We start from the raw sequence: 72,089 nt of genomic DNA on the forward strand, positions 1-72,089 counted from the left end.
CTGAGCCTATTTTTTCTGGAACTCTACCTGCTGCGTAGCAACGCGCGGGTCCAATACTAGTATTTTTCATAAAGAGTTATTATTATACTTGTCATAAACATATATAAATTTATACATGATATTTATTGGGATCATCAAAGGTACTTTTCTAGCGAAATCCTTCAAATCCAAGTTGGTGGTATCTCAATGGTATATAATTCAAGATTTTCCTTGTAGAAACCAATATAAAAGGATACACAGTGGACATGATCATCAGATGAAATTGAAGATTATGTCCTACCAACCATTGAGCATTCCCTTGTTATGACTGAAGATCAAGATGAGGAAGAATCATCATGTAAATACAAATCTAATGAAAGTAGTAGCAGCCTCTAAATTGACTCTACCATGGATTCAACATTGATACCTTATAAATAATATGTTGAAGTAGAAGATGTAGACATACGAGTATAAATGGATTTCTTTGGAGTCATGGAACCTGTAGAGGATGACCATTGGACAGGGATGGTTGGTGGGTAGGCATAGTGACTAAGGTCAAAATGAGCCAAGAGTCAAAGTTGAATGTGTGGTTATATCTATCATGACGGATTAAATAAGGCTACCATTTGGGCTACCTATCCACTCTAAGAGCATTTTTTGACATGATCCTAGGTAGTTTAAGGCCACATACGAATAATTGATCGAAGGCAGGTGCCACTTGAGCTACCTAGCCATTCTAAGAGCATTCTTTAACATGATCCTAGGTAGTTGAAGGCCACATCACTATTAACTTTGATGGGGTTACCTCCATCAAAGTTGTCATTTGAACTGCCTAGCCATTAATTTCTTCAACATGATCCTAGGTAATTGAAGGCCACATCACTATTAACTTTGATGGGGTCACCTCCAAATAATTTGTTGGAAGTAGGAGACCTATCAAAGTTGTCACTTGAGCTACCTAGCCATTCTTCAACATGATCCTAGGTAATTAAAGGCCACCTCACTATTAACTTTGATGGGGTCACCTCCAAATAATTTGTTGGAAGTAGGAGACCTATGAAATCCTTTTTCTATGTAATTTATTGTTTTCATGTTAGAAACTATTAATTCGAAGCACTCCATGTTTTTATATACCAATGCACATATCAAGGCAAATTTCGACGAATATTCCGACGGACATACATACACATATATCCTAGCCATTCTAAGAGCATTCTTTAACACGATCCTAGATAGTTGAAGGCCACATCACTATTAACTTTGATGGGGTCACCTCCACCAAAGTTGTCACTTGAGCTACCTAGCCATTCTTCAACATGATCCTAGGCAATTAAAGGCCACGTCACTATTAACTTTGATGGGGTCATCTCCAAATAATTTGTTGGAAGTAGCAGACCTATGAAATCCTTTTTCTATTTAATTTATTGTTTTCATGTTAGAAGCTATTAATTCAAAGCACTCCATGTTTTTATATACCAATGCACATATTAAGGAAAAATTCAATGAATATTGTGACAGACATACATACACATATATCAAGCTACCTAACTCCCCCCACCACAAGAATAAAAATCTTACCACACCATCGAAAAAAAAGGGTGATCAATTTGAGCCCATTCCCTTGTAGTGTGGGTCTATTGACCATGCGACAATGCTTGTATAATGGCTAAACTGGAAATTATTATAAAAAGCAAAATCAACAATGAAATAGTTACTACTCAAACTTTCCTAGATTTTGATGCTACTACCTCAATCTCAAGTCGTGAAAGGAGGATTTTTAAAACATAAATGCTGCTTAACAACATGGAAATCATAGTTCAAGCTCAGAATCCTCTTGCAAGTCGTTAAAAATGCTCATATGGTGACATACAAAAGGATTGAGGAATAAGATATCCCTAAGGTCTAAAGCGTTCAACCATATGAATAAGATATCCCTACTCAGACAGGATTTGTCAAGGAGCGCAGTATCCTTGACAACATCTTTACTTTCTGGAAGGCGACGGCCCGAGCTAGATTTCTTGGCGAGGACTTGGTCGTGATGCTTCTCGATTTTGAGAAGGCATACGATAGAGTTGATTGGGGTTTCTTAGAGGGCACTATGCTTCGCCTGGGCTTTGAGCCAGGATGGATCAAAGGGGTGGCAGCTCTGTATTCCACAGCTCGCAGCCAGGTGCTGATTTTGCAGGAGGACGGGGGCCGAGTTTTGAGCTGACCAGATCAGTCCGTCAGGGGTGTCCTCTCGCCCCTTTCCTTTTTCTCTTCTTTGCGGAGGCTATGAGTATATACGTATTTGACGGCAGAAGAGGTTGGTTTGAGAGGACTGCAGCTCCCAGTCCGGGGGGAGGACCTGCTTGATGCTGAGTTTGCAGACGACACGGGCTTATTTTTGCATGGCCATGAGGCCAATCTTATTCGGGCTGAGCAGTCGCTCCAGGTTTTTAGTGCAGCTTCGGGAGCATTGATCAATTGGCGCAAGACAGTGGCCTTTTGGATCAGTAGTGCTCCCACTCCGGCATGGAACCCGGACCCCGGTTTTAGATGGATTCCTCCAGGCACAGCAGTGCGGTATTTGGGATGCCAGATTGGCCTAGATTTGTCACATGAGCAGCAGATTACCCCGCTTCTTCTGAGCATTCGGAAGAAGCTATTGTATTGGAGTACAGCTCGACTATCCTTGGCTGGGAGGGTGGTGGTGGCAAATCCAGGTGCTGTTAGCGACCATGTGGTACATTACGTCTTGCTGGATTTTCTCGAGCTCTTGCATCAGCCAGGTACAGAGGCTGATCAGGAACTTTCTGTGGTCTGGGCGGGACGGTCCATTTATCATAGTCATAACTGTATAAAAAGTAAACCCCGTGCACAAATGCTAATCAAAATACGTTTTAAGCAAATCACAAATTTTCACTAACAACACTTGCAAAAGGAAATCCATCTTGAATCCCTTCAATCTATCCTTTGATTCTTCCTTTCCCCTAGAGCAAGGCTCATGGTGTCTTGCAAACGACATGACCCTGAAATTGATTAAACATGTCCTTCAATGAGAGATTTAGGAAGCTTGGGCCTAGCGATTGCAATTAATGGATTGGCTCGTGCTAAAGTCATGCTAGACACTTCTGTCATGTCTGGCTTGCTTGTAGTTGTCCACTCAAAACCATGAAGTAGACTTGCCAAAATAATATGCACATTGAGAAGGCCCAACCTCCACCCAGGGCAACCTCTTCTTTCCGACCCAAAGGGTAATAGCTCGAAGTGTTGGCCACGTACATCCGCATTGCTGTCCCAAAATCTCTCTGGTCGAAACTCTAGAGGATTTTTCCATGTGTTTGGGTCTCTACGGATTGCCCATACATTCACAAAAGCCATTGTGTTTTTCGGGATCTCATAACCACTTATTTGGCATGGTTGGCTTGACATATGTGGCATTAGGAGAGGCTCGGGTGGATGCAATCTTATAGACTCCTTTACCACTGCTCGTAAGTAGGGCAAGTGAGGAATGTCGGCCTCTTGAACGAGGCGGGATGTTCCGACTATGTGATCAAGTTCTTCTTGCACTGTCTTCATCTTTTCGATGTTCGCAAGTAGCTCAGCAAGTGACCACTCAATTGTGATTGAAGATGTGTCCATCCTTGTTGCGAACATCTCCTAGTTTCACGAAAAGAACTATTGGTTAGATCGAGAAAACACAATAGATTCATGCATTAATAAGGACAAGATGCGTGTGTGGTGTAGTACTTGGGTGAAATCCCTTGTGAACCTAGGGTAGATGGCCACCAGTAGGGCCAAGATGGGGTTCCTCCTTACTTTAGGGATGACACACTCTCACACTCTCTCTCTCTCTCTCTCTCGGGTTCTTCCATACTTTAGGGATGGCGCGCTCTCTCTCTCTCTATATATATATAAGATGCCTTACTTTAGGGATGGCGATCTCTCTCTCTCTCTATATATATATATAAAAGATATATATATATTTATATCAAAACCAAAACTCAGAATTTGCTAATCAAAGAAAAACTAATCATCTCTCTCTCTTTCTCTCTATATATATAAAAGATATATATATATATATATCAAAACCAAAACTCAGAATTTGCTAATCAAAGAAAAACTAATCATCTCGAATCTTTACATCAAAACTGCCGTGATAGTTTCGTCGGTAATGTGAAGATCCGTATCTTTGGCCTTGAGGGCGGCGGTCAATAGCAAGTCCAGAAAGTCGTGTCTCCCTTGCAGTCTGATTTTACGCCGTCCGTCAATCACCTCTTGAAGTACGGTGCTTGCTTTACGCGCAACGGCTTTGCTTCGTCTCACATAGCCTTGCAGATCCATCCACGCCAAGGAAGGGATGTAGTCGCCCACGTTGAAGACGCCCAGCAGATGAATCACCTCCGGCATGAGCTTCCAGTAGGGGCCGGGTGAAGCAAAGAGGATGTCCGAGTAGCCGAAGAGGTGAGCAGGGACTGCCAAATGCTGCGGACGCGAAGAGAAGGTTTGGTCGTGCGTCTGCAGGATCTGCTTGGCCATGTCTGGTGTGGAAGCCACGATGAGAGGGACGGCGCCCAGCCTCAAGAACATGAGGGGGCCATGGGTCCTGCTGAGATTGAAGAGCGCGAGGTGAGGCTGCTTTCCTAACAAGTGCAGGTGACCAATGATGGGCAATCCTCGAGGTCCTGGTGGCAGCGATATAACCCACCAGCCATCAAGCCTTGCCGGTCCTGGGACATGAAACATCAAGGAAAGAGTGCAGACACTGCAGAGTGCAACTCGAACGGCTTCCTATTGAAATCCTAATGGATGCCTCGAGCAGGATGCTTTTAGAGTCGTGGCACTGGGCAGGGATGTCTTATCAATGGGCCCAGTAGTAAGTACTCCTGGCCAGATCTTCCAGCTGTCTGGACTCTGAATCCTAGTGCAACTTGCAAGTTGCGAAACTCTCTCTCGTCACATCACTTTAAAGTTTACAGCGACCTGCCCGTGGCCTTTACAGCGACCTGCCCGTGACCAGGTTTTCCTTCCTCAGGGTTAGGATTTCTTTGTAGACTCTGCAGTCATCAGGGTTAGCGTTTTTGTATAGAATCTGCAGTCGGTAGGGACAGGCTTACCCATGGCTTTTAAGGGTTGGGATTTCTCTCGTGATGTGATGGAGGGTAACCGGCTGGCGGTGAAGATCAACCTGGAGGATTAACTTGCTGGCGATAGCGTAGAATGGGGTTAAAATGGGAGGTTAACGGGTTAGCTGTGGGGTTCTAATCAGCGTGAGATGCCGAATAAAGGGGGAAGGATTCTCCTTAAAAGAAACGAGGGAACCCAGAATATACAGAGAATTGTGCGCACTCTCGTCATGATGCCACAGCTAGAAGCCGGCAATGTGATCAGACGATACCCCCATCGCTTTACTCCCATTTAAATTTCTGTTTGCATTCACTACTCCGAAGAATAAATAATGGCGGTTCCTCTCTTTTTGTTATGGCTATGCATTCTCTCTTATATCACAGTCTCCCCCTCCCTGCCCTCACCTTCCCCCTCCGCCCCATTTCTCTCTCTCTCTCTCTCTCTCTCTCTCTCTCTCTCTCTGCTGGAAGAAGCTCCTCGTGGCCATCATGCTGCATGCAAATTAGGGTTTTTGCTCAGCTGCAGATCCAAATTATTCCATCAATGCTCAAATTACGGTTTGCAGAGTTTTTCTTGTTCTTACAGTCTCTACAGGTTTGCAAGGTGCATCCATCTAGACGTTGGTGTATATGCTGCAAGCCCCTTGAGTGCTTCACCGTCAGCAAGCTATAGCCATATCGTCCTCCTTTTGAAAGTTGACATTCGTAACTCAAAATGGTAAGTGTATCGCTTAGCCCCCTTTAAGTCTTTGGATTTGCTTCAACACAAGCTTTTGCAATGTAGCTGTTGCTATTTGCGCTGGAAACGCACCCTGCTGTGAGATGCAACTTTGTTCGGAATACATCTCTCTTGTTGATGCTTGTTTTTCATCTCTGTGTCTACATGCAGGCCAATGATTTGAGTCCTGCATGCTGTTTCTATACAGATACAAGGAGCACACCCGCCTCCCCCACCAACTCTGTGCTGCAAGAAGGACGCACATTCCTGGGGGACTATGGCAGCGGCCACTACCGAGTCCTTATCGCAGGGGATGCCACCAAGGACCCTTCTCACACCTGCCTCGTCTGGGCTCTCAAAAATGTTGTCAGGCCTGGGGATTCTGTCACCGTGCTTGGCATCCTTAACCACATCAACACTCCAAGTAAGCTTTTCTTAGACATTTCATCCTATGTCTCCATCAGTTCCATCCCTTTTGATCTCAGTACATTGGGCATCCTCATCTCCACATTATAAAGCTTCCCGAGACTACTGTTTTGAGAAATCTTTTGATGATGGCTTTACCATCTTTGCAAACTTTTGCAAGGTGAACTCAATACATGAGAAAATACTCAAATAAATGAACTATCACGTGCTTTAAAAATGAGAACATAGATGTGACTAAATGCCCATCCCACCCAATTATTGTGTCGTGTGCATCGGTTAATCCTGATGCTCATCGACATGTTTATCCTTGCTAGCAGATATATGGGCAGATTTAGGGTCAGATTTGAACCTGATTTTACATCCCTACAGGCGTCGAGAAGTTCCCCGCACATGTGCCTATGGATTGGGCACCTTTGTGGCTTGCTTTGGACACCGAATACGACTTTTTGGACATTGTTTTGTGGGCTGAAAGGGGAAACCACCTTCAACATGACTTTCCCACTTCGAGCCTATAAAAGGAGACATTAGGCTTCAATAGTAGCTGCTGGTCATTCTAAAGAGTCAAAGAGCTAACACTTAGTGCGAATGTGCCCGAAATACTCTCTCCAAATGGGCTGGAGAGACACGCCCCCTTGCTCGTTGGGTCGGCAATCGTGGTTGTGCAAAAGTGGGAAACTATAAAAGTGACCCAAGATATACGTACTTTCGCACAATCACCAACTAGGGCCACTGTATAAGAAAGATAATCATGAGGTGACCACAAAGATAATCGTGAGGTGACCATAACCTTGGTTTTGCCCAAATTGTCAGAAAGGTTTCTCTCCTTGTAAAATATATCCAATGCATCCAAGTGTTTCTGTAAACCCTGAGCTGAATTTGAGATCAAGACAATTTGCCAGCCCATATAGCAGTATTATGGTCACTACTGTCTGGGCCAATGGTGAGCCTCTACGTCTCCAAGAGTTTCTGCAAACCCTTGGCTGAATTTGAGATCAAGACAATGCGCCAGCCCATATAGCAATATTATGGGCACTACTTTCTGGGCCAATGGTGAGCTGCTACCTCCGAAACTGTTCACAAGTATTGCTATCTCATCAATGTATGCACGAAAGAGTGTAGGTGTGAGAGTGGGCAGCCCGGCTTAGCCCCAATTGTGCTACATATATCTTCTCATAGTCCATCGGTGGGTGCATGTGCTTGGCCAAGTGCTGCCTCATATTGTGCCATCACACCCCATATCACATTATGTGAAAACTGGAGCTCTTGCAAGCATCTTATCAAACAGGATCGAGAGATGGTGTCGAAGGCTTTGCAGAAATCCACAAAGCAGCAATACACACGTCTTCCATGACCTTGCCCCCTATATGATAGCCGGTAAAGTAAAGTTATGGTCGAGCATGGAAAAGTTTCTCGTGAAGCCACGATGCTTTGCTTCCCATCCTCTCTACCATAGAGCTCATAATGTCCTTCAGTAGTGCTCCATAGATCTTGGCCATTGTATGGCCAATCATGATAGTCATGTAGTTACCTGGCTCTATGGGGTCTCCTACTTTGTGGATGGGCACATTGGTGTTGGTGGTCCAAGAGAGGGGAAGCTTTCACACAGTGCTCTGAAAAAAAAGATTTACAAGAATGCAGGCTAACACGTGGTGTTGTCCATGGGTTCCATGGGCAAATTGTTCCACACGTAGATCCTCATGATCTTTTGCTCTCCCATTATGCAGCTTTTGAAGAGCCCTAGTGATATTGAGAGAATGAAAGAGGTAAGATGTTGCAGGCCGAGGGATGCGTGACATTTGTGGTATAGACTGGTTTGGCACATCATACAACTGACGTGCATAGGCTTCCTAGGTCTGTGATAGGTGTAGGGGTTCCTTTTTCTGTACAAGAATGCACCAAGCTTCTGAGTTGTCCTTGCTCAAAAAGAGCTGGTGTAATTCTTGTTTTGGTCTAGTGAGAAATGTGTTATATAACTCCTATTCTCGTTTGGTGAGAAATGTGTGCTGCTCTTGATGAGTGAGTCTATGAAAAATGCATTGCATCTCATGTGCTGAAATCATCTCATATTCCCTCTCATGTAGGAGACAAAGCGTGGTGGTTTTGCACTTATCATCATACCACCCATTTTGGGGTTGGGAGCCCACTGGCAAACTTGTTGAGGAGCATATGGTATAGAGGAAGTTGGCATGGGCAGAGTCATGGATGATGAAGGAGAGTTGGGATGTAATGGTGGAGATAGGGAGGGATGAGTTGTGATGGGAGAGGTGGTCCTGATAGATGCGGTCAAGATCGTGATGGAAGTGGATGGGGGTGAAGGTGGTGGTAGGGATGTGGGTGTGGGCGGTAAGGTGGGGCATGAGATCATGAAAGAAAGGAATGCATGGTTAGCTAGTATGAGGGGAGGAGGGATGGTGAAGTCTAGAATGTGGTATGAGAGCAAGAGATTCCATGAGGTAATCCACTGTACATGTAATAATGTTTGAATGTGGTCATCTGGATACCTTGTTATGCCTTCTTGCCCTGTCCCTAAACACAAACATGAATCCTTCTTCTTGAAATTGATCATGGCACCCTTGGCTTCATCCCTTGGATGAACTTTATCCCTCAGAGTGCTCCGTAAAAGCTTTTGGGGCAGCCCCCACTAGCTATCAACTCTCTTGAAACCCTACCCTTGGGCTTACCTGACATCAACCAGCTTCTGAGGGTCTTGACACATACTGAGTTTCTCTCCTTGGACCTATGCACTTCGTCTAAGACACCAACAACACTTGGCACAACCAAGCGTGATGCTCTAATACTAATGTAACATACAGAAGCTCTGAGTAGTCTTCTTTCAGCCCTAAGCATTGCATAGGAACTCTTGATGCAAGAATAATCAGGAGAGAGAGAGAGAGAGAGAGAGAGAGCGAGATAGAGATGGCTGTGTATTCTTAGTGTATTCAGAGTACAGAAAGGTACATCATTATGTGGCCTTTGGCCTTCCCAAAAAGGAAATATAATGCCCAATCTATGACCTAACTCCTTGAGGAGTGAGATGCCTAACAATAAGCAACAAGGTGCCTTTATAGGCCTTTGGAAGAATAATCAATTGGCCGACCTACTGTGAGCCAGTTCCATGGACACTGATAAATCTTCATTCTACTGACTGGAAGTACAAGCCCTCCTTAGACTGGCTGATAGGGTTTTGGTCCACCCTTAGCCCTCCTCAAGCCTATGACAGAATATATTGCCCATATCTTGATGTTTATCTGCCGTAAATCAGGGATTAGCCTGGGATTAAGCATGTCCATGTGCATGCACATGACACTGGAACTTTTCCCATGTTGTCCATGCATTAAAGTCTCCTAACAAGTGGACTTCTTCTTGTTGGGAGGACTCTACAATATTTGCAACTAATGGTGCAACAAGCATGGCCTGGCTGATTGCATCCACATAAACCAGACCTCCTTATCCCATCTGACCACTATGAGAATCCACATAAAGTGGGCCTCCTCATCCCATCTGACCACTCTGAGCATTTGTCTCATATGAGGCTGAAAAAAGCATGCAACGATGCACCCCTTTAGAGGTGTGTCTGTCCTCTGAAGGCTGATTTCCATGTATAACCTGCCACCTTAGGTAGCCTTCTCTCAGGGCTTTGATGAGTTTCCATGTAAAAGATAATGTCTCTATCTATATGTCTCTGTGAATCCTCCTGTATCCAACCATAGAGTTCCGGTGTAATTCCATATATTGCCATCCTCAATGTATCTATGGTAGATCCTGTGCCGTCATGTGGGATGCTTATATCCGCAATGATGGCACTCTACCATCCCAGTAGACTGCCCACTTGCTTTCCTGGCCTCTATCACCTGGGCCATCTCCATTTTTTGATGCTGCACCTTAAAGGGTCTGAGATCGTTTCCTAGATAGATATTAGTGCCTCAGTTTTTAAGGAACTCACTTTGTGATGTATGGTTTGGGAATTTTAGTAGGAAGGGTTGTTCCTTTCTTATATCTTTCCCCACATGCCATGCATCTTGAATGGAGTACGTGTGACTCCCATTTTCTTGCATAGTGTTGTCAGGCATGGGGCCTTTTGTGAGGTCAACCACCCGCCCATTGAGTCTTTGCTCTTTCGGCATTTTTTCTCTTCCAATGTAGCTGTCATGATTATATCGTGAGAAGGCGTGAGCTTTTTCTGTTTCTTGGTTACCTCGACCCATTTGTCGTTCAGGTCCTTGGCAACCTCCACCCTAATGGATGCTGTTGCCTCAACCTCTACGCGGAGGTTTTGGTTCCCATTGTGATGACCTTCTTGGCCACTTCCAAATCAGCTTGGAACTTTGCATTTTCCTCCTTTCATTTCCAATGCTAAGGCTTGTCGTGCAGACAAACACCCTTCCTCTAGGCAATGGAAGGGTAGGTCGAGCCGAGGAAAGGTGGGTCGTGCAGGGGCGATCATTGTGTGGCAAAAGCGAGTGGGGGTCGGAGGGCGGCCAGCTATACGCGCAGTGGAAGGGTGGGTCGGACAGGGGCGTCTGCGATATGTGCATCATAAGAGTGGGTCGAGCAAGGGCAAATAGTGCGGCGGAAGGGTTGATGGGGCACGAAGAGTGTGTAGCTGCGAGGCTGGGTCAGGCAGGAAAGCCGGCTATACGCACAGCGAAAGGGTGGGCGGTGGGGCGAACAGTGCGCGATAGCGTACAGTACATGTGCGCCGGGGCAGTCGTGCGCCCCCCCTTCTGGTGGCTTGCCCAGCTTTACGTGTAGCTGAAGGGTGCGCAGAAGCAGCGGTGGAGTCATGGTAGCAGTATTCCCCTCCCCCTTTGCCTTTTAGAGGAAATGTGTTTCGCCTTGTAGAGATAAATTGTTACTAATAATAAACCATCATTCTGCACACTGTGAAGGGAGTTTTTTCTCATGTTCCTCACAGCCCTATAATACTTGCAGCATTTTGAAGTAGAGAATATGAATAAAGAAAAATAGTAAGATGCATTAAAGAAAAATAGTAAGATGCATTTGCACTTGTTCAGTTAACAATACACAGTATAACAGCTCTTTCTTGGTCCAAAATGTACTTCTCATGTAGGCTAGAGGAACTATTAAATGCATGGTGGAGCTTCTCCTATTTTCTCTCCTCGTATTTGGACTTCCTACCCTAGTTGCTATACAAGAAATTTTGCATTGTCTCACAGTCGCCTAATTAAAACCTTTTTTGAATCAAAGCCTGTGATTTCTAGATCCTTATGGTCTTTGGGCTTCGATCAAAGCCTTTGATTTCTCTCGGTCCTTGCACATTCATCAAGGAGGGTGGAGCAAGGGGGAGAGTTTTCTATCATGTGCTTCCCAAGTCATAGAAAGGACCTTTTCAGATGGGTAAATGTTTCCTCCTCTGAATCATAATCTTGATCTATTCTCCTATCATGTGCATGATTCCTACGATTAGGGTACCATCATGTGCATGATTCCTACGATTAGGGTACCATCAGTGCACTCAAGGGAAAGTGACCCCTCTTTTCTAATCTAGTTTTAAGTGTTGCTATGTGCAGTGGGATATAAGTCACCAGCGAAGCTGTTAGATTTTGTCGGCACAAATAAAAGAGTTCTGGACGCGGAGATAAATAAGAAGCTGGTTGATTTCGAGGAGAAATTTCGACCACTAGCGAAGTTCTGTGATAGTCAGGGGGTAAGTCAATTTTCTCTCTCACTCCTGTTGCTCTACTGCGCAGGGGCTTATTTCTGAAGGGTAACCCTTCATTTTTTTATGAATAGTCAGGGGGTAAGTCAACTTTCTGTCTCACTCCTGTTGCTCTACTGCGGTTTGATTGCAGGGCTTATTTCTGAAGGGTAGCCCTTCATTTTTTTTAATGAATAGTAAATCCACCATGTTAAGAAGGCTAAAAATCTTGCTTACCTTTCTATTGCAAAGTTGCAAGGGAAGTGTCCTTCTACATTCTACTACATTGGAGTGTCTTTCAGCATTCTACTACATTGGCGTTTTACTGTCGTGAACATAATGTTTAATAATAATTCACGTCTCCTCCACATTGTTTGGATTCCATTTTAGAATTACCATAACACATACATTTCACATATTATCAAATTTGGTAGACATTCAATATAAAAATAGGAGACCCAACAATTATTTTAAGTTGATGAAGTAAAAAGTTTAGTAAGTCAACTTATAATAACTTTCAACAAAAATGTATTCCCATTATGACCAAGAGATTTTGAAGTACAAATGAGCAAAATGTTAACTCTCACCATGATGACCAAGAGATTTTGAAGTACAAATGAGCAAAATGTTAACTCTCACAACCTTTCTTTGGGGCCTTCCCACCTTCATTGCTTTTTCCATGAATCCAATCCACATCTTATGGCCTTTTCTCCATCGAAAGAGATATAAACATAAGCTTTTCTAGTGCTTAAATTGAGTGAAGCTCTTGCTTCACTTTTGATCCTATTTTGCTTAAAAAAGCCTCAACTAATTTTGCTAGCAATACAAGTATAATCTGAAACAACTTGAAAAATTCAAGAAACATTCGCCTCCATTCCATCTCACACCGCCACATTGTATCTATGTATCAAACAAGCCCTTGGTTGTATAAGACTCCATTAAGCAAGCATACATCCACGTATCAAACAAGCATGTGCCGTTGGCTATTCCAATTAGTGTGAGGAGTGCAAATATAATTTTCACTAAGCGGACCATCACCTAACCTGGTGTGACAACCATCTCACTCCATGCATTTGTTGTTATGTGTAAGGCATTGTAAATGTCAAGAAGTTCTTCTCAATGAAGAGTGGAAACTCCTAACCATTCCTTGACATGATTGCAAATTTGTCGACATGTGTACATACTCAACAAACTTTTCACATGCATCCTTCGTTATAAGATTTTGTCTATGTGCAATGCAATGTACACCAACAAGATGGGAACCACATGGCGCAATTGCCAAATCTTCATACACCCAATTATAGAATTGTGAGGCAAAGCCAACAAGTTTTTGTTCATCAAGATGCATATCTGGAAAGAGTTGCTTTACTCCTTCAAACATAGATTTAGCCTTGTCATCCCTTATTCACACTAAGTGCACCAATCGGGTTTAACATGCACCAAAACCCCCATTGCAAACATAAGTGACGTTAAATATCAAATGTTTCTCTTATTGCCTGTTGGTTCTTTCACCCACCACCATGATTGAGAAGAAAAGACTGTCACAAATCTCGTCTCAGTATTTTCCAATAAAACTAATACATTGCCTCAAGGAATTCCTTACGAGTTGTGGGATTAGTATAGGTTGAGTATCCTATTGAAAAAGGCATATGAGGTGTCTACATATATGTGAAAGCGGCATGCATTTTCATACAACTCTATTGACAACATGCCATAGGATGTGCATACGAAGAATGTGACTTTTCTCGGCATCAATCATCAAATCTATATGTTTCTCTATGACCTTAGAAGGCATTTTAGCCTTTAATTTTACTCTTTGTATAGCGCTCTTATGAGCCTTTGAGTTACTATGCACCTCCAAAGCTTTTTTCTAGATGGTTGTGCTACCATCCAATGCAAAGGGATTGTTTGCCTTTGCTTCCGCAAAAATTGTGCATTTAATGCACGTATTTCCATTGGTATCAAAGTGAGGATATGCCCATGAATACATTCTTCTTCATGAAGGTAGGAAAGAACGTTTATAGCTATCTTTTTCTTTGCATTGTCTTCACCCTCAATTACAAGAGAAGAAGCTACATATTCAAGTCAACACTCAAATTCGATCATATTTTCCTTCCCCTTTTAGATGTTCCAAATGCCATGTTCAATGATAGTTGTCTTTTATCCTTTTGGGTATTTAGTCGTTCTTGAACCATAAGTCACACCCTATATATATATATATATATATATATATATATAAGATACAAATGTTTTAAAGATAATTATAATGTCTTGAGCGATTGTTATTGGAAAATTTATTTTTTTATTATAATGATACAAAAGCAAGATAGAGAGCATGGTGATAGACAATAGACATGTACGTGAAACTTGGAAGCTGAAAGCTTTTAACACTTGGCCTTGCCTAGTGGAAGCTGGTCGCTAGTGCTGTGTGTGTAAATGGTCCATTCCACAGGCTCACAATTAACATTGACTGTCATTATTCTGAATACAACAGGTAAACTTTGTCATCACTATAACAGCAGGGGGCCCCATGAAAACAGTTCTAGTGAAAGAGGCCTCAAAGATAAAAGTCACGCATGTTATTCTTGATAGGTAAACCCCCAAAAGTGTTACTCTACTACTGTGACATGGTTGTGTGAGATCTTAGTGTTTTGGAATGAGCTGTTGCTCTACCACGATTAATAGGATACGTCCGGGACTTTGTGTGAACCAGGAATTTGAGAAAAGATAGAAGGTATTACAAAGAGCATCTTGATTGCAGCGTCGTTGCATTCTCTGAGAAAAATGAGGTGGAACACGTCCGAGGCGGCAGTCGCCTGTATATTCATGACAGCCCAAGATGGCCACCTGAAAGGCTGATCAAAGCTGCATCAATAACTATGCCAAGCACCCCCCACTCAGTTGCAGCTTCCTTCACATGTGGTAGCGATAGTATTCCATGTTCTGGAGGTTTGATTGCAATGGATCAAGCTCATATCTAAAGCTTCCCGCACAATTTATTAATGGTTATGCAAGTGCTAGCTTTTCATAACACAACATGCTCTCTACTGCTGCAGGAGAAACCAGGGCTTCAACTCAATTTCTCATGTCGAGGAGGGAAGATTTCGTAACCTCTTTTAAGTCTCTCTCCTACGTGCACCTGAATAATGGTAAGCACTTAAACCTCCGTACCATAACATGAGCTTTGTTGATAAGCATTTGTGTTCAACTTTTTGCCTCTTTGCACCTGCGATTCCTTATTATATGCTAGTGACGAGGGTTTACTTTGTTCTCATTAAGTACAAGTATATGCAGGCACATTTGATCTCTTTCTGCCATTTTTGAACTTCTGTGCAGATAGAAGGATTGAAGGGGCGGTGCCTGACTCTTTACCAGAGACTGAATCAATTCAATCCCTATCTTCTTCTCCAACCTCGCTTTCAAGAGAGAACTCGCATATTGACCTGCTCGTGCTCAACTCGCCCGATGGTATTTTGCCGGTATATGTTCATGTCAGTGGAAATGGAAGTTCACCTGCACGTGCTGGCTCCTTATTGGATCAAGGTGAATCAGAATTAGAAACTATATATTCATCAACTACATTATTATCATCTCCCACGGGAGATGCAGGTCATGAAAATTTCCTGAATACGAATGTTTCTTCGTATTCCGCCCTTCCAGTTTCTTGTTTTTCTGATCAAATACCTTCAGAGTACTCTTCGCAGAAAGAAGGTGCTATCACCGTGCATCCGAGAAGACAATTGTGTATGCTTAATGAATGGATTAAGTGTCATCAGTATCGGATTAATTTCGATTCTAATGAGGAGTGGGCGGAGAGCAGGTCTACAGACTCGTATCAATCAGCACCTCTGGAAGGTGAGGAAGCTGAGTTATCTGTAAATGTGGGAACGTTTGCATCACAGAAAATTGCCGTTGGTTCTGTGATTGAGAGTGCTGACGACCAACCTGAGAGTCATACTTTGATTCTCGTATCTCATAAGTCGAACAACCCAGTAGAGGGAATAGTTAGCTTTCTGGGAAAAAACTTGGTGCAGCGTCCACCCCTATGTTCAGTCTGCAAGCTTAAAACACCGGAACTTGGAAAGTCTCCAAAAATATACAATTGGGAGGAGCTTAAAGCTGCGACTAATGACTTCTCAGCTGAGAATCTAATAGTTGAAAGTGGATTGAGTTTTGTGTACAAAGGTACTCTACAGGAAGGACAGTTTGTCACCATAAAGATGCTGAAATCTTCGAATCTTCGAGATGATGATGTCCAATTTACTGCAGAAGTTGAGGCTTGGAGCAGTGCGCAACATAGGAATCTTGTCAGGCTGCTAGGTTACTGTGTCGAAAACAATGAGCGCGTTCTTGTATACGAGTATGTGTGCAATGGATCCCTGGATCGGCACCTCTCAGGTAGCCTCATATTCAATTTATTTATATTCATCAGCAGCACAATAATGATTTTTTTTTTTCCAATGAGGTCTTATTCTTTTCCTAGTAGCACATGGCACACCCAACTACCCAAACACCATACTAACCATATACTTACTCAAACACTATACTAACCATATACTTACTCAAGTAACACAAGGGAGTATCACTCTTTCAAATATTGGCCACTTTGTAGGTAGTAGACAAGCCACGGGATGAACCCCACAAATTGAATCGCTCGATCGATTGGAGTGAGCACCTTGCATAGCTTTGGTAGAACTAGACGCCGCAACTTGAATCGTGATTTTTGATGTCCATAGCAACTATGGTAGAGAGCAGATAACATGGCCACATGAGAAAAGATTTCTCTAACTAACAAGGACCCTTCTCTTTCCAAATCATGGAAAGGGGAAACTGATTTAGAGCATGAACTTGAAGGGCAAGGATTGCACACAACTGTCACCCGAGATCGCCGAAGAAGAAGGTGGAAGAAAGCGCCATGATGATTGAACAATGATGGCCTAAAAGCCTATGTACCCACTTGCACATGAATACACCCAGTTAGTATAAGATATCCCCAAGAGGATTTGAACCCAGGACCTCCCATAAAAAGTCCAAAGTCTTATCCACCAGGCTACCACCTTGAGACGTGCAATAATGATTTTGAATTCGAAGGCCCCTTGGAGACTTAAGGTCACCGTCCAGGGGGCATGCTGGCCGTTCCATCTTGACTGCCCGGATCCCCCACAGTCCGTTCGACGTGGGTAGCGGTTTGTATGTACAGAACCTTTTTTGTAACTCTACAAACATCTGTCCCCCCTTGTGCACTGCTCCCAGGTAGCAAAATGAGATGGCCATTGAAAGTGACACGTGAGTGAATGTTGGGCAAGCATAGTGAGAATAATAATATAGAGATGACATAGTTGCATGAATAATGGTGCCATTTTTCGCAACATGCAGGCCATAATGGTGTTGTGCTGGAGTGGCCATCACGATACAAGATTGCCATAGGAGCTGCAAGAGGTCTGCGATATCTTCACGAAGAATGTCGTGTTGGCTGCATTGTGCACCATGACGTGAGGCCTAACAATATACTGTTGACACATGATTTCAGAGCAATGGTATAACTCATTACTTGTTCCTCATCATGAATATGCTTCTGTTGTTGACTGCCATATTCTGAGTACATCTACAAGAACATGATCGTATGGGTTAATACTGACACAATTATAGAAGACGTTCTAACGTTAACTGACGAAATATGTCATATTCTGTTTAATGGTCATTAAAGGTTGGAGATTTTGGTCTTGCAAAACTGGTATCGAATGTGGACTCGGTGATTGAGACCCAAGCAATCGGCTCGCTAGGGTGAGAGGATGAATCATTTATTATATTGTGTAGGTATTGGGGTTCCGGGCAAGGGCCCACTAACAGAACTTTCGCAGAGCTGTGTCACAATGGGATTTGAGGAGGTTAAAGAAAGAGAGAAAAGTGGATATAAATTTTTCCCCCAGGTATTGCAAAGGGGCCAAAAATCCATGTGGTTATAATTAGCTTCCACTTAGACTGTTTCATGATGGTGGTTGTAGATTCGTGGCACCAGAATATGCCGAGTGTGGCCAGGTGACATCCAAAACAGATGTGTACCTATTCGGTGTTATACTGCTGGAGCTAATCAGTGGGCGTAAAGCCATCGACTTGCAACGACCACAAGGAGAGTTTTCTTTGATAGAATGGGCAAGTGAATCTCATCTGTTTGTTTTTGTTGTATGTCACCACATCGACATGCTTATAACCATCATATACTGACATTCTAGGTGCTGAAGTGTTCTGTTGGGATGACAGGCCAGATCAAAACTACATCATCATCGGGTTCATGAGCTTGTAGATCAGAAGCTTGTAGACTCCTTGGATATGTGTGAGCTAAGCAGAATGGTCAAAGCAGCTTCGCTTTGCATACAGGACCCATTGAATCGACCTGGCATGAGTGAGGTGAGTTTGTTATGGCCATGGCCACACCTTGAAAGTTTTCTCCATTTACTTTTGTTTTGTTTCTGTTTTTCATTCGGCCCTTGACATGAGAGGCAAAGGCACAAATGACTAAGCCGCCGTTATCAGAGCTCAATTATAGGAAAAGCTTGTCAAGTGCAACCGGTTTCAGAACACTTAACTATTAACGTCATTAAACACAATCAGGGGGTATTTGATTGTCAAAGGGAGTATTTGTAGTACAAGCTTGTTAGTTGAAGATCCGTAAGTTCTTACTATCTCTTCACTTGATAGTGAAATCAAACAATACTTTGTTGTTGCTGTTGAAGATCCGTAAGTTCTTACTATCTCTTCACTTGATAGTGAAATCAAACTCCAATAGGATCAAAAGCCAGCCAACTGGTGAATGATCCAAACTTTGCAAAAATGTTCCAAGAGTCTTGGATAGTGCTTCAAGAGTCTTCTATATTAGTGTGAACAACCCTGTGCACAAGTCCTCCAAATGACTTTAAGAAGTATAGCTTTCGGAAGACTTGGACTAGAATCGTTAACGTTATTAGAGCACAAATTCATCACTTAAACTTGACATGTACGAATGAAGGAGAGAGACAGAGAGAGAGAGAGAGACGGGCGAGATTTGGGTTTTAAAAAAACCTTTGGATGATCCCCAACCATGAAGGTGTATTTGCTTGTGTTGCTGAATGTGTATGGGGCTGTCTGTCTGTTGGCTTTAATTCAGCACCAAACCCCTGACGTAGGACTCGTGCACCCAAGAAAAATATGGCTGTCCTGGCCGCCTTCCTATGGTACTTGCTGGGCAGCACATGTGCTTGCGTTAATCCTCCTGGAGGCCTTCTACAAGCTGCGTTTCACTCCACGGTAGGTTACCTTCCTTCAACAGCGCTTCTCCTTGCGTTTCTTGCCTTGTGGGCTGCTTAGGGTATGTGCATAAGCAAGGGATTCTTGCAAAGGTCTGAGATATTGCACACAACACTCTTATACAGGAGATATGGGGCTGAATATACTGGCCGACTTGCGCATACACGATGCATTTCCCACACGTGTGCCTACTAGCACGGCGTGACCACAGCCCATGGCCCCGTGTGCCCTATGGTAGATGCATGTTCATCCAGCTACTACTAGCCTAATAAGTGCCCAAAATATCCATACATCATTCAGGAGGGCAACATCGGTGTGTGAGACAAGCACGATGGACAAGTGTAGGTAGCGGCTCACATGACCCTCACATTCTTGTGGTGGCACACTAGCTGACACAGGCAAGGGCTCACAAAGGGCCATAACGGCTTGCACTTTTCTATACAATTATGTCCACGACATCCCAACTGCGGGATGCACGTGACACGAATAGGCCAGAGAGCTACCATAGGTTCTCAGGCAACTTTGTCCTTCTCTAAAAACAATGCCAATTCTACTTACACAGTTCATGAATAGCCATCAGCCTTCATATTTCCCAAATTCATTCATAGGTCTTGGACAGCTAGTGGGCATCTTTAAATGTCCCCAAACAAGCTCGCACAAAAGCTTCATATATAAGAGTTTCAAACAGAACCTGGAAATGAGGCGCACAGACTAGGATTTCCGTACAACAACAAATTCGGGCTCATATTGGAAATTTTGTGTAGGAGCAGATGAGATTAGGGTTTCTATACATCAGCTGCAAATTAGGGTTTTAGAATTGTAGTTGTAAATTAGGGCTTTTGTATAGTAGCACCTCAGATGGGTTTATGAACATCAGTGGAGCAGCTTGAAAGAGGGCTGGAAATGCCAAAACTATGAAGTCCCAAGCTTGCCTAAGCCCAAAAAAAAAAAAAAAAACATGGACCTCATGGCTAGTAGGCGGCTGCCCTTGTGTTTCAAAAGTGAATAACAACTGTTCACACTAGTATTTAATTGGAGTACCCAAACAGGGTCTCATTTGTCTACACCCTCATTTAAGTGTCCTGCAACTGGCCCCTTGCACAGTGGTTATACAACCTTAACAATAAGGAAATGTGCCTACTTAGCACCTCCCTAAACCCATGCATAAATGGTGGGCACTTTCTTGATCAGATTGGGTGGCTGGTCACCATTTGGACCTTGGTTTTAGCATGTGGTCAGACCTTCATTTAATGAGATGGGAATCTGTGATTCTGTTGTACGCATCAGCACATAAAAACCGGCTTATAAAACAAAAGGGTCCAAGGAGATACACTTACCACCTACAGAACACATACGAAAAGCGTCCAAGGCATGAGGACCCTTATATATACATGCATTAGATATTGAATCATCCTATCTGATTCCTACCAAGTGGTTGAGGCTGCCACAGGTGTGAACCGTCTGCATTTATGCCTCTGGAGGCCAACAGCAGCAGGACTGGCCGACCGGGCGTGAGGACCCTTGTATATACATGCATTGGATATTGAGTCATCCTATCTGATTCCTACCTAGTGGTCTGAGGGGCTGATCAAAGGTGATCACTGATGTATCACATTTTCTTGTACATAAATATACAATAGTTCAGTTAGTTGTGTGTTGTGCATGTGTCTCTCTATATTCGTTGTTTTATCTATTCTGTTATTTACTTGCAAATTAAACACGTCTACCTCCTCTTAATTAACAAAACCTTGTCCTCATCTACTAATAACAGCACTTCACAGGGCAAGGGTTGCTTAGAAGATACAGAGCAATGCCTGAAGAATTTTGAGCTGTCTTGTGTCTTCATCTTTTGACCAGCATTAACTAATATGAAAAAATGTAGACGCATTTAACAAATTTCCTTTCTGGCTGTGAGATTATTATTAGGTTCTTCGAATTTTGGAGGGTGATTTTAATGTTCTGTCATTTGAGACTCTGCAAGAAAATTAGCTCTATCAAACCTACTTACAAGAGTCACGGCCAAGAAAACGAGGAGTTCCATCAGCCTGTGGACAGACTGCAAATGCTTCACAGCATGAGCAAAAGAGTTACAACAGGTGCTATATCCTTATCTATATGACGATAATCTTCCTACCAAAACCACTAATTGTAGGCTATTCATGTATAAGTAGGGCTTTGAGTTGCATTCTGATTTATTTATTTCTTTGCCTAATGCTCTGAGATCACACTTACTTTTGATATCTTGTGCATGTGTGTGTTTCCAGTAGTCCCGTGGTGTTTACGCCGTAATCGGGTCAGAGACACTAGATACTTGTCCCGCCTCAAAGCACCTTGCATTTGATATTGGTGGACTGAGTGGCAGAGAAACATGGCTACAGCCATGGTTCACAACCACTGGGAAAAATTATGCTCACTTGCTGCAGTATGATACCAGATCTCTCCTGCATTCTTGGAAGTAGTTAGCTCTTAGGTGAATCATGCAGGGCTTTTGATCAGTCGGTACACCTCACCTTCAAGCTGGTGTGTATTCACTGAACACCCCTTTTGACTCCTACATATATAGCCTTCCCTAGCTAGATGTGTAAACAAGAAGTTGCATAGAATCCCGGCTCATATGTTTTGAAACTTTATTAAACATTTCCGAAATGTTTGTGTGTATTTGCTTCAATTTTTTTTTATTTTAACCTTCGTTGATGTTTCCAGCACAACTTTTTTCATGCAGTTGCCGAAAGAGGCATTTACTACTCTGTTCAGTACTTGAAATATGTAATAAGAAACGTTTCTGAAACGTAAGGACGCTACAAAATGCTTCTAAAACATGCTTTGTACGCGCGGTCTCAGAAAAACCACCTGCCAACATGACTAAAAGCGAAGGACGGTTATCAGAAAGCACAACTGTCTTGTCTTCTAATGGAAGAACTTCTTTGGTGGTGCGAAATTCAGGTGTTATTTTAGAGACACAAGGTATTAAAACAAGAGAGTGACCCTGAAGATCAACCTGTGTATGTGCTCTTAAATTCACATTTCCGGATTCCAATGCGAAGTTCCAGAGATTTTTTCAAAAGCAGCTCGTCATTCTTTGGTTTTTTTCGCCTGGGTTCTTATCCTTAGAGTAAGGCCATTTTGGATACATTTCGGCCGGAGTATTTTGTAGGATTAGGGGTGAGATCAAGTTAAAAAAATGCCCCCTACTGGAGGTCTCACCCCTACATTTGTCAAAAAGACAAATAGGGGCAGCTGAGATGTATCCTTAGGCATAGTGAGAATGATGGACGATTATATCATCCGACCTCCTTTGTGTGACATTGAAAGCATTCACTGTATAGTAATTGATATAGGAAAACTTTCTTATACATCAATCAAATATTGTTATAAAGTAATCAATAATCAACAATTACTATAATCTATATAGTAAAATATTGCTATATAACAAATCAATATGTAAAAAATCACTACACAATAATGGTTATATAAAAATCACTATACAATAATGGTTATATAAAAATAATAATCTAAAAAGAAGTCCTATCGAAAGACAACAATATAAATCTGCCTAATGAAGAGACTCTTTTGATTCTGCCTTGGAACGCATTGTTTGCACCTTCTGAGTGAAAAAAATGATAACCTGACCATCCTACCACTGAAGGCTTCTAAGAATCTCTTGACTTGCCAGGTTATAATCTAACATCTCACATAAACAAATCATCACTAGAGCCTCACTATAAACAAAAAGTCCTAAGGTAACCCTAGGCTCAAAAATCACAAGGGTGGCTACCTAAACGTCTTCTTCTCAGAGTTCGAAATTGTCCCGCTAATGACACTTGATTTGGGTGCTCAAAGCTACCAAGTCTTTATGGTTTTGTGAAATGCCTTCCACTATACGCAAAGCACCATTGAATAAACTTTTGATTCTCTTCGGCTTTGGAACTCTCAAAGTACTTTACTCTAGGAGACTCAGGCCATCGACCTAACCAAATTGTTGGTGGTACTACTTTGGATGTTTCTAACATTGCATCATCGATTTCTTTCTTCCTAGAATTACTATAATTCTTTGAAAATAAAGAAAAATAATACTTTTTGAAAATATTTAAAAAGAATATATGCATGACATCATACACTAGATCAAGTGACAAATCAAAACCATAGAGATCATATAGCGTCCATAGGATAAACTCACCAGACAACCCTGCTACGAGGGTTTAGTAGCGAAAATAGTAGCGTTTTTATAACTAGAAGGGTACGGAGATGTCCGGCCCATTTCGCTGCTAAAAAAGCTGTTGTTTTCGCTGCAATGGGTTCACTGCTCAGTAATGAAAATAGCAGCGATATTGCACTGTGCAGTAGCGAAATATCGCTGCTATTTGCGCTGCTGACCAGTGAATGTACTGCATAGTAAAAAAAAGCTGGGACAGACTGCCCAGGAGTCTGCACAGGACTCCCTAGTCTGCCTGAGCTCTTCTTTTCTACTATAAACACAATAAAACTAACACAACTTCATGTCCTATTCATCGTTATATGGACAAGTATAATATAAAACTTGACAAATAATAATTAAAAAAAACAATTGCAATTCGTGGTTTTTGTTGGGGTAAAGGCATTATGCCCACCCTTATAGTGTGTACAAGCCCATAAGTTATAGTACATAGTACACTTAGTACTTTTAATGTACTAAGTGCACTATGTGTACTAGTGCAATATACATGTGTGATAGAGGAGTCACACACTCATTCCAATGAGTTGACTTATCCCCACATATCTCTCTCTCTCTCTCTCTCTCTCTCTCTCTCTCTCTCTCTCTCTCTCTCTCTCTCTCCCTTCTTCTCTGTGTATGTCTCCCACATGAAACCCTAACTCTTAATTCTCCCATCAACTGGTATCAGAGTCCTGGTTTTAGGGTTTTGTTCTCAAGGGTGCAAAGCTGGAAATTGACTGTAGAAGCCCGACCAGCAAGCCATCTAACGCCTCCTGCAGTCCCTACGTCAGCAAGCACACTACGCAGTGCCCATCAGCCACTTGGGCGGATACGTGCATGCAGGTAGGCGGATATGAGCACGAGGAGCTGTTGGATGAGATCTACAGCCGCTAGAAGAGAAAGCGAGAAGTGCGCCAGCCTGGCTCGTATGCGTGCGAAGCTCTTCTCGTGGGCGACAGGACCTCAGACGGAAGGGTAACGGGTGGCTGGCGGAGCTTCGCTCGAACTGCTGGTGAAAAGCGGAGGCCTTTAGGTGGACATCGTGGGGAAGCGTGTAGCGCTGGCCACTAGGAGGAGGCGGCAACAAACACGGCCTGGTGGCGCACCAGGAAGGGGGCAAACCTTCAACAAGATCGCCGTCGTCGCTATCGTGGCCGTCTCGCCACACTCCACGCCTTGTTGTCGAGTATGCCTAGAAGCCCTGGTTGCCTCGCTTCTTCAGCCCGTTGCTTTTCGTGCGCCTACCTCGCATGAGCAGCATCTTGGTCGCCTTCAGCAATACAGCCGCCCTCTCAAGACCTACACAGAACAGCAGCAGCATCATCAACCCCTTTTCCTGCAACCAAAAAAAAATCAGAAATTACGAGGTATTTGCTTCAATTTTTTTTTGGGATTTGCAATTGAGCAGGTACAATCATCAATTGAGCAGGTACAGGTGCCGAATTGCTCAAATTTTGAGCAAAATTGGCAAAATTGGGTGACATTGGTCACATTCAGGATCAATTTGCAGGAAATTGGATGTCAAAATTTGGGGCTTTTGATGTAATTGTGCAATTGGGCATTCATACATGCTGTATGATGTGAGCAATCTCACATTCGGGCCTAAATTGCAAGAAATTGCAGTGCAGATCAAAGGGCTTTTGTGCCAATTGGGTTGATTTGCATGCAGGCACTCGCATTTGATACTTTGGGCAATGTGTTGATGCCTGTCAAGCATTCAATGTGCCTGTAAATCAAGGGGCTTTTATGTATTGAATGTATATGTGGCCAGGGGGAAGCATTGTCAAGACTCTGGATGCCTTCATGTGCGTTAATGTACCATGTATGATCAAAAATTGATCTTGAATCAAGGGGCTTTTCAAGATTTTATGCTTGTTGAGCTTGGCAAAGCAGCAGGCAAGACTTTTATGCCTTGAGTCCTCAGAAATCCACTTGCAGTCAAGGGGCTTTTGCCCAATTTCTGTTCGGGACTGTTGTATGCAGTGGTGGGGACTGTAAAAGTCTGATTTTCACTCATTTGTATGCATTTATTGCTGCTGTACTTGTTGGTACAAATTTGGTACAACTTTGTACAAGTTTTGACATGGCTGTACATTGATTTGAGTGAGAAAAAGGCTCATTTTCAGTTGCTGTACTTGTCGGTACAGATTTGGTACATCATTGGTGAGCACTTGGTACTGTTGTATAGTACTTTGGAAGGGGAACAGAGCACATCTAAGGTGCTGTCCTAAATTTGCAGCAACCAGATTTTGGTGATTTTATCACATACAGTGGGAGTAGAGTTGCATTTGTGCTTCCGCAGTGGGAGATAAACTTTGGGAGAACAACTGTGAGCACTTAGTGTGCTTTGCTGCAGTGTTTGCACATCTTGTAGGGAGTCAGGCATTGACTGTGAGACAGGTTGCATATTGCTATGGCAAGCTCTTCATTGCTTCACATCAAGAAGCTTGAAGGCTCACATAACTATGACATTTGGCAAACCCAGTGCTATAATGTGTTGCTCCAGAAGAAGCAGCACAAGCCCATCAAAGAAAGGGGTATACAGCCCGCTTCTCTTACTGCTGAAGAATGGGAAGATATGGATGAGCTGGTGTCAGACTCTTTACTTTTCAGCATTCGTGAAGAGAAAGCTTGGGGAATGTGGCAAAGATTGCAGGACTTGTATGCCCAGCAAAGTGCCTCAAGCAAAGTAAATTGGTTGAAGAAACTCATAGGTCTTCAAATGAAGGAAGGGGCGTCTATGGCAGCCCATCTAAATGACTTTAATGGTGTTGTCAGCCAGGTTATCAATCAAAAGTTGGCAATGGACGATGAGTTCAAAGCCACCTTTCTCTTATGCACTTTACCAGAGAGTTGGGATACATTCAGGACAGCCACTAGTAATTCGAATGCTATGCTGTCATATGCAGATGTGGAGGGTGCTCTTCTTCAAGAAGAGATGAACAGGAAGAACAATTCTGTTGGAAAGTCCAATGCAATGAATGCACGTGGGAGATCCCAGCAAAGGGGTAAAAGCCAAGAACGGGGAAGGAGCAAGTCCCGCTCCAAAAAGGACTTGGAATGCCATTATTGTGGCAAGAAGGGACACTTCAGAAAGCAATGCTACAAATGGAAGAATGATCAAAAGGAAAAGGGCAAAGGAAAAGACAAAGACAAGATGAAACCAAAGATGCAAAGCCAAAGGGCAAAAGTGGAGTCAAGATTAAAGAAGTCAATGTGTCACATGCAGGTGACAGTGAGGATGAGGTCCTATTCACGTCTTCACTTGATGCCCATTCACTTCTTGCAGGAGATGGTCATGGTATGCACTCATGGATCATTGATTCAGGTGCCTCCTTTCATGTCACAGGTTGCAGAGACTTGTTTGTCAAGTATATTGCTGGCAATGAAGGAGTAGTTTATTTGGGTGTGACAACCATGCATGCAAGATTCTTGGCAGAGGTGATGTGAGGCTTGTGTTTTCAGATGGCTCATAGCTTATGCTCCATGATGTCAGGCATGTGCCTGAGATCAAGAAGAACCTGCTTTCTACTGGACAGCTTGATGATGCTGATTATGTTACCACATTTGGTCGTGGAAAGTGGAAGATTAGTAAGGGCTCACTGGTTGTTGCCAGAGGCTCTAAGGTGGACACTCTTTACTTCATGCATGCAGGTGTTTGTCACCATGCTAATGTAAATGCAACCGAGCTGCCGAAAATCTCTATGTGGCATAGCCGGTTGGGACACATGAGTGTCAAAGGAATGGAGCAATTGTCTTGTTTGGGTTACTTGCCTTCTCTAAAGTTTTCAAGTTTTCAGTTTTGTGAGCATTGTATATATAGTAGGCAACTCCAGTGCCCCCACAAGAAAGCTCTTGGACAGAAAGATGCTCAGTTAGAGCTTGTGCATACAGATGTATGTGAGATGCCTCAGCTTTCTTTGGGAGGGGCAAAATATTTTGTGTCCTTTGTTGAGAATCAAACTGGCAAAACACTGAAGGCTTTGCGTTCCGACAATGGTGGAGAGTATATGTCCAAACAGTTTCAGGACTTTTGTGATGCTAAAGGCATCAAGAGAGAGCTCTCTACTCCTTATGATCCTCCACAAAATGGGACAGCAGAGAGGATGAACAGGACCATTCAAGAGAAGGTCCGTTCTATGTTGTCACATACTGCATTACCTCATGGTTTTTGGGCTGAAGCTGTTATGACAGCCGTTCATCTTATAAACAGGTCACCTAACACGACGCTTGGTGGGAAAGTGCCAGAGGAAGTATGGACAGGGAAGCCTCCGTCATACAAGCACTTGAGAGTGTTTGGTTGCGTTGTGTACGTGCACATACGCAGGGAAATACGCACCAAACTTGATCCTAAGTCTCACAAATGCATATTCCTAGGATATGGTGACAGAGGTGAAATGGGGTATAGACTTTGGGATCCAGTGAATAGAAAGATTATACGCAGCAATGATGTCATTTTTTATGAAACATGCATGTATAAGGAGCCTGCAAGGCCAACAGGAGCCTGGCAGAATCATCTTTGATGATGATGGACATCATGGACAACAACCAAGGGCTGTAAATCAGCCATTACAGCAGCAAAACCAGCCCTTAAATGGTGCTGAAAATGGTCCAAATGGACAGCCAGAGATGCTAGAAGATATCCCACAGTTAGAGGAGATGGCAAAAGATATCCCTATGGATATCCCACAGTTAGAGGAGATACCGGGCATGATTTTTCAACCTTATGGCATGGAACAGGAGCCACCAATAGGTGATATGCAGGAGCAACCTGCAAATGATGGTCATTGGGTACGGAGGTCCACAAGACCCTCCAGAGCCCCTGATAGGTTTGTTCAATGGGTTGACTACTTGATGCTCTCACTGGCTGTGGGGAGCCCTCATGTTACAAGGAGCTTTACAGAGGGCAGACAAGGCTCTTTGGGAGCGTGCTATGAAGTCAGAGATGGATTCTCTGCACAAAAATGGAACATGGAAGTTGGTGCATTTGCCTATAGGCAAGAAGGTTTTGCCATGCAAGTGGGTTTACAGGCTCAAAGTTGCACCAAATGCAAAGCCAAGATACAAAGCCAGGTTAGTGGCTAAGGGCTTCAAGTAGGAATATGGTGTGGACTTTGATGAGATCTTCTCTCCAGTGGTCAAAATGACCACACTTAGAGCTATATTAGCTTTGGTTGCTCAAGATGATCTGGATTTGATTCAGATGGATGTGAAGACTGCTTTTCTTCACGGTGATCTCCATGAGGAGATATATATGCAACAGCCAGAGGGTTATGCAGTGAATGGAAAGGAGAAGCTTGTATGCAAGCTGAAAAAGAGTCTTTATGGGCTCAAACAGGCACCAAGGGAATGGTATCATAAATTTGATACATTCATGAAATCCCAGGTTTCAGGAGGAGTGACATAGATCACTGCTTATACACCAAGAAAGCTTTGGATGGCAATCTATTGATCCTCATCTTGTATGTTGATGATATGTTGATTGCCGGGAAATCTTGTAAAGAGATGGATGCCTTGAAGAAGAGGCTGCATCAGACCTTTGATATGAAGGATTTGGGTGATGCAAATCACATTTTGGGTATGCGAATACTTCAGGACAGAAATCAGCATGTGTTGTATTTGTCTCAGAAGGAATACATTGGCAAAGTTTTGCAGAGGTTCAATATGGACGGGGGGAAGAAGACTAGTACTCCTTTGCCTCCATATGTGAAACTCAGTGCTATGGATAGAGCCCACAGTCGGATAGTGACAGGGCTGATATGGCCAAGATTCCGTATGCTTCAGCTTGTTGGCAGTCTCATGTATGCCATGGTTGCTACTAGGCCGGACATTGCATTTGCAGTGGGAGTGGTTTCTAGATACATGGCCAAACCTGGCAAGAAGCATTGGGAAGCAGTGAAAGGTGTCATGAGATACCTGAAGGGCACACATGATATGTGCATATGCTTTGGTAAATCATGACGACAATGCTCATAAAAAGCACTTTTACTAAACAAGCTGTTATCCTACATTTATTCATCTTCATTTGTAATTACAAGTAAATCTAACACTACAATAGAACGAGGGCCTAACTGCAAAAATACCAGTGCTTTTATAACTACAAGGACACGGAGATGCTGGGCCTATTTTGCTGTTAGAAATGCTATTTTCATTGTAATGGGATTGCTTGCTTAGGGCAGCAAAAATAGCAACGAAATATCGCTGTCTGTGCTGAGCAGAAAAATTTCCATGCTATTTTCGTTGCTAAGAGCATCAATTCCAAAACTTGTTTAAAAAAAGCTGGGGTATTTTGTATATGGCCAAATGCCTTACCCCATTGATGAGACTTCCCTCACTAGGACTACCACCATTCCATGAGTGCTTGTTGCCTACAGACAATCGAGCAATATAAATTAAATTTTGTTCACTTGTATCTTTTGAAGTTTTACTGTGTCTGTAGAAAAAAACTCTATGTGATGACTCCATAGCCTACTTCATGTTCATAGTATGGATCTTCCTCTTCCTCTTCTTCTATATCCTACATGCATGCAAACAAGAGTAAGGTAGCTATAAAGTACTAAAAGACAACATATAGATAAGAGAAGGGCTTACGTGTTAGTTACCTCGTCAACTTGAGACTCCAAAATGGACCAATTCAAATGCAAACCCACTACCACAAAAAGCAAGCGATAGTGGCACTTATTTACGGCGTTTTACGTTATTCCACTATAACTGCCTTTGCGCATCATTTATATATAAGCGACGCACAGCAACGCTTATAGCATCGCTTATAGGTGGCGCTCAAAAAATAAATTTTCAAAACTGCGTGGCATCCCCAACACAGTTCTTGTCTCCCCAAAATATTTCCTCCACTCCTTTCTTTGAAGCACTACACCAGGTCCATCTACTCCATCAATCTACCTCGATCCCATGCATTTGTACTTCCTTCCTCTTCCTCTTTTCCTTTCTCCTTATTCATCACTACATGGCTATGGGGTGACCTAATGAAGGTATTCTTGTCTTATGCTTAATCCTAATGATTAATAGAGCACATAATGAGATTAGGGTTAAAGTTAAAAGTACTAACCTTATTTTAGCTTCTTCTCTTTCTCCTCTTTGTGAGCATGATTAATATGTTTTAGTCTTTTCTATATCTCTTATTTTTTGTAGGTAGAGTTCATTAGATGTGTTACTAATCACTTTTTTAAGTTTGATATTTTATAGGTGTTGCATTAATCCTCTCCTTTCACTTGACAATAAAGAGGTAAGCCTACTTGCCTACTTTTGTTTATATTTGTTAATGCAATCTCTATGTTTATTTCACCCTTGGGTGTCGGGTTTAGGTTTAGCTCAGTGCTTAAATCCATAAATCTTTATGCATAGAGCTTAAAGCATGAATAGAGCTCTATGCATAACGCTTAATGCATGCTTAAAGCTTATGCATGCTTTAAGCTTATGCATAAAGCTTAATGCATAAGCTCTAAGCTTGCATAAAGCTTAATGCATAAGCTTTAAGCATGCTTTAAGATTCATGCATAAGCTCTATGCAGGCTTTAAGCTTAATGCATTAAGCTCTATGCATAGAGCTGAAAGCATGCTTTAAGCTTATGCATAAAGCTTTATGCATAGAGCATAAAGCATGCTTTAAGCTTATCCATAAAGCTTTATGCATAGAGCTTAATGCATTTAGCTTCAAGCTGCATAGCGCTTAGGTAGGTAGAGTTCATTAAATGTGTTGCTAATTACTTTTTTTAATTTTATTTTTTGTAAGTCGCTCCTTCGACTTGACAAAATAGAGGTAAGCCCTATTTTTCTTGTAATTGTTAATGCAAGCTCTATGTTTATTGCACCCTTGGTGGCTGCCGGGTTCAGGTTTAGCTTAGTGCATAAAGCTTATGCTTAAGCTTCATGCATAATCTTATGCATAAAGCCTTATGCATGCTTAAATATTATGCATAGATCTTAATACATGCTTAGATTATGCACAGAGCTATATGTATGCTTAAAGCATACATTTAACGATGTTATGTTATTTAAGCTTTAAGCATACTCTTATGTTATTTAAGCTTTAAGCATGCATTATGTTTTTTACGTTGTTCTCTTATGTTATTTAGGTGAAAAAGATCTACGTCCTATCTACATATGGTGACTCGAGTACCCCGAGCATCATGTAAACTCCAATGCTCTTATTCTTTTCATTTATATTTATTGCACCCTTGGGTGCCAGGGTTTCAATTTCATATGATTAATTTTATATACATTAATCTTATGCCTAAGCTTAGTGCATAAAGCATAGAGCTAATTCACACATAAAGATTTTAGTTTAAAGCTTATGCATAGAGCTTAATGCATGCTTTAAGCTTATGCATAAATCTTGAAGCTAATGTATGCTTTAAGCTTATGTACTAAAACTCAATGCGTTTAGGCTTTATGCATAGAGCCTAATGCAAGTTTTAAGGTTATGTATTAAAGCTCAATGCATAAGCTTATGCATAAGTAGAGTATACACATAATAGATATATTTTCAAGTCCTCCAATAGATATGTATGTTATACGCATAATAGGTTTCATACACATAATGGGGCAGATTGGGGATAATACCCCAATCTATCCAAAAAAAAATTGTTCTTAGCGCATGAGCTAAGTATAGCGTCACTTACACCCCCTGACACTTTTTCAATTCCCTTTATAAAAGCCATGCTATAAATGCCGCTACCCCCTCTTTCTATTGTAGTGACCTTGCGTACGCATCCAAGCCCACAATTGCGGATGAGGGGACTTTATACCCATAATCATACTCTTCTTTTGTTGTGTCACACCCAACAATCTCCCTCTAAAAATTTAATTAAAAACGATACGATTAGATTAAAGCGAACAACATAGTTTAAAATAAAATTAGATTAAATAAAGCATAGTAGTAAAATTGACACTTACAAAGTAAGCAATAAATGAGGATTTTCCTCCCGAGCTAAAGTGCGATTGTCATTAATTTCATAGTCTTGAAGCACTTTCCCATTTATTGTTGAAAATCAACTGGATGCTTCCTCACAAAACTCCACGCGTACCTCCACTCCTCTTCCAAGAAAACACATGGCTTCTCCGCGTTGTTCTTGTTCGTTCTCTTAATGTTTTCACTCTTATTAGGAGAGGAGAAGCTTTATCGTCTTCTTCATCCAATCATCTGAGAAGGTGAGGAATGGAACATGAAACTTAGTTTTGAGCACATAAAGAACGTATTGTTTTGATAGATCATATGTGCTTTCCAATTCTTAAACGAGTTTGTGAAATCCAAGTTTAAAAGTACATTCTATTGATAACTTGCTTCCCTCTACCATTCATTACTCATCTCATGAGCATCCCAATAGCATCTATATTCTATGGTAGCTTGCAACAAAATGAGCGAATAATGAACCCCCCCGTTGGGGAGATTTCTCGAAAGACTTAATGCTACTTTTCCCAAAGCAAAAGCACTCCGCTCTCCCCCTTGTACTACTTCTAGTAGACCCCCTAGACTCCCTACGACGTTGTGGTGTGGTGAAGATGGACTTGAGGGAGAGGGGGGTGGGTCTAGTTGATGTTTGTAGTGTAGGCTTATCATAACCATAGCGTGATGGGCTTGCACCACTTGGCCCTGGGCTTATCAATGGAGTAGACTGTCCATATGGAGTAGACTGTCCATATGGAGTAGACTAGCCTAATGGTATGTTGGCCTACATAAAAGGATGCATGAATGGACTTACCAAATGCATAAAGGGGGCATAAAATATACAAAGACTAAATACCGTGTATGTGAAAAAAAGGGGTCATAAAACATACCTGTGTATGTGAAAACTGTATGCATGCTTGTTGCCCATAACATTGGTTGATGATGTTGAGTAGGTTCGTGACATCTACATCATGAGAAGGGTCGATCGACACAAAAGATCAAGGAGGATCACCCATGATTGCCTACATAATAATTAGAGTAAGGAATAAAAATATGATTAGACTAAGGAATCAAAATAGCACTCATTTACATAATGAATTAAAGGCTTTATGCATAAGCGTAAGGAATAAAAATATGATTAGACTAAGGAATCAAAATAATTAGAGTAAGGAATAAAAATATGATTAGACTAAGGAATCAAAATAGCACTCATTTACATAATGAATTAAAGGCTTTATGCATAAGCGTAAATCCCTACGTGTAAGGCTTGAATCTCTATGCATAAATGCCTTCATGCATTCATAAAGGACACTTTATGCATAAGGATTTAAGCTATGCATACTCTATGCATAAGGCTCTATGCATAGAGCCTTATGAATAGGTTCTTAATGCAAAAAGAGTTCTATGCATTAAGCTATGCATTGCCTATACATATATCTAAGAAAACATTCGTGCATAAGAGTCAATTGCTCAAAGCATAAAACATTCATAAATAGCTATGCGTAAAGGCTTTATGCAGGCTTTATTATGCATAAAGCTTTCATGCACAAGCTCTAGGCATAAAGGCTATGCGTAAAGCCTTTATGCATAAAGCCTCCGTAAAGCTTGTATATGCAGCATTAAGCAGTGCTAGGCACTTGTTAATTTCACCTTTATGCACTTGCTATATGCTAGCCCGTTGGAAACCAATTGAAAACCATTTGCAGTGCTTCCAAGCTATTACAGTGGGTGTCAATCTAGTGATTGAAAACCATTTGTTATGCTCCAAACATATAAACTAGTTGTCAGCAGACTGAAATCAATTATAGTCCAAAACCCTTTCAAGTGCCCATTCTCTTATAAACTTGTTGTCAACTAGTTGCCATTTGTCATACTCTCAATCTATAAACCGGTTGTTAACAAGTTGGAGGTCAGTTTCCATTTGTCATGCTCTCAATTTATAAACTGGTTATCAAACCAGTGGTATAAACCCTTCCAACCCATAAACTGGTTTCAAAGGGGTTAGAAAAAAAGGGTTAAAAATCATTAAAGTGGCCCAATTTATAGATCTGGTTTAAATCAGTTTAGAAGTTAACAACCGATGTTTATATAACTGGTTATCAACTTATAAACTAGTTTTAACCAATGGGTTGCAAACCCTTACAACCTATTATATGATTATCAATCGGTTGGAAACCTATGGTAAAAAACCCTTAGAGGTGCAAATCACATGCTTTGCTCGCAACCTCGAAATTGATAGATGAATTACCATGTGTTAAAGACATTTGTGCATGTCTTCTTCTAATCATTTGAAAGATGTGCTACTACCAATGAATTTTAAAATTTGAAGGCTACACTTTAGCACCGTCTTTTAGTAGGCAAGGAGGGGCAGAAGTAAGACATGAACATATTGATCTGAGTGAGGTTGTGGAGCATAGGCTTCATTTTTCGGATGCAGAGGAAACCCGAGAGCAAATTTCTCGTGTGGGAAGAACGCCTGGTGAGTGTTTTTCGATCTCCATCATCATGCTTTCACATGATGAGACCACACTATTGATTCAATAAGTGTTATCATTGTTGGCTTGGAAGAAGGGGAGGGCGACAAAAGAGCACCACTTCGAGAACTAAGTTGAGTGTAGGAGAGCTATCACCCAGCTATGATGGAAGAAGCTCTCTAAGTGGGCACAATCACACTACAAGCGCAGAACCGAGGCAAGCATGTACTAATCGCGTTACTCGTTCTAGGATACCAAAGAGGAAGGGTTGTGATGATCAAGGTGAGCTATATGTTCAGCTCTGTCAACCATGAGGTAAGAAGGAAGCTCTTCAAACAGGCAAGATTGTACTAACCATGTGACACGTTCTAGGACACCAAAAAAGAAGAGTTCTGATAATCAAGGTGAGCATTATTTATGAGTCATCTGAAAAGACCTAAAGACCTAACCATTGTCCCTAGTGCTAGCCACTTATATTTTCTTGTTCTTGTAGTTAAATAAACTTCACCGGGATGTGACCTTGCACCAACTAGCAAAGAGGAAGAAGAAGAAGAGAAAGCTTGACATTCTGCTGCCCCCCTCAAGGGATGTGCACTCAAAAGAAGATGTTTTGCTGCCCAAGAAATCAGCAAACAACAATTGCAGCATTTAGGTTTGTAGAGGGTGAGAACAAAGAATTCAGAGTTAGGGATGAGCAAGCATCATGTGAGAATGAGCACAAAGTTACTACTGGGCTAAAAGAAGTCAACGATTTAGTTGGTCCAACCTCAAAACCTAAAGGGCACAAGCTTAGTGTAATTATTTAGGGAGATTTTCATTTAGAGCTTTTTCAACAAATCAATAAAAATATAGAGCTTTTTCAACACATGACCATGATGCCCCTCCTTTCAGAGAGGAGAGAGGAAGAGAGAGATATGTTTGGAGGGAGAGAGTCAGAGAGCGAGAAAAATAGTTTAAGAGAGAAAGACAAAGTAAGAGGAGAGAAGAAATCAAAGTTTTAGGCAAAGCAAAAAAAAAACATTCAATTAGTTTCAACTTTCTTTTATCACTGATTACTCTTAGGTTAAGCATTCTCTCACCTAGTCCTCCATAACCTTGTCAATCCCTAAAGTTTAAGCACAAGCAAAATTTTATAAGGAATACACATAAAGTAAGCATGCCATAAAGTAAGAATAGCTATGAAGCTTCTCATTTTAGAATTAGAGCATGTTTAGTCATAAGGCCAGGAAGTTAGGAAGCTTCACATATACACACTAAGTAATTTTTCTATAAGTAAACAAGCAATGGAGCTTATATGTTTACTTGAAAAACAAGCTTTGCCATAGAGCTAGAAAGCAAGTCATGAAGTAAGATAGGGGGAGAGAGATATGCTTGGAGAGAGAGAAAGTCAAAGAGAGAAAGATAGTTTGAGTGAGAAAGAGACTGAGAAATTTAGACAGGGGGCTAGAGGGATAGAGTCCTACAAAAGGCTTATAACCATACACGAGCATTTACACCATAATGGAGTCAATAACAAAAAAAACCCTTGATTTCAATAGAAGGAGTCAAGAACACAACAACATAAGCATAGTTCAGTTAATAACAGAACATTGTCATAATGTAGCATAGCATAATGGATCCTTTCAAATAGTCCATGACAAAAAAAAACATTAAAATCACTGTTGTGGCTTGTAGCAGGCCATAATCTCATCCGCCAGAATACGAAACATCTGCTTATCTTCTTTAGATATGATCTCTAACGTCCTCCAATATCCAATGACCTGAGGGAGTACCATCTCTCCAGTATGTCAATGTCTGCTAGCTCAAGAACTCCCCTGGATTGCCCCAAGTTGGACAAGAGTTGCATTCCATCAAAGGTGCACCTTTTTGCTTCGTCTAATTCCTCTGCACTTTCTTGATCAGCATTTCTAGGTAGCCTTGCATTTCTAGCTTGATCAGCAGAGTTAACTTTTTAAAAATCTCTGTTAGAGCCATCTCCATTATTTTTAAGAGTGTTAACTCTTGAAGAGAAGGGGATGCCATGGACTGTAAAAAAAAAAGCAGCATGGGTTAAATGTACAAAATATACAAGAATCAAGCCAACCACGTACTTTCTAGGATATATGTGTGTGTGTGTGTGTGTGTGTTAAGCAAGTTGATACCCATACTTTAGAAACTCAATCATCTAATTTTGTACCATAGAATATCAAAAGAAAATTGGATAAAGTCAAAGTAGTCTAACATTTTTACGCTAAAAGATTCAAGTCTTCCTTTATATCAATAGATTGTTTGCTTTCTTTACGATTGTTTTGCACATGTATATGCATGCACACAGAGGCAAGAAAATACCATATACAAAAAAAAAACAATCATGTACCACCATACAATAACATATCTTCAACAATCCAAACTTTGTTGGAGCAATCAAATCCTTAGAAAAAATTCTGCACTCAAAACAACAGTGACATAGTGCATGTGGGTATAAAAAAGTCCACCAATCACATAGAAGTCCATCAATATTCAATGCCAAAAAAAACTATCAAAATCAAGGACATTGGGACCCTGGCTAATATTGATCCCAATCTGTGTCATCCCCCGCTATGTCAAGTCCTACTAAAGGAGATAACTCTATATCCCCAAATCGCCTAAGATGGCACTCATAAACCTATGTATCACTCTCAATACACAAGCAATGCCGATGTAGCTTAGCACATATGACTCCAAGTCCATCGTAGCCTGCAAAAATATCAATTACCGTAGTCTGCTCCAGCGTGAAAGTCAACACCAGCCACCTAAACACCAAGACATTCCACCATCATTCATTTATCATAGTAATTGATTATGTGACAGAAAAGTCATCGAGACATTCCATCATCATACTCCACAGGTACTTTTACATCTTATAACACACCTATAGAAGTCAAGGCTCCTCTCCCCGCAGCACCTTGTAATACACCCTGACTGACTAGCTCGCCATCATCTCAATCCAGTAGAATCCCTGTGATTGGGCATCAAAGGCCTTCTTGTCTATGTTCTCCCCCTCCTACCTATCATACATGGGCCGATTTCCCTTTCGATAAAACATGCCCAAGAGAAGGACTTTCACCTAATGCACACTTTTATTTTATGACTAATCACTAATTCTATAAAGCATTAGCACTATTTTCTATACCAATATGTTTATCAGCATTCATACACATGGTAATCATAACATGTTAATTAGTCTTGAATCTTGAGCCAATTTCTCCTTTCCCTTGTCCGTCATTTCAACTAACTTAGTTAGCTGAAGTTTCATATTGTCAACGGCATCAAAGAAAGAACGAATATGAATTTCTAAATTGTCTACCTGATTTTCTAAGAGCTCATGCTGTTGGACGGGCAGGTCCCTCTTCTTCCCATGCCCATTCATTTTCCTATTCTAGAGTGTTTGTCTCAGTCATGATTTGATCCTCGTTTGTGTTTCCCTCTACGGGATTTTCTATGCTATCTTTTTCCATGATTTTTTCTCACTGGAAATTGAAAAAGCAAAGTAAAACAAACACTAAAGCAAAGTAAAACAAACACTATTCGAAAATGTACACAAAAGAACAAATTCTACTTCCCGAAATGCTGTAAACGGTTCTGTGTGGCGGGAGCTTCTTGTCTTTGCCGACTTGCCGGTTTTCTGGCGTGGGAACAACCTCTTCTTATAGCGGTCGTCCCTTTAACAGACGGCTTTTGGTTCCATTGTTTGGCAAATGCCCTTGGCGATTGTGGTAGTCTTCAATTGATGTTGCCCTTTAATCATCCGCGAGGAGACCGCTAACTCCACAAGGCCACAAGGGCTTGCTTCAAAAGAAGGCGCAATATATGGGCTGCACACAGTAGAGGAGAAACGACCTACTATGGCCACGTGAATACGCTCAAAGAGAAGATGAGCTTCTTTGGGTCGCGTCGTCGCTGCGCAAAAGCAAGAAGACAACCTACTAAGGGTTGCGTGGGGTGCACTATAGGGCCACGAGGGGCTGCGCACAAGTGTGCACGCTTCTGTAACGCACACGGGCTGCACACACAAGCGTTAACTGCCTACTATGGGGACATGTAGGGTATAGCATGTAAGGCCATGTTGCAGAGGTTTTGTGAAGCTGCTTGTAGGGCCGCACACGAGAGAAAAGCCCGCTCTGATACCAGTATTACATGGACAAGCTTGGCAGCTTCGCTATGGGGCGAGCTCAGAGAGAAGCAAGAGAGAGCGTTCTTGATCAACTCCACTCACTTCACACGACTTTCCCCTTGTGATTGCTTCTAGATAATTCAAGTGAATTATCTTTGGACCTAGTTCACACACTTACTAGTGCGTGCTAATGTCGTGCCCGCTGATCCAGGTGTTTCCGCTTAAACTATGAGTAACGTCACAAGTGTGATGTGTCTCTAGCCAAAGAGATAGTAGACATTAATGATGCCTCTGTAAAAGGAGAGCATAGCAGCTCGAGGTAGAAATAAGAGGATCTACAAGGAGACAGCTTCTAAGGTATGTTATTTTAATACTGCATAAGTGGAAGCCTAAAAATTAACAATTAATCGTGGTTCTAATCTTTTATATGAAGATGCTATCTATTGCAAATCTTGTGAATAGTCAAGGGTTTTTTTCTCTTCTTTACATTACAATTGGGTGAAAGAAAAGGAAATGGTTGGGTTGACAAAGGATAAAGTTCACTCATTGGCTATAGCAAAAATATCTACTAATAGTAGGTACATTATTTACAAGTATTCGTATGTGTGTGTGTCCATATGTATGCTTCTTTGTATTCATTTCAAACGTTGTCATTTCTGTTGGAACTGTGGGAAGAGAGATATACTCCGCTCTATGCTCACATGCTGGTTGGATGACCCTTCATGTGAGTGATATTTGAGTGCGCAAAAGCTTATAATGTACTTGAGGAAAGAATGGTATTGGGAAAATCTTTTAAAACAATGCCTCAAAATGAAAGGAAAATTGGTGGAAGAGTTGCTAGAGGGCTTTGAAACATGGTTCTCTAACCAAAGAAGATACCATCTTGACAATGCTTTTTCTGAGTTATGGGGCCGCATAAACACCAAAGCATCAGATGAGAAGATTTCGAAGCTTTCAGAGTCTTCCAAGAGAGTATTTTATAGGTATTCATACTACATTGTCTCGTTCTTTATCATTATGTGCCTTGAATTAGAGAACCTGAGTTGCATGTGACATACTAATAATAAGTTGAAAGTTAATGATTATTCCACTTACATGAGAGGCCAATTGGTGACATGGAGGAGGTTGGTTCAGCTTCCAAGAGAGCCATCTCTTCTCACAGCAACTAATACCATAGAGCCCTCCCACTCAACTGCGTCTTCGATAAAGAAACGGTTGGAGTACATGCAAAGCAATCCTCCAAAGAAAGCAACCAAGCAATCCTCCAAAGAAAGCAAGCAAGCAATCCTCCAAAGAAAGCAAGCAAGCAATCCTCCAAACAGGACTAAGGAAGACAAGGAACCTTCACAACCTACAACCTACAGGTATAGGCTAAAATAAGATGTGTGTTCAAGTACATTTCTCAAAGTACTATTTTTCACATTAATATTTTATGAATAGATGGTAAGCTTGCAAACTGTGACATATTTGTTGCGACCACCTTTCTTAGTGTCTTGGAGGTCTCTCCTAAGGAGGAGGCAAGGTAGGGGATGAACTTTCATGGAATCTTTATGTATGGGACACATGTTAAAAGTTAGTTCTTACATATCATTGTCAATAGGATTGTGCACTTCTTGCGCAAGGTGGATCTCAAAGGAAAGTTTCTAGATGGTGAGGAGAGCATAGCAGTCCATGTCTCTTTTCTTTGTAGACTTCCCGACGAGTTGTTTAGTTGAAAAGATTTCTATGGACATGGTACATAATTAATTTCTTTTAGATCAATATAAGCTTGGAATTTACATTTCTTTTGACAAACAAGAGATATGTAATAATATTTAGGTGCCTACATGGAATGAGTTCTCTCAAAAAGTAACCAAAACGGGTGGCTACATTAGCCTCTTTATATGTGGCCGACGATGGATGGTGTATTACCTTGTGCTCTACAGATCATTTTGGCATTATTTTTTGTCATGCCACTATGGCAAGATTTAAGTTAAAGCAAAAAATTCTCATTTTGATTCCATGCAGGTACGTGTGCAAAAGCACACATGAGCAGGTATGTTCAAAACTCTATGCATTCCTTTTAATTGTTTGTGCACATTGAAACCACCTTTTGCAACTATAATATGCAAGAAAATGTAATCCTAAACAAAGGTGAAGCATGGAAAAGCTAAAAATAGCAATAGCTACGGCTCTAATTTTATAGATTGTGGATACCAACAAACCCTTTGTGGATACCAACAAACCCTTTGTGGTTGAGACTATGAGTGTCATGATAGTCCTAGTGTGTGAGACACCTAGGAGTTAACAAGACCTATGGCCTTGTTAAAAGGACAGTTTTATTGGTTAGGAATGTATAAGGACGTCCTTGACTATGTAGTCAAATGTAGTAAATGCCAGATCAATAAAGCTGAGAGACTGAAATTGGAAGGACTTCTCCACCCTTTAGATATTCCTTCAGAGAAATGGCAGAGTATCTCCATGGATTTTATTATAGGATTACATACAACACAGGGCACAACTCTGTGTGGGTAATTGTGGATAGGTTAACAAAAATGGCTAGGTTTATTCCAACTAAATCTGATGTAAAAACTCCTGAATTGGCTAGATTGTTTGTTGAGAACCTATACCGATTGTATGGTCTACCAGCAAGCATTGTATCTGATCGGTTGGGATAAGAAATTCAATAGTCATTTTTGGAGAGCTGTCTTTATAAGATTAGATACTAAACTTAGCATGAGCACTACTTGGCATCCGCAAACTAAGAGGGTTAACCAAATCCTAGAAGATATGTTTACTAGCATATGTTACTAAATGGAAAACTAATTGCGAAGAGTATTTACCTATAGTAGAGTTTGCATATAACAGTGCCAAACACTCTCCCACGGGATATAGTCATTTCATGATGCTAATGTATGGGTTTCAACCTAGAGCTCCCTATGCAATAGGACTGCAAAAGGAGAAGGTACAGGAAACTAAAGATTTTCTACAGGATATAAATGAAATTCTTAGTCTTGCTCTAAAAGAAGAAGGTACAGGAAACTAAAGATTTTCTACAGGATATAAATGAAATTCTTAGTCTTGCTCTAAAAGAAGTATTAGGAAAGCTTAAGATCAAGCTAGAGCCTATAATGAACCTCATAGGAGACCTCTTACCTTTGAGGAAGGAGAGCAAGTCTATTTAAGAGTACCTACAATCTGAGACCATGAAGACTGGACCATGTCAAAAGTTATCATCTAGGTATTGTGGACCTTTCAGAGTACTTATTAACAGAGTAGGATATATGGCTTACAAACTCCAATTACGAGAAACAAGTGGAGTACATCCATTATTCCATGTAAGTAGGCTCAAAAAGAGAATGGGTGAATCTGATAACCTTGTACAAGCAGTAGAACTCATTGACACACAATCACTTCCACATGAGCTAGAGAAGATACTAGACACTCGTGAAAAGAGAACTAGACATACCATCTATAAAGAATGTTTAGTTAAGTGGAAAGATTATTCAGAAGAGAGTTCTACATGGGAGAGAGTAAGCACCATTAAGAAACGATTTCCCAATTTTTCTTTAGAACATTCCAATGATGTTTTTGAGGACGAAAACATTTCTTACGGGGCAGGAATTGTGATGTTACTCATAGTTTAAGCGAGAAACACTTGGATCAGGGGGCACGACATTAGCACTCACTAGTAAGTGTGTGAAATAGGTCTAAAGATAATTCACTAAATTATCTAGAAGCAATCACAAGGGGAAAGTCGTGTGAAGTGAGTGGAGCTTATCGATAACGCTCTCTCTTGATTTTCTGTGAGCTCGCCACCATAATGAAGCTGCCAATCTTGTCCATGTAATAAAACCTCCTATGCAGTACAAGAAAGTCCCACTTAGTAATTTTGCGGTCATAGTGTCAAAAAGAAAAAAAATTAGTAATAAAAGTCCTTATATTCTTACCTTCCAAACAAGAATAGCAAGTAAAACTGCTAGAGCATTATACCATGTGCCCTTGGCCGCTTTCCTCTCGCAGGCCAACTCCACTTCAATCCAATGAAGCGACTCTTTTAAAATCCTTGAGCAAAGGCTCTTTACTAGCAATAGCCAACTTTTGGAAAAGAAAAATTTCTTGACCAAAATTTGTGCATATGGTAGTTCTCCCAATTCTACATAAATAACAAAATGAAACAAAATAACAAACCATCCACTTCATTTTGACCCATCAAAGAGAACATGAATGAGTGTAATTACTTACTCATTTTGAGTTCTCAAAGCCAACATCAACTCTCCTTCACTACTCTGAGATCAACATTGACATAGTGGCATTTCACATAGCAATGTCTCCATTTAATCATAGATTACTCTATAATGGTTGAAGAAAAATAGATAATATGTGTTCATAGCATTTCACATAGCAATGTCTCCATTTAATCATAGATTACTCTATAATGGTTGAAGAAAAATAGATAATATGTGTTTAAGATACAAACACATATTCAATTTAATTAATACTAGAAATAACTTACGTGTTTTGATCATATGGAGCCATGTCTTCAGTCTATGATTTCGATCCCAAGCAAAGAATTTCTTCTCTTGAAGATCCTCCCACTTTGCTCGTAGATTTTTCTCAAACTCTGCATTATCTTCTCTCCACATTGTTCCCCATTCAAGCATATCATTTTCTGACACAAATTGTTGATCATGGCTGGCCTTTTTGAAAGACAATAAATGGGGCTCCCAACACACTGTAGCCAAATTTCTCAAATCTTTTGACAAGGCTATCTGTCCTTGGACCACAAACAGCTCGAATGGCCTCATTCTCCATAAGTCTACAGAGAGGTATTCGGATCCCGACCTCTATGGACAATGAAACTTTCAACCACCTCCTCGAAAATCTGCCCTAGCACGTCATTACCAAAGGTAGGTGGATGATTAATTGGTTTTGCAACCACTGTGGGTACTTCTGAGACTACGGTTGCATTGTCTTCTTGATCATGCTCTTCTTGATGAGAGGTAGCATTGCGAGATGGAAGAACTTCATCATGCTTTTCTTGGTCTATCTCTACTTTATCTTCGCTCATGTCATCAAGCTCCTGAAGTTGTGAGCTCTGAAATTAGAGGGAAGAGGGTCCTTTACTGGTTTCTTCCTTTGAGCAACATTGGAAGAAGCCATAGAATTGCGTGCACAAGTTCTATAACCAGTCTTCCTAGACCACAATGAGTACTCAATTCTTAAAAATGAGTAACAAGCTTACAACGCATTCATAGTACAAATACCAAGCTTGCATAACAATAAATCATAATTGGAAAGTAGACCTACTTTTAAAGGAAGAATGTGCCTTCGTCTTTGATGGAGTGCACACCATTCTTGCTTAATTCTTGTATCATAAGTTCAAATTATGAGTAAGCATCTAGAAGATATGCTTGAAATGGGACTAAAATTAAATCAAAATAAAACATTCTTCACATCTCAAAATTCATTTAAAATAGGCTTTTCATTCAAATGTATGCTGTGAAAAACAAAATCTTGATAATTTCTTATACACTATTTAAATTAAAATGTAAGTATCATAGGCAAGACTCACATGTTAGAATCTTAGTGTGCTTTCATATATACAAACCCTTAATCAGTACAATGTTTTTTAATGGTAGCATGCACGCATGGTTTTTAACTAAACCAAAAAATTTAAAACAATAAAAAAAATTACTACAAAAAGCAAGCGTGCACGCTACCTTTTCATGTTATCCTCAAATATACAAAACAATGAAATCTTCACTACTAGTACCACACCTTTCATAGCCAATGTACATAGAAAATTAACATTTGACATAGAGATTTCATACTTAATTTAGAATACATCGCAAACAAGACACTACAAAAAAGCAGTCAACTTTTAAAGTAGAAGACATGTGAGCTCAATGCCATAATATTTTGCTTTGCAATAGACAAAAAATACAATCTATAAAACACTTTAAAAAGGCAGCGTCTACGCTACCTTTTCATGTTGTTCTCGAAATGAAAAAAAATAAATTTTTAACAGTTTCAAAATCAAGCGTGCATGCTTAATTCTCATCTTGTTTTCAAAATTAAAAAACATTAATATATAAAACACTTTTCAAATGCAACGTGCACGCTGCCTTTTCATCTTACTCTCAAAATTAAAAAAAATATTGAAATATGAAATTATTTGTGTATGGAATTAAATGTGAATGTGAAGGTATGTTTATGGGAGCATACTTGGAGAGGCTTGATGTGAGGAAGAAAATGCGAATATATGAAAGCTACCTACACACATAATCACTCACGATTTAAGAAGGCACTCTTATTTATATTAAATCATGCACACACCAATAAAACAAAACATATAAATACTTATGTGCATATGCATGTGTGCATACACATGTTTGAAGACACATTTACTAGTATGCATGTATGATACCTTGCAAAGCATTTACATGTATGTTCATGTATGTGTTTGCATGCATGTATGTGTATGCTCATGTGTGTGTTTGCATGCATGTATGTGTATGCTCATGTGTGTGTGTGTGTGTGTGTGTGCACGTTTGTGACCCGTAAGGACATGAGTGGGGTAAATTTTCTCCCCTCTCATGCCCCCCTTGCCCTCCCTTGCACGCTACTCTATGGCCGACCCGCAAGAAGGGAGGGCAAGGGGGGGCATGAGTGGGGCAAAGTTCCCCCTCTCATGCCCCCCTTCTCGGCTCGCAAAGGGGGCAAAGTTTTCCCCCTTGCCCTCCCTTACACGCCAACAAACCATAGAGCAACGTGCGTTGCTTTGGGCCGGCAAGGGGAGGGCAAGGGGGGCATGAGTGGGGCAAGTTTTGCCCCTTTCATGCCCCCCTTGCTCTCCCTTGCGAGCCAAACCATAGAGCAGTACCCACGCTGTTCTTTGGCTAGCCGGGCAAGGGGGGAGAAGTTTCAACCCACTCATGCCCCGCTTGCCCTCCCTTGTGGGCTGAGCCATAGAGCAACATGTGCGCTGCCTCAGCAGCCAGCTGTGGCAAGGGAGGGAAAGGGGGGCAAAGTTTAAATCCACTCATGCCCCCTTTGCCCTCCCATGCCAGCCGGTCGCCTTTCACTGAAGTTATCATGATGTACTCAAATCTCCCATGCCAGCCGGTCGCCTTTCACTGAAGTTATCATGATTTACTCGAATCTCTTTGTACATATAAACATGTTGAATGAAAGCCTCTGTTATTATACTCATACCATTTGTGCGTCTCCTGAACTCTATGATTCTACCTTTCCATTTCTTGTTGGGGTCTATGACATCTTTGAGCTTGACCTTGAAATTGCCACGAGTACTTGGTCGCATTAAAATCCAATTTAACTTACTGTATTGATGGAGGATCCAGTTACCTTCATCATCTCTCTTGTTAAACACTTCCACTGTGTGAATATTACTGATATTCCTCCTCCTTGAAGATATCTAGATTAATAAAGCTAGACCGTATGATTAATAAATATATATGTTATATTGTAAGCAACAAATAAAGATTAAAACAACAAGAAATAAACAGTAACTTGCGGCTTTGATTTACACAACCTTGTCGTTCCTATGAAAATAAACATAAACACATCAAGATAAAACATTAACAAACCCTAAACTTATGATCATTACTGTTGTATTTTATGCCACTTGAAATCATTACTATATGCAGAGAAGATTGTAATCAACAAATAAAGATAAAAACAACAAGAAATAAATAGCAACGTACTGCTCACAACCTTGTTGCTCTTGTGAAAATAAAAAGCAACATATCAAGAGAAAACATAAACAAATCCTAAACCTATGATCATTACTGTGGTATTTTATGCCACTTCAAATCAATACTGTGCAAAGAAGATTGAAAGCAACAAATAAAGATTAAAACAACAAGAAATAAACAGCAACTTACTATTTTGATTTACACAATCTTGTTGCTCACAACCTTGCTCCCTCCTGAGAAAATAAATAGCAACACATCAAGACAAAACATAAACAAATCCTAAACCTATGATTATTACTCACATCAAGATAAAACATAGATAAACCCTAAACATATGATAATTACACACAAGAATTTGAAGCCACATCACATCAAGATAGCTATCTGTGGTGCTGAGAAGAAGAGAAAGTTCATGTGAGAAAACAGGCATAACTCATAGATGTTTTGTCCAAATGAGATGAAATTTTAGGAGGAGAGAACTATGGTAGAGAACAATATGACTGTAAATTTTCATGAAGAAAGAACCAAAGTTACAGAAGATATGGCGAAATTGAATTCCCAAAAAGGGGGGAAAATGAAAAGGTAGTGAAATGCAAAAGGAGGGAAAGTAAAAAGTTAAACATAAAAAATGAAAAAAAATGAAATTCGATTTTCAAACTTCCATGTGCTGACCACAAGGTACATCTGACATGAAAGATATGGAATCTGACATTTCTCTATTTTTTAAAGATATGGGCTCTATTATTTTATTGTCTTAAGAGATTTGGGAAAAGATATGACAAAAAGATCCATGTTACATGGATCTAGAATCCCTGCTCTCTCATTGGTCAGGCCAATCTTTTTTATTCACTCCTTAAGGGGCAAAATGGAGAGTCCATATTTCTTCTAATGATCTTGTCAAGTTTTACCATGCATAGTGAACGCATAGTCTATGTGACACTTTAAGGGGCGGTCAAAGATACGCATGAAAGCATGCAAAGTACAAAAGTGAACATTCCTAAGAGGGAAAGGAATTATGGGGTTCTAACTATTATCCCTTAAGTCCCTATTTGTAGGCACCAACATAGGTGATGAAAGGACACCATCGTCCCACTCTCCCTCGCAATTTCTAGTTTCCTCCCATTCATCTTCACCATTGGCCTTCCCCCTGTTTCTTCTTGGTTTTTTGTTTCAATCCATGCATGCACCAAGGGCATGGGTGAGCAATATTTGCATTTTGAGTGCAACCCAGCATACACTTTTAATTGTCTTCAAATCCCCGCCAAGATGCCAATCAATGTCAAAGCTCCCTAAACCATGAACATTGATCTTCTCGACCCCTATTTGTAACTTTATCACATCACTAACCGAAGACAACCTCTCAAAGACCCATGTTAGCACCTCGTGTGTCTCCTTGTTGGGAACCTCAAGTGCTCCTAACCACCATATATCTTTCTTTGATTGAACACTGAACCATGGTTTAGTGTGTGAAATATTGTCATTCCCTTGCTCTTGAAAATCAACTGCGCTCTCTCCCTCATCATTGGGCCGTTCTACAGTGGTAGCAGATGGAGACTTAAGGGCTTCTGCCATAGCATGGTTCATGAGTGAGACACTCATTCTCTCTAGCCTTCTTCCCTTCACAATCTGGCACTCATCGAACTTCATCACGAAGGAGACCTTGGAGCCTATAAAACATGGAAATCAAACAAAATAGTCGTTCCCCATAAATGAGCACATAACTAATGGGTGCAATGTTACGAAACCTACTTACATCTAGAAGGTAACCCATAGAACAATATCATTACCTTTTGTAGCTTTCACATTTTACCAAAAATTTTGTTGAACTCATTGAATTTGAATGAAACATTACCATCCACAGTCTTCTTCTTTCCTCATGCTGCAATGCAAAGTGTATCATTGATGTGGTAGTAATCCCCAATCCTGAATTTTACATCTTCAATGCTCACTCCCTTTACTAGATGAACCCTCTTTGGCGGCAGGAAAGGTTACGTGCGATACCTTTCTTACAAAGGGTGTCTCCTAGCAATTGATGTTGAAGAGACTTGTAGCCCTTCGTGCTAATGCCTACCTCATCGCATGCATTAACAACATCAACACTGCTAAATCTTTGGGAAACCTCTTATATGATTTCATTGGAAACAGCCCTACTTTTCTTCTTGCAACAACGGGGATCCCTAAGCATTTTAAGCACATGCTCCCTCGTGTTGTGAAAGAGTGCAAGTGCTCATTACAATCACCTATGGCATCTTGAAGGAATACTCTAAAAACCAACAAAATTACATTGACATTACACAAGTGCACACATGATTTACATTGGCATTTTGAATTGGAAGTGCTAGAGAATAAGAAAGAGGAGCCATACTGTGCTGCTTGAATTCTCTTACGAGCACCCCCCCAAGGACAAGTGTTTCGATGTGGTTGAGTGGCCTCTTACGCTCCCTAGCTCCAATAGGAGTGCTTTTCATGTCGGAGATGGTCTGTGTAAGCTTTTCCACACACGCTACTCTCTCTTGATTTACACCCTCAAGCTCCTTAATTTTCTCTTGAGCCTGAAGTGGGCCTTGGTGGTGTACACTTTAGCAAGGTTAACTTGGAGCGTATGAAACTAGGATGACAAGTAAAAGACTCTACCAGCGTCAGTTGTTGCTAATCTCTTGCAGTAATCGAGCATCCCCTTCTCACCATCTTCCACATACTAAATAAATGATGGTAAGTCTTTGCCAGTGGTGGATGGGTAATGTGATCTGCTTCTATAGTTATGATTGTGCTCCTTGAGTTGTTTCTCTCTCTATAGGTGTTTGTATATGTCGCTGACCCCTCAGATGCACTGGGGACACTTTTTCATGCAAATAAAAGTGCGAGTAAATTCAAGTGGCATGTGCGGCGGCGATCATGGGTGAGTGGGGCTTTGCTTCACCTGTGTGAGTGCATGTCTCCATACCTTGTGGGGGGTGACGGATTGCATGCATGGAGGGTGACTGGACGCAATGCCCAGAGGAAGATGTTCAGGGTTGGGGGGGTTGGGGAAACGAATGCTCCGACGAGATGAAGGGATCACGAGAGGTAAAGGAGGACGAGGGAAGAGATCGTAAGAAGTCTTCACCGGAGTGGGTAGCAGATAGGATAAATTCTCAAGCTCAAAGGCCTCAAACTAGGAGCGGAAAGGTATGTTTGCAAGTCTCACCTAAGCTGGTGAGAGGAACCAAGTCGGGTTATTTTCTCTGTGTAGTGCAATTGTATTATACTCTAGTAAACCTCCATCTAAAGCTGATGTCGCCATATGGTTGTAAGACGATGTATTTCATGGTAGGGTTGTCTCTCAGGTATTCTATTTAAGGGGTTCTTTAATATTCTCTTTACTAAGGCTCAAGCTGTTTCTAAGTTGTTTGCAAGAGCGCCTCTATTTATGGAACGTAAGCTAATACATGCAATCTCCTTATACCCTTTTTTTGATGTTAATAAAAGTCTTTCTGAGGCCTGTGTTGTATGGGTTGAGGTGGTAGGCTTACCTCCTTGGCTCCGATCGGAGGTGAGAGTGAGATAGCTAGTGCGATTGGCCGTGTTTTGTATATGCCAAAAGAGGATGCGGGAAACCGTCAAGCTAAAAGTGTGTATATTTCATGGAACATAGCAATAGGGACTCCCAAGACTGTTGAAGTGGATCTAGGTGAGCTAGGTAAACTAGAACTGATGTTGAAATTCGGGACTTTCCTCGAAGCATGCTTTATATGTATGCTGGGTTTGGGCATATAGCAAAGAACTATGTAAAGGAGGTGCAATTTAAATCAGAGGGTCAAACTAAGGATAAGCATGAGACTGGGGTAGACAATATGACCATTGAAAAGGAGGTGTGCAAAAATAGTGGGAAAGAGGATAAAGGAAAAGGGATTCTGTGGGGAATGATGGGGATTCAGCATGAGAAGGAGGTTGGAGAAAGGTGAAAGGGAAAATGAGTGTAAGATAAGCTAAGGAGGAGGCTAGAAATAATGTGAATAAAGGTGGGGCTTGGGCTAAGCAAGGTAGTAGATCATCTGATAGTCTAAGTCCACTAGTGTATTTGAACCTGTTCAATACACCACTATTCAATACACCACTATAGGGGAGGAGGATAGTGGGTGAAGCTTGGAAATAAATACAAAAAGTGGGGGATCATTGGGGGAGTGGGGAGGAGGTAGAGATGGTGCCTGAAATGGCTTTATCATGAGCTCGACATTAGGAGTTAATGACTGCACATGGAATGTGAAGGGGATAAAGAAGAATGTTGCTTTTTGGGGCTTAGTCAACAAGTGGGTTTGCCTGTTTTGGCTATTTAGGAACATAATTTATGGGAGCCTCAACTTTTGAGAAAAGATAGGTTTAAGGATTGGGTTGTGATGCATGGGGGTGTGAATGGTAGTGGAGTCATGACCATTGTTAAAAGCTATTTAAATCCTAGCATCATAGCTAATCATCCTAATGGAAGAATTTTGGTTGTGGAAATAGTTCTGCAAGGGGAGAGGATTTGGATAATTAATGCTTATGGGACTCATAATCATAAAGTAAGGAGTGGGAGTGGGAATGTGTAGCTAATTTAAACTTTCAGGATCATTGTATATTTATGGGGGACTTCAATATGGATGAGAAACTGAGGGATAGGTGTGGAGGGAGCACTTTTCATGGAAGGAGAGAAGATGAAGTGGGAGGGAGTGAAAGGGAGATTAGGCCTAATTGGGGCTCAGATCATGGGCACACTTATTTTAGCTTGTAGTATTTTAGGTCATCATCCAGATTAGATAGGGTCTTCTTTAGCCAACAAGTTGTGTGGGTTCCTAACACTCTGAGAATGTATGTGGATTCCAGCACTGCATTGGCTAATCACATGTCCCTGAAATGGGGATGGCATATAATGGGCTACGAAGAAGCTGAGCTAAATAAGTTTCTTACTAGGAAACTATGGGTAAACAACTTGCTACAGGATGGGTATTTGTTTAAGTTGAATGAGGGGTTAAGGGGGGGGGTAAGGAAGTGATAGGTAGGGTCCTGGATGAAAATGGTCAGGAGATAGAGGGGATGAGGTTAATAGCCAAAAAATGGGTGGATTTTCTGGGGTTAACCCTTAGTCTCAAAGAAGACTATTTAACCAAAAGGTTCCAAGCTGAGAGCAAATTGCTAGAGCAAGTCAGTAAGAGATTGGACACTGATAGGGCCAAATGGCTGGAGAGAGATATTGAGCTAGATGAATGCTGGGATGCCCTTCTAAAATTGGGGAGAGAGAAAACACCTGGATGGGATGGACTATCTGTTGAGTTCTTCATTCCATTATGGCCATCATTAAAGGATTTTGTACAGAGAATGTGTAGAAGAGATCATATATGAGAAACAACATGGCTTTATAAAAGGAAGGTCTATATATGACAATATCTATGCTGCTATGCTAGAGAGAGATATGGCCCTGAGGACCAAGCAAAAATGCATCCTCTTGCAGCTTGACTTGGAGAAGGCGTATGACAGGGTTCATTGGTCATTTGTGGCTAGAGTAATGGAAAAAATGGGGTTTGGATTTAGAATGGCCTCTTGTATATACACCCTTACCTTGGGAGAAAGCTCTAAATTATTGTTGAATGGGAGTGTGGTTGAGGGTTTTGAGGTGAACATGTCAGTTAGACAGGGTTGTCCTCTTGCTCCATTATTATTTGTTATTGCTTATCACACTTTAATTGTGGCTTTAGAATATGCCTCTGCTGGCTGAGAGGAGGGTAAATGGGCTAAAGTTGAGCAATGGAGAACAATTGGTCATTCAATGTTTTGCAGATGACTCTTTACTCTTTCTGGTGGTTGATAATGACAATGTTAGATTGGCCTTAAGCATTATACAGGAGTTTGCAGATACCTTTGACTCCAAATGTAATATTCACAAGTCTAAACTAATAAGTCTTTCTGAGGACAATGATTTTGACTTGGAAAGATGGGGATGTGAGGTGGTGAAAAGGGGACAAATTGAGGTGACCAACAAATAGTTAACAGACTGGGCATTGGGCAGATTCTACTTGAAACTCAAGAAATGGGAAGGCATCAAAGTGCTCTTCCATGATAGGGTGGCTATATGCAACACTATTCTGAATCCCTATATAATGTTCTTATGCCCAGTGTTGGACTTTGGAAAAGGACATTGACAGAAGATTGTTAAGCCTGTAAGAAGAGACTTTGTATGGAGGAATACTGTTGAGATATCGAGCTCATCCAATGAGGCGGTGGACACTGATGACTCGCCTCGGGGATAGGTCCCACACTTACACCACTGGCATGGTTGGTGAGATCATGGGTGATATGCGGCCAGTGGGATGACAGGCTGTGTGACAGCTATTCTAGAGACTGGCATAGTTATAGCGCCAGGTCATTTAGTTGGGTTCACACTATAGAGAACCCGTGTATGTATTGGTTGATACCTTTCATATTATGTGTACTCCTATCTTGTATATGCTCTGTTGAGTGTTGAGTGAAGTAGAAGAAGATTTTCAGCCTCTCACCTTGTGTGTTCTCTATTAGGGTTTTGTGTGTGTGTGTGTGTGTGCTTTTGCAAGAGTTCAAGCTCTCTTCCCCCCTGCATCTTTTCATGGTATCAAAGGCTAGTTTGTACTAAGGGCTAAGCTGCAAGCAAGAGAACCACAGGAAGCGGTACGAGGGTAAGAGCTTCAAACTACTCTTCCTTATTTGTGTTGGTGACTACACCCTTGTCGGGAGCTCCTACGGGAGGCACCGGCAAACAATCTCTGATTGACGAGCTTTCTTCGCGGGAGTAAAGCTATAGGGCAACTATATCGGACAAAATTTTAAGGGCCAAAAACGCGTTTCGGGCACGTCTGGACCTCCGTTTTTCAGAAAGCGGGCGATTTTGAGCACTGTGAGTAAGTCATCGATTCTCTACAGAACTCTGTTTTAAGAATTGCAAGAAGACAGATTGGCTGTGCAGACACTGTGGGTGCTGCAAAGAGGTCAACAATTGCCATTGGGTATATGTATGCATATTGAAGTCACTGGTTGTGACATTTGAGAGTACTACAGTATCGCTACAAAAAATACAGCAGTTTGTGCAGGACAAACCAGAGTGCTGTTTCTGGTAAAATTGTGTGTTTGGCAAGATGTCAAATGATGGAATAACTCAGATTGTGGCTGAGAAGCTTGATAAGAATAACTTCCATGCTTGGAGGTTCAGGTTGACAAATTTCCTGATGGAAAAGGGCTATTGGGACTACATAGAAGGTGAGCATGAAGAGACACCAGAGATACCGGACATAAATCCGACTGCTGCAGATGTGAAGGAGTTTAAAGACTGGAACCAAGGAGCCAAGAAAGTTATGTATTGGCTTTCCATTAGTATACAGGACACCATGATTGGGCACATTCAGGATGCCAAGTCCCCCAAGGAGGCGTGGGACACCTTGGTTAAACTCTATGAAACAAATACCAAGGCACACAAGATACAGTTGAAGAATGAACTTCATACTGTGGAGAAAAAGAGCATGTCTGTGAATGACTATGCATTGAAAATAAAGGGTATTGTGGAATGCCTTGCATCTATTGGTGTGTCAGTAGATGAAGATGATAAGGTGGAAGTCTGTCTACGTGGTCTCGGACCACAATACAAGGCGTTCAAGACGTCTATTCAGACTCGGGAAAACATTCCCAACTTTACAGATTTGGTGTCTATGCTGATTATAGAAGAGAAGAGCTTGGGTGAAGACCAACAGTCTTCACAAAACAAAGAGCATGTCTGTGAATGACTATGCATTGAAAATAAAGGGTATTGTGGAATGCCTTGCATCTATTGGTGTGTCAGTAGATGAAGATGATAAGGTGGAAGTCTGTCTACGTGGTCTCGGACCACAATACAAGGCGTTCAAGACGTCTATTCAGACTCGGGAAAACATTCCCAACTTTACAGATTTGGTGTCTATGCTGATTATAGAAGAGAAGAGCTTGGGTGAAGACCAACAGTCTTCACAAAACAAAAACAGTTCAGAGCAACAGGCCTTCTACACAAGTTCAAGAAGAGGACAAGATAGAGGAGGTCGTGTGGGGGATGCGGTCAAGGAGGTGGCCGAACAGGTAATCAGAATTATGGCCAGCAGCAGCAGCAGCAGCAGCAGCAGCAACAACAGGCCCAGAATACACAACAACAACAACAACAACACGCAGGTGGAAGAGGCAAATTCAGAGGTAGGGGGAGTCAAAGAGGCCGTGGAAATTGGCAAAGGCGGTATAATGATGCACGTGAATGCTATTATTGTGGTAAGCCTAGACATGTGTAGGCAGAATGTTATAAGAAGCAGGCTGACATGCAAAATGAAAAAGTGCAGCAAAATAACCATGCATCCTCAAACAGAAATAATGAGGATAATGAAAGGTTGTTTGTTATGCAGCATGTCGTGAATACCATGTCTGAAAATATTGAAGCAGCACAAAAAGATGATGTGTGGTATGTGGATTCAGGTGCTTCAAACCACATGACAAGTGGTTCAAGGAGATGAAAAACCTGGAAAGACCAGGTTTTGTGGAAACAAGGGATGACACTGCTCATCCAATTACCCATGTTAGAGATGTGCCATTGTCTATGTAGTGGCAAAGTGAAGTACCTTGCAGATGTACTTCACGTTCTGAACATAACAAAGAATCTGGTTTCAGTTGGCCAGATGATTGAGCAGGGTTTGCAGGTTCGGTTTAACCCTAATGGTTGTTATGTTGAAGACTTTAAAGACAAGTGCAGGTTGGTTGCAAAAGGCAACAGAGTGGGCAGAATGTTTACGTTGAATGTAGACATGCCTGAAATGAGTGCTGCGATGTTTGCAAATGGTTCAGAAATTGTTGCAGACACAGACATTTGGCATAAAAGAATTGGACATGCGAATGTGCAGAGAATGAAGTCTATGCAGACTAAAGGAATTGTGACAGGGCTGCCAAAATTTAAAGTGGAAGGTATGCAGAGAGAATATGTGAAGCATGCCAATTTGGGAAGCAAACAAAGCATGTGTTTCCACGTAACAGATATGCGAGCAAAAATGCACTAGATGTTGTGCATTCAGATGTATGGGGTCCTACGAAGACCATGTCTATGGGAGGCTGCAGGTATTATGTGACTTTCATTGATGACCATACAAGGAAAGTGTGGGTATATTTTATGAAGGAGAAGAGTGAGGTGTTCACTCACTTTCAGAATTTCAGAGTTTTGGTTGAAAAGCAAACAGGGAAATATGTAAAGTGCCTAAGGTCAGATGGAGGGGGAGAGTACTTCTCCAATGAGTTCTCTGAATTTTTGAAGAAGAATGGTATTCGGAGACAGTTTATATGCAGATATACTCCGCAGCAAAATGGAGTTACTGAGCGGAAAAATAGGCACATTGCTGAGATTGCGCGAGCATTGATGGAAGAGAAAAATATGCCGCATAGCTATTGGGCTGAGGCTGTTTCTACAGCAGTATACATCATGAACACGACTCCAACTGCAGCCATACATGATGTAACTCCAGAGGAGAGGTTTACTGGCAGAAAACCAGATTTGTCTCATCTGAAAGTCTTTGGATGCATTGCATATGTGCATGTGCGAGATGAGCTGAGAACTAAGCTAGATCCAAAAGTTGAAAAATGTGTGTTTATTGGATATTCCCTTGAGCAAAAGGGATACAGGTGTTATAACCCTGCTACACGTGAGTTGAGGGTAAGCAGGGATGTTGTTTTTGATGAGATGAGCAGCTGGTATGCTGCTGAAAAAGAAGCTGTTAGGGCTGATGTGAGTGGAAGTGTGGTTGCACAGAATGCAGGTCAGCAATCACAGTCTTTAAGTGGACCAGGAGAGTCCTCATCTAGTGGGTCTGTTAATAGACCATGGAGTGGCAGGCTGTGTCATAATACCAGTCCTGCAAATGTGATTAGTACATCACGTAAAGGGAAAGAGAAAGTGGTTGAGCCCCTTGGTATGCCAGACATTTCTGCAGGGCATTCTCATGTTGATGGAGAGTCTAGTGGCTCAGATATGAGCCTTGATGAGGAGCTTGGGATCCCAGCTATGAGAACACCTGGTGTAAAGAAGGCTATGGAAGCCATGAATGAAAAGCTGCGAAGATCTGGGAGAGTGAAAAATCCTGTGCAGAGATTTACCTATGATGGTTATGTGGCACATCACTATGTATATATGGCAAAGGTTGTGCAGCCACATGCATTGATGAGGCTGTTGGAAATGTGTGTTGGGAGAAAGCTATGGATGAGGAGATGAATGCACTAAATGGAAATGAGACTTGGGATTTAGTGCAATTCCCTGAAGGCAAGAAAGCCATTGGATGCAAGTGGGTGTACAAAGTAAAACATAACAGTGATGGAAGCATAAACAGGTACAAGGCTAGATTGGTAGCCAAAGGATATGCGCAGACATATGGCTTTGATTATGAGGAAACTTTCAGCCCAGTTGCCAAGATGGCAACATGAGAGTTGTGATAGCAGTGACTGCGTCAAAGCAATGGTCTTTACATCAGATGGATGTAAAGAATGCATTCTTGCATGGGGATTTGCAAGAAGAGGTGTATATGTTGCAGCCACCTAGTTATGAGGATGTGAGTCACCCCGAGCATGTTTGCAAGCTGAAGAAAGCCTTGTATCGCTTAAAGCAAGCACCAAGAGCATGGTCTGACAAGATTTCTGAATATCTTGTCACTATTGGCTTTCATGTAGCCAATGCAGATTTCTCACTGTATGTGAGACATGGTGATAGAGGGGTTGTGCTTGTTGTCATCTATGTAGATGACTTGATCATTACGGGGGACCATGATGCAGAGATCTTTGATGTAAAGATCTTACTTAGACAGAAGTTTGAGATGAAGGATCTGGGGGAGCTCAGATATTTCTTGGGCATTGAGGTGATTAAGTCACCACATGGTATTGGATTACTGCAGAGACAGTATAGCTTGGACATGTTGTCCAAGTATGGTATGACAGGCTGTAAGCCTATCTCAGTGCCATTGGATCAGAATGGCAAGTTGAGTGCAGATTCAGGAGAGATTTTGGAGGATCCTACTATGTATAGGCGCATAGTAGGAAGCTTAATATACATGACAATCACCAGGCCAGATTTGAGCTATGCTGTTGGGTTGGTGAGTCAGTTTATGCAGGTTCCACAGAAACCGCATTTGGATGCATTGAGACGCATACTGAGGTATGTGAGGTCTACTTTGCATTGTGGACTATTCTATGAGACTGGGACAGAGATATGTGTACATGGGTACACAGATACTGATTGGGCTAGTAGTATCTCAGATAGAAGATCTACCAGTGGATTCATGTTTTCTTTGGGGAGTGCTGCTGTGACTTGGAGCAGCAAGAAGCAGCCTACGGTTGCTCTATCCAGTACAAAGGCCGAGTACAGAGAAGCTGCTATGGCAGCATGTGAGGTAGCTTGATTGAGAAAGCTACTTGCGGATTTGGGTCTATCCGTGGATAGACAAGTTGTCATTTTCTGTGACAACATTAGCAGTATACAGTTGGCCAAGAACCCAGTTTTTCATGCTCGCACGAAGCATATAGAGGTCCACTACCATTTCGTCAGAGAGAAGGTCTTGGCAGGAGACCTTGACCTTGTTTATGTCAGCACAGAGGATCAGGTAGCTGACATCTTCACCAAAGCATTGGGTACAGAGAAGCTCCGCAGATTCAGAGCTTCCCTTGGTGTACATGAGATGGAGTTAAGCTCGAGGGGGAGTGTTGAGATATCGAGCTCATCCAGTGAGGCGGTGGACACTGATGACCCGCCTGGGGGATAGGTCCCACACTTACACCACTGGCATGGTTGGTGAGATCATGGGTGATATGCGGCCAGTGGGATGACAGGCTGTGTGACAGCTATTCTAGAGACTGGCATAGTTATAGCGCCAGCTCATTTAGTTGGGTTCACACTATAGAGAACCCGTGTATGTATTGGTTGAGTACCTTTCATATTATGTGTACTCTTATCTTGTATATGTGAAGTAGAAGAAGATTTTCAGCCTCTCACCTTGTGTGTTCTCTATTAGGGTTTTGTGTGTGTGTGTGTGTGTGTGTGTGCTTGCAATAGCTCAAGCTCTCTTCCCCCCTGCATCTTTTCAAATACTGGGTCCAATAAAAAGGCATTGGCCTTGTTTGCTTGGGACAAACTTAGTCTGCCTAAAAGTGAAGGAGGCTTGGGTATTCTTCATCTTTGTTCGCATACAATTGCCAGGTTGGCTTTGCTTCTACCCAAGCGTATTCAGCAGAAGGAAATTTGGACAAGGATGCTAAAAGAACTAGTGGACTGCTCAACTATCTATTTTGTAGGTATCTCAACTATCTATTTTGTAGGTGTCTGGCAAGGCCTAGGTTGGGGACAGACAAACTTTTTTCTGATGATTCTCTTAAGATCACAGGGTCCCTCTTTTGAAGGATGCTTTGTACCAAATGGAAAGCGATGTTGGAATTAATGGTTTGGGATGGATGTTGTAGGGCCTCAGGGAATTCTTTGCTTTGTCTAGGGATCTGGTGGACTCACAACTTTGATCCTCTTAGCTTTGGGGCATTAATTGGGTGGAAGGAACCTGAGCAGCTAGAAGTGGAGCTTGCTTTGTCTCATAGGAAAGGGCAACTTGTTAGACATGTTTTGGAGGAGGTACAGAAAGGTTGGACCTCCACAATAGTGGATGAATCTTGCTAGGTAAGGGACTGGATCTGGTTTAATGGATCCAAGTTGGACAGAGGTACAACCACAGCTCTGTACAATGCACTGAGAATGTGTCATCTATTGTAATAAAATCTAGAGAGTGAGTTGGAGTTCGAGCTGTTGGACTAAGAAATGGAAGGCAATATGGGAGATTGAAATGCCTACTAAAACTCGGGTTTTTTTGTGGAGAGTGTGCATGGTTGCCTTGCCTATTGGATCTAAATTGGTACATAGGAATTTTACCAGTGGATGGATGATGTCCTAGATGTAAGACTGCATTGAAAGATGGGAAGCATGCATTTTGGGACTTTCCTGCCATTAGGAGTGCCTAGTCCAAGATTGGAAAATGGAGCCATAGTAACTTAAGGGTACAATGACAAAGGGGAGACTGGTTACTAGAGAGATGGACAACCAGTGTTGGACATGTCGATTTGATTTTTAATATAGTTACATTCTGCTGTTTGTGGGAGATTTGGAATTCCAAGAACTGTATTGTTTTTCAGAAGGGTTGTGACACATGAATCGATGTGAATGGGCTAATGAATAAGTGTATATGTATGTGCTGGTCTATATGTTTGGTTAACAAGTTGAATTGGTAGAGCTAGTTCAGATGATTCAGGCCCTGGAGTTAGCCATCACTTGATCGTCTCTCTTTCTGAGTGCCCTACAGTCATACTGGGCTTTGCCGAGTTGTGTGGTGTATTTGCTTTCAGGTACATGCCAAGTGGGCTATACAACTGACTGCAATAATTTGATTGAATTTGAAATCTTGGTACTGAAAAGCTGTAATTTGCCTCCACATCATCTGGCACAGTGAAGCATTGCAGGTTGCATTCGGGTTGCACGCGTTTTGAGGACTACTCAGGGCGCAACTGGCTGGGAAACTGTGATTCATGCAAACATATGCCCAACAAGGAGCTCTACCTCTTGTTCTAGCATGTCATCTTGCAGCTGTTTGGCTTGTACAAAACACGTTTCAGAAGCATTCGTTACCATTCAGAAGCATTAAACATTTCATACAACGAAGGGGGTTTGAAATCAACTTGGGTTCAAAAGTAGTGCAAATACACAGTATCTAAAATCGTAACTCCTGAGAACTCAGACAACACATGGAAAAAAAGAACAGTAAAAACAAGTCAGAACAGTAATAACAGTAAAATTCACCAAACCCACTTGAAAACAGCCCCCAACTCTGCCTTTTATTTTGCTATGCAGCGTATGGGATTAATGCACAGGTGTACGGGCAGGTTGACGGCTGTGGGCAGGGCATATACAATGTAAGGAACACACAGGGAAACGGGCCAGAAAAGAACCTGCATTGGTTTCTGGGCCCCATTTCTATTTTAATGCATAAGAAGTGTGTTCCATATGCACGAAACATTTACAGAATTTGACTCGTGTTTCTATGCAACCATGATGTTTACACATCTAGTGAAAGCAGTATACAAGTCAAAAGGGTGTTCCCTAACAGTTTTAGGGTGTAGCTACTCATAAGCCCTGCATGATTCATCTATATGAGTTTTAGTAACATATGGTGGCTACAGAAGACACCGCCCACCTAAGCCAACTTCCAACTACGCCGACAACAATGCAGGAGAGATCTGATCTCAGATAGCATCACATGCAGCAAGTGAGTATAATTTTTCCCAGTGGTTGACCCATGCCTGAAGCCATGTTTTCTCTGCTACTCAGTCCATCATCAATGCAAGGTGCTTTGAGACCAGACAAGTATCAAGTGTTCCTGACCCAATTACGCAAACTCCGCGGGACTGGATACACATGTGCACAAGATCTCAGAAGTGAAGGTGTTCTTCTTAGGGCATTAGGCAAAGAACTAAAGAGATCAGAATGCAACTTAGCCTGCAAGTGATTTTTCTAGGAAGAAGATTCTCATCATATAGATAAAAGATATACCTTTTGTAACTCTTTTGCTCGTTCTGTCAAATCTGTCCACAGGCTGATGGAACTTCTCATTTTCTTGGCTCTGAATCTTGTAAGTGGGTTTGATAGAACTAGTAATGGGGAAATTTTCTTGTGGATTCTCATTTGACAGTACACTGAAATCATCCTCCAAAATTCGAAGGACCTAATAATCACAGCCAGAAAGGAAATCTGTTATGTGCATATTCTTTTCATACTAATACTAATTGATGCTCGTCAAAAGATAAAGACACAAAACAGCTCAACATTGAGCTTTGGGCATTATTCAAACGAGCACTCTACTGAGAGAGAGAGAGAGAGAGAGAGAGAGAGAGAGAGAGTCGATGCTTTCAAATAGAAAACAACAGAAGCTGTGCTATTGCGGTAGTGCAACAGGGGGGCGTGGGGGGAGAGAGAGTAGATGCTTTCAAACACAAAGTAACAGATGCTGTGCTGTTGCAGCGCACGGAGGAAGGGAGGAGGAGGGCGGGCGGCAGGAGGGGTGGGGATTCTTTTTCTGAATCTGAATCTTTTAAGCACCCTTCACCAAGTTAAACAAGAGTGAAGTTGGTGCAAAGAGAAAGGATGCTAAAGAAAGCAATCATGTTTAGGATGTGAGTTTCAGTGGGAAAAGACAAGGTAGTAGACCCCACGGCAGGGTCGTCCACAGCCAAAGAGGGTTACAACTGAATCATCAACAAAAAGAGCAATGACGTGCATAAGGGCCAAGGTGATAGGACTTATGCATTGGCAGAAAAAAGGTTCCAGTCTGGGACGGGCAAGAATGTATCAATAAATGAGACGCCACCAAGCACCACCCTGCCCAAATCATCCGAAGTTGTCCATCACACCAATCGTGCCAGGAGCACACCCATGTTCAAGCTTTGAAAGATCTTGTGAGCATCACAAATCATGAGATTCTTGTATGGATGAGTTTTTGGAATATGATGATATGATGCTAGACATGTCAGAAGACATATGATTGATGCATTGGTATATATGCCATGAATTCATGGTTGGCAACAAAGCAAGTATTTTGTTGAAGTAAAATCGATGTTTGGGCATTAATTGAACAACCAATTTGGATATAAAGCAGGCTATAAGGCTGCAACAAGTAATTTGTTGAAGCCATGTAAAAGCTATGTTTGGGCATAATTGAACAGCCAATTTGACACCATGTGGATATAAAGCAGTCTATAAGGATGCAGCAAGGATAACTTATGCTCGACATAAGCATTGTGGAAATGCATAGATGGTGAGAGCACATAGTATCTAATATGCAAAGCAATATGGATAGCATGGACAAATGTACAGTATGGAACACGTAAAAAATAAAGCAGTGTATCGAATGGTACGCATTGGCCATCTACATGGCTAGAAGAAGTGCAAGTGCACTTAACGTGAGTGGATAGTTGCTTTGTTTCGCCCCAAGCAATGGATTGGTTATGATTCCTTGAAGTTTTAATTGGATATGAAGATTCTTGTTAAAATTAATGTGCAAAAATAAAGTATAAAGATTCAATTGAAAACGGTCTCCTAAAGCAAGACAGGTATAGTAATGTGGATTGAAGACCCTACTATAGCAAGACCACTATAGAGCTAGAAGACCATTCACTATAGCAAGACATTTAGAGATGTTGACTAAGGACCCTACTATAGCAAGACAACAGTAGAGATGTTGATTTTGATGCTTATTACAATAGCAAAACAGCCATAGAAGAGACTGAGGACCCAGATACAGCGAGACAGCTATAGAAAAAGAAGACCATCTACTATAGCAGACAACTATAGATAGATGTTGATTTTGATGCTTACTATGGCAAGACAACTATAGAAGCAATGAGGGGGCAAAACAGCCACAGAAGAGACTGCTATAGAAAAACACAACCATCTACTATAGTAGCAGATAACTATAGAGAGATGTTGATTTTGATGCTTACTATGGCAAGATAACTATAGAAGCAATGAGTGGACCTACTATAGCAAGACATCTACAGAGGAGTCTTGAACCCAGATATAGCAAGAACGTATTGCTGTCCGGAGGGTCTTTTGGCCACCTTGGAAGGCTCTCAAAAAGAGATTTGGGAACCGCTGGATCTTTAACAATATCCACCACAAAGGATTGTTAGAAAAGCTCAAAGCGGCAAAAAAATCCCTATCAAGGCTTCTAGAAGGTGAGAAGACCAGTAGCAAGAAAGTAATTGCTGCTCACAGCGTGTTTTGGCCCTTGGAAGGCTCTTGAAGAGAGACATCTATAGACCTATGGATCTTCAGCGACAGCTACAAAGTATTGTTTGTTCAATGTATTCATTTCATTTTGTTCTATTGGCAATCTAGTGGTCCAAAGGATCACTCACAAGCTTGTACTAAATAAAATATCTAAAGAGCGGGGTTGACCCCAATGTGGTGGTGCTGGCCTTAGGCATTTTCTTTTATGAATAACTGTGTTTATTAAGTAGATTGTTAAGTGTCCAAAATCCATGCTCGCCGGTTACACTTGACCTGAAGCTTTCACCTTATGCACACAGAAAGTTCCATACAGCACGAAATGCACAATACTTAAAAGAAAGAAAGCTGCAAATTTCCTATCCAACTATAGACTTCTCTTCATACTAAATAGCTACTTTGCACGAACAAACCTCTACTAATTTTCTCCTCAACACAAATTATGCCTGAGCTGTAATAATGGCTTAGCCATCTGTGCCTTTGCCTCCCATTTCAAAAAAGAAGGGCCAAATGAATAAAAAGGGTGACAAAACAAAGTAAATGTTGCACAACTGGAGAAGACTTTAAGGTATAGGCATAACAAATTCACCTCACTCATGCCAGGTCGTTTCAATGGATCCTTCTTTATGCAAAGTGAAGCTGCTTTCACCATTCTGTTCAGCTCATACATATCCAATGAGTCTACAACCTTCTGATCTACAAGCTCATGAATCCGATGTTGACGTAGCTTTGGCCTTGCCTGTCATCCCAACAGAACACTTTAGCACAGACATTGTGCATAAGATTGTATAAGACATGTGACTGAGTAACATAGAACCAAAACAAGACATGAAATTCACTTGCCCATTTTATCAAAGAAACCTCTCCTTTTGGTTGTTGCAACTCGATGGCTTTACGTCCACTGATTAGCTCCAGCAGTACAACACCGAATGAGTACACATCTGTTTTGGATGTCACCTGACCAAACTTGGCATATTCTGGTGCCACAAATCTACAACCACCATGAAACGGTCTAAGAGGAAGTTTATGACCTGGAAATTGACTTTTTTGCATTACCTGGGAGAAAATTTTAATACAATTTTCTTTTTCCTCAAATCCATTGTGGCACAGCACAAGACATGAGTTCAAGAATGCAAAATTGATGTCGGTGGGCCCTTGCCCAACGAGGAAGCACAAGTTTGAACTATAATGCCTGTAATATAATTACATGAACCACTTTTTTTCTTTAATGAAAAGTTACAAGTCTTCTCACCCTAGCGAGCCAATCACTTGGGTCTCAATCGCCTCATCTACTTTCGATATCAGTTTTGCAAGACCAAAGTCTCCAACCTTGACACGTCCATTGAACAGAACATTACTATTTCGCTAGTTAAAATTCAACTGTTTTCTATTGTGTTAGTATCAACCCATACGATCATGTTCTTGTAGAAGCATACTCATGAAGAACAAAGAATGTGTTATACCATTGCTGTGAAATCATGTGTCAACAGTATATTGTTAGGCCTCATGTCGCGGTGCACAATGCAGCCAACACGACATTCTTCATGAAGATATCGCAGACCTCTTGCAGCTCCGATAGCAATCTTGTACCTGGATGACCACTCCAGCACGCCACCATTATGACCTGCATTTTGCAAGAAACGGTACTGTTGTTAAAGCAGCTACTTCATTAAGATTATTGTTGCATTGTAAAGCCCCACCCACATCGAACGGACTGGGGCTTGGACAGTGGGGATCCCCCATCCAAGGCTGGTGGGCCGTCAAGACGGACCAGACAGCCTGGCACCTGGGCAACCTTGTGTCTGTAAAGGGCCTTAGAATGCATTATTGTGCTGCTGATGAATATGAACGAATAGACAAGGCCACCTGAAAGGTGCCAATCCAGGGAGCCATTGCACACATACTCGTATACAAGAGCACGCTCATTGTGTTCAACACAGTAACCTATCAGCCTGACTATATTCCTGTGTTGTGCACTGCTCCAAGCCTCAACTTCTGCAGTAAACTGGAAATCACTTTGAAGACTCCAAGATTTCAACTTCTTTATGGTGACAATTTGTCCTTCCTGTAGAGTACCTTTGTACGCAAAACTAATTCCACCTTCAACTATTAAATTCTCAGCTGAGAAGTCATTAGTTGCAGCTTTGAGCTCCTCCCAATTGTATACTTTTGGAGACTTTCCAAGTTCTGGTGATTTAAGCCTGCAGACTGAACATAGTGGTGGAGGCTGTGCCAAGTTTTTTCCCAGAACGCTGACTGTTCCATCCACTGGGTTGTTCCAGTTAAGAGATAGGAAATGCTCAGTATGACTTTCATGTTGCTCGTCAGCAGTATCCACCACATTTTCAGATAACTGAGCTATCTCACCTTCCAGAGGTGCTGATTGATGCAAATCTGTAGGCCTGCTCTCAGCCCCCTTATTAGAATTAATTTGATACTCGAGAGTTTTAATCAGTTCATTTAGGGGACGAGATGGTCTTCTCGGATGCACGGAGATAACACCTTCTTTCTGCGAAGACTCTGAAGGTATTTGATCAGAAGAACAAGACATTGAAAGGGCAGAAGACAAAGAAGCATTCGTGTTCAGGATTTTGTGACCTGCATCTTCCATGGGAGATGACAATATTTTAGTTGATGAATATATAGTTTCTAATTCTGATGCTCCTTGATGTGAGTTGAACGTAGACAGGTCATTATAAGAGTTCTCCGGTGAGGTTGAAGAAGACGATACGGATCCACTTGACTTGGACTCTGGTGAAAAGTCAGGCACCCTTTCAATCCTTCTATCTGCACAGAAGTTCAAAAAAGGGAGAGGGGGGTCAGAGATTACTTACCTTTATTCAGGTTTGCATAGGAGAGAGACTTGAAAGAGGTCACGAAATCTTCCCTCATAGACGTGAGAAATTGAGTTGTAGCCCCGGTTTCTCCTGCAGTAGGCGGCATGTTGTGTTTATCAAAAGCTAGCACTTGCATAACCACTAATGAATTCTGGAAGCTTTAGATTTAGACTTCAACCATTGCAATCAAACCTGTATAACTGGATGGGTCAGAAAAAGGAATACTATCGCTACCACATGTATAGGAAGTTGCAACTGAGTGTGGGGTACTTGGCATAGTTATTGATGACAGGCTATTGCCATCTCGAACATGTTCTAACTGATTTTTCTCAGAGACCGCAACCACGCTGCAGTCAAGATGCTCTTTGTAATACCTTCTATCTTTTCTCAAATTCCTGGTTCACAGAAAGAGCCAGTTAATCGTGGTAGAGGAACAGCCCATTCCAAAACGCTAAGCTCTCAGACAGCCTTGTCATGGTAGTAGAGTAACAAATGATTTCAGAGAGTAAGCAATATTAAGAATTTACCAATCAAGAATAACATGCGTGGCTTTTAGCTTGGAGACCTCTTTCACGAGAACTGATTTCAGGGGAGTCCCTGCTGTTATAGTGATGTTCAGGTATACCTGTCGTATTCAACATGATGAGGGTACATGTTAAAAGGTCTCAACATATTTCAAAGCATTGTGGGCTTGTTTGTATGGACCGTTTACACAATCCAGCATCAGCTCCAGCACAAGTCCAAAAAGCAGTAGAACAATGGGAGAATTAGTGATAGAAAACTGACTTACCCCGCCACTGTCACACAACTCTGCTAGTGGTTGGAATTTCTCCTCGAAATGAACCAGCTTCTTATTTACCTCTGCTTCCAGAGCTCTTTTATTTGTGCCCATAAAATCTGACAGATTTGCCTGAGACTTGTAGCCCACTGCAGACAGACGCAATTAAAATCACTTCCCCTCAAGCGCACTGACAGAATCTACAATCAAGATTCTAGAGTTTTTGGTAAAGACTTTTTTTAAAAAAAGTCTCATCTTGATCGAATCTTGGATGTTGGTTACCTGGTTTAAAAAACAGTCTCATCTTGATTGAGTCCTGGATGTGGGTTGCTTAGTATATTATATTATATTTGGAGACTTGGATGGATGATGGACCTTTAGGCTTCGATTGAAATTTGTTTACATTCATTAAGTTATTGAACGTTTGAATCCGTGAGTTCTTTTTGATGTCTTCGATTTTTAGTCCCCCCAAGAACACCCTTGTTGAAGTGCGTTTCCATTTCCTATACTCTTAAGGTGTCACACTATGCATCCTGCAGTGACCCCGCATCCGAGAAACGACACCTTGCAAAGATGGCAAAAGCCTTCAACATCGCAAGAGTTCTCAAACAGTAGATTTAGGAGGCTTTATAATGTGAAGGAGATGAGAACTGAGACCAACAGGCATGGAACCTCACTTGCAGATATAGCGTGAAATGTCTGAGAAAAGCTTACTTGGAGTGTTGATGTGGTAAAGGATGCCAACGACAGTCACCAAATCACCAGGCTTGACTACGTTATTGAGAACCCAGATGAGGCGAAAGTCAGAAGGCTCCTTGGTGGCATCCTCTGCGACAAGAACTCGCTTGCAACCGCCACCATTGTCCTCCAGGACCGTATGTCCATCTTGCAGCAGAGAGTTGTTGGGGGAGGCTGGCGTGGTCCTTAAATCTTTACGGAAGGAGGGTGCAGGGCTCAATTCATTGGCCTGCATGCAGATACACATGAAAAACAAACATCAAGAAGAGAAGTAATTCTAGCACAAGAAGTTGCATGTCACAGCAAGGTGCGTTTTCAACACAAACAGCAGCAGCGGCATTGCAAAAACTTGTGTAGAAGCATATCCAACGGTTTGGAGGGGGCTAGCGATGCTCTTACCATTCTGAGTTATGTCAGCTTTCAATAGGATGAGGATATGGCTCTAGCTTGGTGAAGGTGAAGCAATCAAGGGGAAGCAGAGCCGGGAAAGCGCTGTAGAAGACGGAATGAACTGTGCAATTCATTTACAGCAAAACAGCGGCAGGAACCCCCAAAAAAAAAAAAAGACCGGCCTAGAACTGCTCTTTAAAAGCAAGCGATCTTAAACTGGATGCTAATCATTAAAAGGCTCTACATCTGACCTAATCACTGCATGCCAACCTCTAGTTGCATGCAGACCGTCAGAGACTACAAGAACAAGAAAAACTCTGCAAGCCCTAATTGAGCGCAGACTGAGCCTAAATTACGTACAGATTGATGGAAAGATTTGGCTCTGCAGCAGAGAAAACCCCTAGTTTGCGTGCGTGCAAGATTTGCAGAGCGATTGCCAATATCTATTCTGCAGAGTAATGAATATGGGAGCCATTGCCCCGCTGCGACAGTGACGTCATGGCAGCAGTGCGCACAATCCTCTGGATATTCGGGCAAGAAGTTTGGCTGATCCGCCAGGGAGGGCCTACTGACTTCGCATAATCTGGGTTTCTTCGGAGAATCTGCCCCGCCTTATTCGGCGGTGCTGCCCTGCCTTAATCCCAGTGCCAACCGGTTAACCTCCATCTTAACCCCTTTCTACGCCATCGCCAGCAGGCTAATCGTCCAGGTGAATCTCCACCGCCATCTAGAATGGAAGAAATGTTCTTTTCCAACCTCCATCAGGTCACATGAGAAACCCCTGACCCTTACCATGTGTATTACAGCAGAATCCCTAACCCTAACGACTGCAGAATCGCAGGAAGTCTGTGAGAAACCGTGAATTACAGAAAACCCTCAAGTGATGATGATCAGAGCACAAACCCAAACTCTAGTAACAGAAACCCTAACCTAAGTAGCAGAAATCCCAACCCTAGCCCTAGGGTGAATTTTCGGTCAAAGCGTTTGCACGCACAGTGTCGCACACCCCCCTTTCTTGCCGGTGGATGTCGCGGTCGCCTGGTCGGCGCTTCCTATCCGTTGGAACAGGGTACAGAACAAAAATAGAAGGATCTCTTGTCCCTCGGACTTCCGATGCTTCATAACTGTTCTGAGGTCAAGCTAAACACAGACATTCGTCATCGAGCTTCCGCATCCCATTGTCAGCGAGACCCTTCTTCAAGGTCCAAACGTAATGCTGTGCCTGTGTGCACGCAGACAACAAAAAGTCAAAACAGACCGTAACAGCCAATCCGGCTTTTCCTTTCTCCATGTCCCCATCGCAACTTGCAAAGGGATCCGGAAATTGCACCATCCCTGCAGCAGATGTCGGCGACATATGTAGGGCTTATTTCGTGCAGCAGATTCCGCCTGCGCCATAGCTAAGGATTTATTTCGTGCTAAGGTTCTTTCATGCTAAGGAATGATATTCAGCGGAACTAGCAGTTTTGGCGCTGCCGAGAACTGCTGGAGTCGAAATGTGCTGCAGGCACGGTGGCGTATTCCAGCGCCGTACGTATGGGTTTTCTCTTGCAACACAACAGCTACATTTTTTCCTCCTGCAACAAATTTCAGCACCATAGCTAGAGTTCCTTTTGTGATGACCTTCTTCATTATCTTCATCGCCTTCCTGTTGATCGGTGGACTTTTCCCGTACCTGCAATTTGGCTCCTTGTGTTCTGCAGCTGCCGGAACTTCTGCCTTTCATCAGTTTGCCTGAATTCGTTCTTCCTTTCTACAGCTGCACACAAGCCCGCTGCTTCATTATCATCTTCTTTATCTACCTCTTCATTACCTTCTTCTTTGCAGTTTTTGCATACGATCTCTCCGCTGCATCTCTTCCCAGTTGGAAGATTCACAATACGAGCAAGCTTCAGTAAAAACGACGGCTTGAAGCTGAGAGTTGCACATCGAAATAGGATGCTTGGGTAGCTTTCTTCCAAATACCAGAAGCTGAGAGTTGCAATTTTTCACATTGAAATCCTCCTGAACTAGGATGCTTGGGTATCTTAATCCGTATGTATAAGGCTTTGTTAAATTTTACAATGATAGCTCACTATGTGTCTCCGTTTTTATCATTAGATTTGCTAAATTTTGCACTGATAGTGAGCTATGTGTCTTTGCTTTTATCATTAGCTGAAATGGGGCATCTTGTACAATGAGAATGCTTAGGTAACTTTATTCGCAAATGTACAAGTGCATGAGTGTGCTTGAACAAACCTTAAGTGATCGAATAAACATGAATTTGTAAACATACTTGGAAAGGGTGCTATGCCATCAAAGTATTTGTGTCAATGTTTTTGTGTGCCCAAGTTGATGACACTACGACCGCATAGGCTGCAATCAATAAAAGGCATGAATATTAGCAAAAACTTCTTACTTGTCAACCAAAGAGGAGTGTGCAAATCGAATGCAAGTTGTCAAAGTTTTGGCCGTTGGGTCATTTAGAAGTTAAAGTAATGCATTAAGTCGTTAGTCTGATACTACTTGAGTGACTGTTGAACTACAGAATGAGTGAAGAGGCACCCATTCTACAGGTTAGGCAACTTGAGGCATCTCAGATGCTCAGATGCAGAATGAGTCCGTAAACGCCCAGAATGGGCATTAGGAGCATCCAACATTGGCCTCCTGGTATGCATTCTGAGGGAGGATTCTTTCGCAGTCACCACATCACCGTTGTTGCAGAAAGCATGTTGGATGGTGGCTATAATTAGCAACGACAGCAACCAATTGTGACTAACATTCATGACAAATTTTGAACAATAGAATTGTGAATGGATTAAACGTGCTTTTTCAGACAGTACTTCAAGATAATAGACAAAAAATTTCAATAGCTGCACACCTTAAAAATATATTTCACTCATAATATTGATATTAATAGTAGTTAATACAACATGATGAGGTAGGGGGCCACAAGTTTAATTAACGTGTCAAATTAGGAAGAGGTAGGGAACAGCCACAACCTCACCATTCCCGGAAGAAACTGGAAAGGTGGGAATCGAGCCCATTCTGTGTTCGGGAATTTGGGGGGGGGGGCAGGGATTTTTCCCTCCCTTCATGTCTTTGTCTAAAAAAAGACGATAGATTTTACAATCTTCATTTTTTAAAAACATCTAAATAGGGATCTTAAATAACATTCTACCTGACACATCTAAGGTTTATATGCTACTACAAAGGGGGCAAAGGGTAAAGAAATTCAATACAATTATATACTCATATGGCGAGCTTAAGCTTTGACGATGGCCTAGAGTTGCCGCATGGCAAGGTCCTAAAGCCTGTCTTTCAACATTTCCACAGGGTTCAGAATCTCCAGATGTTGCCGGGCTCGTCGATGCTCAGTGTTCTCCAACAAGGATCTTCGACAACAAAGAGACTTGGAACCTCTAACAACCAGTCCATTGTCATCCAATTGCACCACGGTAGCGCTTAGGTAGACTTCCTTCTGATCAACAGGCCCTTGATGGATTGACGGAGTGGCCGTGCCTAGATGCACCGAAAGGAGCTGAATTCGGTGTTGGGATTTCTCCTCTACTATGGCCATGGGAGGAAGAAGGAAAGGGGGGGGGGCTGATTTTTTCTACAAGAAAACCCTAGTTATTCTGCAAGATCTCTCTGGAATTAAATTTTATAATTTCTTGCTTAGCTTTATTAAGGGTGCTCAATGTACTGCCTATTGCCTTGGTTATCTTAGGTAGCACGCCTTTCTTAGACCTTGGGTACCCACACGTGTCTTCTCTAGGTGCTTGCTTTTGTGTGCAAGCATCGTAGGCTGCCTATGGAAGCTGCAATCAGAGAGAGGGCCACCACATATGTCACATCACCGCTATCATCCATGTGGTGGAGGCTTCATTCCTTAAATGTTCCCAACTAGATAGTAGAGATTTGTCATCGTAGTTGACATTCTTCACCTTATA

The 72,089-nt window shown here is 41.7% G+C and overlaps 3 protein-coding genes across 7 annotated transcripts; 1 reads left to right on the top strand and 2 right to left on the bottom strand.

The window, feature by feature from the left end:
* Window positions 1–4,101: 4,101 nt before the first annotated feature.
* LOC147628246 (cytochrome P450 CYP736A12-like) lies at window positions 4,102–5,082 on the bottom strand. Its single transcript, XM_086814089.1, has 2 exons — window positions 5,079–5,082; window positions 4,102–4,691 (listed from the first exon to the last, which is right to left on the bottom strand). The coding sequence occupies exons 1-2, from the start codon at window positions 5,080–5,082 to the stop codon at window positions 4,102–4,104; spliced, it is 594 nt and encodes a 197-aa protein (XP_086670215.1).
* On the top strand, window positions 4,711–22,359 carry LOC147628247 (uncharacterized). 3 transcript variants are annotated; one of them, XM_086813308.1, is made up of 14 exons: window positions 5,016–5,805; window positions 5,977–6,229; window positions 11,763–11,899; window positions 14,385–14,482; window positions 14,604–14,839; window positions 14,947–15,039; window positions 15,227–16,288; window positions 17,267–17,427; window positions 17,598–17,674; window positions 17,896–18,043; window positions 18,152–18,298; window positions 21,101–21,270; window positions 21,439–21,694; window positions 21,878–22,359. In XM_086813308.1, the coding sequence occupies exons 1-12, from the start codon at window positions 5,803–5,805 to the stop codon at window positions 21,161–21,163; spliced, it is 2,478 nt and encodes an 825-aa protein (XP_086669434.1). In that variant the 5' UTR covers window positions 5,016–5,802; the 3' UTR covers window positions 21,164–21,270; window positions 21,439–21,694; window positions 21,878–22,359. The 3 variants fall into 3 exon arrangements, with proteins under 3 accessions (XP_086669435.1, XP_086669434.1, XP_086669433.1); XM_086813309.1 differs by lacking the exon at window positions 21,878–22,359 and having other exon boundaries at window positions 4,711–5,805; window positions 21,442–21,871; XM_086813307.1 differs by lacking the exon at window positions 21,878–22,359 and having other exon boundaries at window positions 21,439–21,871.
* A 38,048-nt stretch (window positions 22,360–60,407) lies between these two features.
* On the bottom strand, window positions 60,408–70,083 carry LOC147628248 (uncharacterized). 3 transcript variants are annotated; one of them, XM_086813313.1, is made up of 14 exons: window positions 69,781–70,083; window positions 67,744–67,996; window positions 67,042–67,178; window positions 66,779–66,876; window positions 66,444–66,646; window positions 66,249–66,341; window positions 65,782–66,165; window positions 65,281–65,682; window positions 64,878–65,038; window positions 64,667–64,743; window positions 64,258–64,405; window positions 64,004–64,153; window positions 61,183–61,354; window positions 60,408–61,037 (listed from the first exon to the last, which is right to left on the bottom strand). In XM_086813313.1, the coding sequence occupies exons 1-14, from the start codon at window positions 69,796–69,798 to the stop codon at window positions 61,000–61,002; spliced, it is 2,334 nt and encodes a 777-aa protein (XP_086669439.1). In that variant the 5' UTR covers window positions 69,799–70,083; the 3' UTR covers window positions 60,408–60,999. The 3 variants fall into 3 exon arrangements, with proteins under 3 accessions (XP_086669439.1, XP_086669437.1, XP_086669438.1); XM_086813311.1 differs by having other exon boundaries at window positions 65,281–66,165; XM_086813312.1 differs by lacking the exon at window positions 69,781–70,083 and adding an exon at window positions 68,167–68,884 and having other exon boundaries at window positions 65,281–66,165.
* Window positions 70,084–72,089: the final 2,006 nt, after the last annotated feature.

The sequence above is a fragment of the Cibotium barometz genome, chromosome 19, assembly GCF_041138505.1.
Source record: "Cibotium barometz isolate CiBa-2024 chromosome 19, ASM4113850v1, whole genome shotgun sequence".
Taxonomy (NCBI): domain Eukaryota; kingdom Viridiplantae; phylum Streptophyta; class Polypodiopsida; order Cyatheales; family Cibotiaceae; genus Cibotium; species Cibotium barometz.

Coding starts and splice junctions, on each gene's coding strand:
- LOC147628247 (XM_086813309.1), top strand. Junction 11,900..14,384: donor AGTTCTGTGATAGTCAGGGG/GTAAGTCAATTT, acceptor TGAATACAACAG/GTAAACTTTGTCATCACTAT. Junction 16,289..17,266: donor CCTGGATCGGCACCTCTCAG/GTAGCCTCATAT, acceptor CGCAACATGCAG/GCCATAATGGTGTTGTGCTG.
- LOC147628248 (XM_086813311.1), bottom strand. Junction 66,877..67,041: donor AGTTGTGTGACAGTGGCGGG/GTAAGTCAGTTT, acceptor TGAATACGACAG/GTATACCTGAACATCACTAT. Junction 61,355..64,003: donor AACGACCTGGCATGAGTGAG/GTGAATTTGTTA, acceptor TGTGATTATTAG/GTCCTTCGAATTTTGGAGGA.